The 72,089-nt window shown below is 38.8% G+C and overlaps 4 protein-coding genes across 4 annotated transcripts; all 4 read right to left on the bottom strand.

The window, feature by feature from the left end:
• Positions 1-8,518: 8,518 nt before the first annotated feature.
• Positions 8,519-9,457, bottom strand: LOC128051676 (olfactory receptor 5V1-like). Its single transcript, XM_052644316.1, has one exon. The coding sequence runs from the start codon at positions 9,455-9,457 to the stop codon at positions 8,519-8,521; it is 939 nt and encodes a 312-aa protein (XP_052500276.1).
• Positions 9,458-36,263: 26,806 nt separating this feature from the next.
• LOC128051674 (olfactory receptor 5V1-like) lies at positions 36,264-37,212 on the bottom strand. The gene is given in 2 exon segments (XM_052644315.1): positions 36,264-36,581; positions 36,583-37,212. Coding segments are annotated over 2 exon segments (948 nt in total).
• A 13,066-nt stretch (positions 37,213-50,278) lies between these two features.
• Positions 50,279-51,202, bottom strand: LOC128051654 (olfactory receptor 5T3-like). Its single transcript, XM_052644287.1, has one exon. The coding sequence runs from the start codon at positions 51,200-51,202 to the stop codon at positions 50,279-50,281; it is 924 nt and encodes a 307-aa protein (XP_052500247.1).
• A 16,545-nt stretch (positions 51,203-67,747) lies between these two features.
• On the bottom strand, positions 67,748-68,692 carry LOC128050259 (olfactory receptor 2G3). Its single transcript, XM_052642425.1, has one exon. It carries the CDS (start codon positions 68,690-68,692, stop codon positions 67,748-67,750), a length of 945 nt encoding a protein of 314 aa, XP_052498385.1.
• Between the last annotated feature and the right edge of the window lie 3,397 nt (positions 68,693-72,089).

The raw sequence follows: 72,089 nt of genomic DNA, 5'->3' as shown, positions 1-72,089 counted from the left end.
AGTGCTCAGCTTTCTTCATAGTCCAACTCTCACATCTATACACGACTACTGGAAAAACAATGTAAAAAATGAAATTAGAACACTTCCTAACATCATACACAAAAATAAACTCAAATGGATTAAAGACCTAAATATAATACTAGAAACTTTTAAACAATTAGAGGAAAACATAGGCAGAACACTCTTTGATATCACAGCTAGATCCGCTATGGCCCACCTCCTAGAGCAGTGGATAATTTTTAAAAATAGACTGATGGGACCTAATAAAATTTAAAAGCTTTTGCACAAAGAAGATAACTACAAACAAGGTGAAAAGACAATCCTCAGAATAGGAGAAAATAATACCAAATGAAATAACTGACAAAGGATTAATCTCCAAAATATACATGCAGCACATGCATCTTAATACCAGAAAAACAAACAACCAATCAAAAAGTGGACAGAATACCTAAACAAACATTTCTCCAAAGAAGACATACAGATGGCTAATAAACACATGAAAAGATGCTCAACATCACTCTTCATTCAATTCACTTTTTATTCAATTCTTCGGCGCTCAGCTTTCTTCACAATCCAACTCTCACATCCATACATGACCACTGGAAAAACCATAGCCTTGGCTAGATGGATCTTTGTTGGCAAAGTAATGTCTCTGCTTTTGAATATGCTGTCTAGGTTGGTCATCACTTCCCTTCCAAGGAGTAAGTGTCTTTTAATTTCATGGCTGCAAACACCATCTGCAGTGATTTGGAGCCCCCCAAAATAAAATCTGAATCTGTTTCCACTATTTCCCCATTTATTTCCCATGAAGTGATGGGACCAGATGCCATGATCTTCGTTTTCTGAATGTTGAGTTTTCAGCCAACTTTTCACTCTCCACTTTCACTTTCATCAAGAGGCTCTTTAGTTCCTCTTCACTTTCTGCCATAAGGGTGATGTCATCTGCATATCTGAGGTTATTGATATTTCTCCTGGCAATCATGATTCCAGCCCCACATTTCTCATGATGTACTCTGCATATCAGTTAAATAAGCAGGGTGACAATATACAGCCTTGACGTACTCCTTTTCCTGTTTGGAACCAGTTTGTTGTTCCATGTCCAGTTCTAACTGTTGCTTCCTGACCTGCATATAGGTTTCTCAAGAGGCAGGTCAGGTGGTCTGGTATTCCCATCTCTTTCAGAATTTTCCACAGTTTATCATGATCCACACAATCAAAGGCTTTGGCATAGTCAATAAAGCAGAAATAGATGTTTTCTGGAACTCTCTTGCTGATCCAGCGGATGTTGACAATTTGATCTCTGGTTCCTCTGCCTTTTCTAAAACCAGCTTGAACATCTGGAAGTTCACAGTACACGTATTGCTGAAGCCTGGCTTGGAGTATTTTGAACATTACTTTACTAGCATGTGAGATTAGTGCAATTGTGTGGTAATTTGAGCATTATTAGAGAAATGCAAAATAAAACCACAATGAGGTAATACTTCACACTGGTCAGAATGGCCATCATCTAAATGTCTGCAAACAATAAATGCTAGAGAGGGTGTGGAGCAAAGGGAACCATATTGCACTGTTGGTGGGAGTGCAAATTGCAACAGCCACTATGGAGAACAGTATGGAGATTCTTTTTTAAAAACTGAGAATGAAATTACCATATGACCAAGTAATCCACTAGTGGGCATATACCCTCAAAAAATCATAATTGAAAAAGATGGATGTACCCCAGTGTTCACTGAAGCACTATTTAAAATAGCTAGGACATAGAAACAACATAGATATTCATCAGAAGATGAATGGATAAAGAAGTTGTGGTACATATACACGATGGAATAATACTCAGCTGTAAAAAGGAACACCTTTAAGTCAATTCTACTGACGTGTATGAACCTAGAGACAATTATACAGAGTGAAGTAAATCAGAAAGGGAAAAACAAGTATTATATGTTTGTTAGTTACTTAGTTGTGTCCAACTCTTTGCAGACCCATGAACCTGCTAGGCTCTTCTGTCCATGGAATTCTCCTGGCAAGAATGCTGAGTGGGTTGCCATTCCCATCTCCAGAGGATCTTCCTGATCCAGGGATCAAACTCAGGTATCTTGCATTGCAGGCAAATTCTTTACCATCTGAACCACCAGGGAAGTCCCACAAATATTATATATAAACACATATATATGAATTCTAAAAAGATGATACTGATGATCTTCCTTGCAGGGCAGCAAAGGAGACACAGATGTGAAGAACAGACTTTTGATATCAGTGGGGGACAAAGAGGGTGGGATGACTTGACAGACTAGTCCTGAAACATATACATTACCATATGTAAAATAGATAAGACATTAGGCATTTAGTGTATGATATAGGGAACCTAAAGCCCATCCTCTAGGACAACCTAAAGGTATGGGATGGGGAGGAATGTGAGAGGAAAGTTTAAGACAAAGGGAACATATGTGTGCCTGTGGTTGACTCATGTTGGTGTATGATAGAAACCATCACAATATTGAAAAGTAACTATCTTCCAATTAAAAATAAAATAACATTTAAAAGAAAATTAATACCAACAAAATAGTATCGAGAAAACTAGACAGCAATATGCAAAAGAATTAAACTGGACTCTCATGCTTCATACAAAAAAAACACTCAAAATTGAATATTACATAAATGGAAGGCCTGAAATCATAAAATTTCTAGAAGAAAACATTGGACTTAGTAATTTTTTTTTAAGATATACCTCCTGAGGCCAGGGTAACAAAGTTCAAAAAAAATTTTCATATGCTTACATCAAACTAAACCTAGAGAAGGGAAAGGTTACCCACTCCAGTATTCTGGCCTGGAGAATTGCATGGACTGTAAAGTCCATGGGGTCATGAAGAGTTGAACACAACTGAGTGATTTTCATTTCACATCAAACTAAAAACATTTTGCATGGTAAAAAGGAAAACCATCAAGAAGCTGGAAAGGACACTTATTGAACTGAAGATGTTAACAATGTATCTGACAAGGATTCAATATTCAAAATATACCAAAAAATCGTACAATTCAACATCAAGCCAAAACAAAAAGCAAAGGAACTTCATAGATATTTTTCCAATGAATACATATTGGTGGCCAACCCGCAAATAAAAAGATGCTTACCATCCCTCTGGTCGTCCCAGTGCACCAGCCCCAAGCATCCAGTATCATGCATTGAACCTGGCCTGGTGACTCGTTTCATAGCACTGGGATGACCCAGAGGGATGGTATGGGGAAGGAGGAGGGAGGGGGGTTCAGGATGGGGAACACGTGTATACCTGTGGCAGATACATGTTGATGTATGGCAAAACCAATACAATAATGTAAAGTAATTAACCTCCAATTAAAACAAATAAATTTATTTTTTACAAAAAGATGCTTACATCTTTAATCATCAGGTAAATGTAAACCAAAACAATGATGAGATATCACCTAATACCTGTTAGATTGTCTATTATAAAAAAGACAACAAATAACAAATAATGATAAGCATGTGGAAAAAAGGAAACTCTGTGAATCATTGAAGGGAATGTAAATTGTGCAGTCACTGTTTAAAAGAGTATAGAGGCATCTCACAAAATTTAAAAAAGAACTACCATATGTTGTGTCTCAGTCATGTCTAAATTTTGTGACTGTAGTCCACCAGGCTCCTCTATTCATGGGATTTTCCAGGCAACAATATTGGAGTGGGTTGCAATTTCCTATCCTAGGCTTCCCAGGAGGTGCTAGTGGATATGCCTGCCAATGAAGGAGATGCAAGAGATGAGAATTTGATCCCTGGGTCTAGAAGATCCCCTGGAGGAGGGCATGGCAGCCCACTCCAGTATTCTTGCCTAGAAAATACCATGGACAGAGGACCCTGCAGGGCTACAGTCCATGGAGTTGCAAAGAACTGGACACAATTGAGAACACACACATACAATTTGAAAATATATGTAAACCCCCATTTGCAGCATTTTTTACTATATACAAGCTATAGAAGCAACCTAAGTACCTATTGATGAACATATGGATAAAGAGGATCTATATGGTGGAGTGTTACTCAACTGCAAAAAAGAAAAAACTGTCATTTGTGAAAACATGGGTGGACCTAGAGGGTGTTACTCCAGGTGAAATAAATCAGACAAGAAAAGGAAAATATGCAATTTCACTTATATGTGGACTCTGAAGAACAGAACAAATGAACAAGTGTAACAGAAACAGTCATAGATATAAAAAATAAATAGCTGATTGTCAGAGAGGAGGAGTTGGGATACATCTGTAAACAGATGAAGTAGATTAAGAGGTACAAACCTTCAGTTACAAAATAAGTGAGTTACATATATGAGCTGTGAGGAATATAGTCAATAATGAAATTATATCTTTATACGGTGGCAAATGATAATTAGAATTACTGTGGTGGTCATTTTGAAATGTATAGCAATACTGTATCACTATGTGTGCATCATGAACTAACATAGATCTTCAAAAACAAGCAAGTAAGTAGATTCATATTAAAAGATGCCAAAAGCAGGAAGTGGAGAGAGGGGAAATTGAATGAAGATAGTCAAAAGTTACAATGCTCAGTAATAAGATAAATAAATACCAGAGCTCTAATGCACAGTGTGATAAATATAATTAATTACCACTCTTCTATGTTATATACGAAAGTTGTTGAGAGTAAAGCTTAAGTTCTCATCACAAATAACAAGATTCTTTTATTTATTTAGTTTTTCATCTATATGGCATGATAGATATTTACTGCAAGTATTGTTGTAACCATTTAATGATACATGAAAGTCAAATCATTATGCTGTACACCTTAAATTTGTGCAGAACAGTGTCTCAATTAATCTGAAAATATTTGAGGGAAAAAAGAAGACTCTGTCATTGGCCTGAGAGTAGATTTATAGGTCAGTGAAATAGAATGGCAAACTGATATAAACCCATAAATTTATGTTTAACTGATTTTCTACAAGGATGGTAAGACAATTTAAATAAGCATGGGAGATCTTATTGGAGTAATAAAAGAAACCAAAAAGAAACAATCTACAAAATGAAAAATCAACCTACAGAATGAGAGAAAATATTTGCAAATTATATATTTGATAAAGGGTTAATATCCAAAATGCATAAAGAAAACATATAGTTTGATAGCAATAAGACCAATCTAATATTTTTAAAGGGCAGAATAACTAAATACCCTTTTTTATTCAAAGATGTTATATTAATGACAACAGGTACCTGAAAAGGTGATCAACATCACTGAACATCAAATATTTAATAAATGTAAAACATAAACATATTCAATATGCACTTGATAGAATGGCTCCCTGAAAAGACAAGCAATAACAGTAATTGGCAAAGACATGGAGAAAAAGAAAGCTGAGCACTGAAGAATTGATGCTTTTGAACTATGGTGCTGGAGAAGACTCGAGAGTCCCTTGGACTGCAAGGAGATCCAACCAGTCCATACTAAAGGAGATCTGTCCTGGGTGTTCATTGGAAGGACTAATGTTGAAGCTTAAGCTTCAATACTTTGGCCACCTGATGTGAATAGCTGACTCATTGGAAAAGACCCTGATGCTGGGAAAGATTGAGGGCAGGAGGAGAAGGGGATGACAGAGGATGAGATGGTTGGATGGCATCACCGACTCAATAGACATGAGTTGGGTGAACTCTGGGAGTTGGTGATGGACAGGGAGGCCTGGTGTGCTGTGGTTCATGGGGTCCCAAAAAGTCGGACACTGTGCAGTTGGTGAGAATGCAAATTGGTTAGAGATAGTGGGAAAATGTATGAAAGTTCCTTAAAAGTTACAAGTAGAACTACCATATGATTCAGCCATTCCACTTTTGGGATATATCTAAAGGAAATGAAAACAGAATTTTGTAGAATATCTGCACCCCCAGGTTCATTCTTCATTGTAGTTCAGTTCAGTTCATTCCCTCAGTCATTGTCCGACTCTTATATGGTGTTACATTTACATATCCCATGTATTCTGCTTTTATGTGATGAAGACTTGATTCTTTCATACCACATGCAAACTTTACAAAAAATAGAATAAAAATAACAAATCTCAAGTCTTTCATAGTAATGCTATTATTTCATTTTATTCTTCAGGTATGCATAAGTTTTCCCACTCTTTCGAAAATTAAGTGACATATAAATGACTCATCACAACTATGAATAGCCCTGTATGTTGTGGAAGATGTATATTAGGCCTTTTCTGAATTTTTTAAAATGTAATTAATACAAAAACATCATATCTCAATGCATTTTTACTCTAGTTCATGTAACAAATAGTACATATGATCAGCCTATCATTTGATAGCCTGAAATATAATTTAAAGGATAATTTTGAAAATGACTAAGAGACAAATGACAATCCAGAGGAGGAATAGATAGATGTTTCTGAGTAATATAAGACTATCTCACATAGTGATAATGGAAAGTTAGAATGCAGATAAGAGAAAGAGAGAAAATACTGAAAGTCAGTGAATGAAGAATCAGAAATGCAGAGAGTGGGGATATATTAATTGTGATCATCAGACTGAAGATTAAATTTTTAGCTATTGAGATGTCCAGGATAGGGATAATTTTTCATATATATTTTATTTATTTATATTGGCTGTGCTGGGTATTCACTGCTACTGCAGGCTTTCTCTAGTTGCAGTGTGAGGGCTTCTCATTGAGGTGATATCTCTTGTTGCAGAGCACAAGCTCTAGGGCACTTGGGTTTCAGTAGCTGTGGCACATGGGCTCTGTAGCTGTGACTCCTGGGCTCCGGAGCACAGGCTCAGTAGTAGAAGCACATGGGCTTAGTTGCTCCACAGCATGTGGGATCTTCCTAGACCAGTAATTGAACCAATGTCTCTTGCATTTCAAGGCAGATTCTTAGCCCCTGGACCACTGGGGAAGCCCAGAAGATTATTAAGAAAAATTATGCATGACTTCTGACTTTGAAGTATTAAGACATAGAGAAAATAATTTTACCTTTACATGTGACAAGGAGAGGGAACGGAGTGGTGTCCCATCCACAGTCAGAGACTATCACTCTCTAGGCAAATTGAATGGAAGTGCTGCACTTTAAGGCACAGCAGAGTCTAGTTTCATGAATTTTAGTTTGAGGAGTTGGGGAAAACTGCTAATAAAAATATGAGGTAGAAGAGAATTCATTTGAATCAGTTCTGATGAGATGGATGAAACTGGAGCCGATTATACAGAGTGAAGTAAGCCAGAAAGAAAAACACCAATACAGTATACTAACACATATATATGGAATTTAGAAAGATGGCAATGACGACCCTGTATGCAAGACAGGAAAAAAGACACAGATGTGTATAACGGACTTTTGGACTCAGAGGGAGAGGGAGAGGGTGGGATGATTTGGGAGAATGGCATTCTATCATGTATACTATCATGTAAGAATTGAATCGCCAGTCTATGTCTGACGCAGGATACAGCATGCTTGGGGCTGGTGCATGGGGATGACCCACAGAGATGTTATGGGGAGGGAGGTGGGAGGGGGGTTCATGTTTGGGAACACATGTAAGAATTAAAGATTTTAAAATTAAAAAAATAAAAAACTATAAAAAAATAAAAAGAAGAAGATGTGTTTGTGTGTGCATGTGTATATTAAATGATGTTTCTTTCAGTTTTGACCATGTTGAGGCTATGATGATAGTAATATACTGAGCTGAAATAGAGATCTAAATCTGTTCAGTTCAGTCACTCAGTCATGTCTGACACAGAACTAAATGCACCCCTGTGACCAAGGACAAGCAGAACTGAGAATGGATAGGGTTATCAGAAAAGGGAGAAACAGAGAAATAAAGAATAAGTAGAAGCAAAAGTTGAAGAGGAAGAATGAAATGAAAACGAAAGTGAGTAAGAGCATAAGCAGCCAGTCAAATAAAGGAAAGAAGTGTAAGGATGATCTATAGATGAATATCATTTAGAAACATGCAAACATACAGATAATATAGGTATATGGATATGGATAAGACCATATATCCAAGTTAATTTAAGACTGCTTCAATTTATATCGCTTATGCTAGTGAAATTACTAACAGTTCTCTGCTTTCTCTCAGAAATGTCAAATTTTAGAAGATGAACTTAAAGATCCTGTGAATAAAGGAAGAAATATCCATATATAGAGAAGCATGGTGGTGGTGGGTTAAGTTGCTAGGTCAAGTCTGACTTTTGGGACCCCATGGACTCTATCCCATCAGGCTCCTCTGTCCATGGGATTTCCCAAGCAAGAATATTGGAGTGGGTTGCCATTTCCTTCTGCAGAGGATCTTCCCTACCCAGGGATCAAACCCAGGTCTCTGGCATTGCAGGTGGATTCTTTACCAACTGAGCCACCAAAGAAGCCCCATAGAGAAGTATAATTAAGATTATATGCATTTGCACTTGTGTGAAATTTTCTAAGTGTATGTAAGTATGCATTTCATGTGTAACAGTTAAAAATTATTCTATGTATTCATTCTAAAATAAACACTAAATCATTCCCTTTTAACATTAGACTTGCTATAAACATGCTTTCTGATATAAGAGCCTTCTGATTGCTCCTTTCACCTCTGTGTTTCTCATGCTATAGATCATGGGGTTTAACATTGGTGTAATAATTCCATATAACATGGAGATGAGTCTATCTCTTGCTGGGGAGTGTTGACTGGAAAAGGGACGTACATAGGTAAATATTGTCGTGCCACCGAATAAACAGACCACCAGAAGGTGGGAAGCACATGTGGAAAAGGCTTTACGCTTCCCTTCTGCTGACTGGATCTTTAGGATGGTAGATATGATATAGAAATAAGAGATAAAGATGACCAGGAAGGCACTGCTCCCCAGGATACCTGCTTCCACCAAAATAAGCATTTCTGCCACATAAGTGGATGAGCATGAGAGAGCGACCACTGGTGGGATGTCACAGTAGTACTGGTTAACTTGGTTGGACTTGCAGAAAGAAAGGCGGAATGTGGACACTGTATGAAGGAGGGAATTGAGAAACCCAGCTACCCAAGTCCCAGCAGTCAGCTGAACACAGCGAACCTTGGTAATCATGAGGGTATAACGAAGAGGGAAACAGATGGCCACATACCTGTCATAAGCCATGACAGAGAGAAGAAAGACTTCAGTTCCCACAAGGGCCACCAGAAAATAAAGCTGCAAAGCACACCCAATGTAGGAAATGCTGTGCTTCTCAGTCAAGAGGTTCTCCAGCATCTTGGGAACAGTAACTGATGGGCAGAAGATGTCTAAAAGAGACAAATTTGCCAAAAAGTAATACATGGATGTGTGCAGTTTTTTCTCAGTTCCAATGGCCAAGAGAATAACTCCATTTCCCACCAAGGTGACCTGATAGATGATGGTAAAGACCACGAAAAGAGGGTAGCGCACCTCAGGGAGCTCAGAAAGCCCTATAAGAATAAATTGAGTCACTGTGGTTTGATTGCAGATGTCCATCTCTTCAATTCACATCAATCTTTCTGGAAGTAATGTAACAAACAAAAATGAATTAGAGCAAAAAGCCAAAGAGGCAAACAGTGAGAAATTCTTGCAGAACAGATGGTGTGTGGTTGATCATGAATTATTTAAAATAATATTTTATTAGAGATTTTCATTATTATAACTACTGTTAAATACATCTCCTGTGTTCATAATTCTTGAAAGATTTATCCTCAGTGGATCCTTGTCAAGGGGAATCCCTCTGAGAAAGTAAGAATACTTTTAAAAATTTGCCTTCAGTAGTACCATTGTAGATTCTTCAAGAATGCTTGGGATTTCACAATTCAGTGACACTAACGTTCTGTTTCTCACATCTGCTTGGACATTTACCTTATTTTGCCTTGTATTATCTCAATGTGTATTATTTTATACACTATCTCAATACAAACTGTTTGAAGGTAGAAGCTATATATTATTCCTTGGTACTTAAAATTTAATATCTGTTACCAACCTCAAATATATCATATAAAAATGTTTATCTAAATGATTGGTGAAAAAGGAATAAATGTTTTATTTGTATAAGAATTTTTATCTAAATGATTCTTAAATAAAAGAATGAGTGAGATTTTACCTGCTCTGACAAAATGTTTCTATTAGTAAGAAATAAATATGGAAAAACTTTTGTAACTTCAAAGTCGTAGTTGTTTAAATATACGCAACCATGTATTTTCCAGAAAGAGTATACCCTATTATGATTAAGTTAGCCTATAAAATATAAATATGACTAAGTTGATAGTGTTTGAATGTCATCCAAAAAAGAAACAAATGTATTCATTAATATTCAATTTCTTTTCCTTTTAAAGTTTAAATATTTGACCTGTGTCTGAGTATTTAAAGAATTATGAAGTTGCAAAAGTTAAATATGCTTAAACATACCACTAATACTGAGTCTCCTGCATTTCAGGCAGATTCTTTACCATCTGAGCCACAGGGAAGCCCATTGGTGATACCAACTCTTATTTAATTTTCTAATTTCATTTCGATGTATCCTAATAGTCCACATAATCATCCAGTTTATAATATTTACAAAAATTATTTTAATTGAAAATCTACAATATCTCTGTGGATTTTGTCACTTTGCAAACTTTTTAAATATCATATGCATATATTATAGAAATTGTGAACAGAAAATACAATAAAAAGCCATTTTCAATGCCCACCCCCTCCTTCACTTTTATTGTGCCAACTGAAAACCGTTAACTGACTTCTGAAATAAAATATATTAATATAAATAGCACTATTACACACAATGATTTATTTATATGCATTAAATGAAATGGATTTCAGCCACCTTTTCCCCATGCAATGTTTAAACAAAAATCTTTGAGACACTTTGGGAGATGTTTTTACTCTTTCTACAAGGAGCACCAGAACTATACCATGCTTGAGGAAGAAAAAAAAACAAAAAACAAACTTTTATCAATAATTCTCAAATCGTGACATTTAAGAAATAAGATTACCTTGATAATCACAAAGTATCTATAATTTTCAATCTATAGAAGGCATTTAATGAATGAGTTAAATAACGCCTGGGCATCTGTAGGTGGCAGGAGACGTCTGTAAGGCCACCCCTTCGCCCCCGCTCTCCCGCCTCCTCCCCCTTCTTCTTTCAACCTGACTTCCTTTCCTCCCTTGAAATCTTTGATGTTAGTATGTGGAGTCTTGTATTTAAGGGCTTCCCTGGTGGTGCAGAGATTAAAGTGTCTGCATGCAATGTGGGAGACCTGGGTTTGATCTCTGGGTGGGGAAGATCCCCTGGAGCAGGAAACGGCAACCCACTCCAGTATTCTTGCGTGGAGATCCCATGGACGGAGGAGCTTGGTGAGCTACAGTCCATGGGTCACAAAAAGTCTGACACGACTGAGCGACTTCACTTTCACTTTCAATGAATGAGTTAAAATGTCAAAACAAAAACATCTAATGTGTCACTTTTTAAATCCTCAAATTTTCCATAGTCTATTGTGCTGTTCAATTTCAGTCTACAGTTAATATTTTTAAAATAATATAGTCACTTCAATAAGTTTTTGAAGGCACTTTATAAGAAAATATTTTGAGATAGTAAATATTAATTTCTATACTAAGTACTCATTTTTCTTTATACTCACACTTGCTAATTTGTTTCATTTTTTGCAAGGATTATAAAAAATAAATCAAAATTATCCTGACAAACACATAAGGTAGCTCTACATAAGGATACATAATCAACATATGTCTTTTAAAACATAATGAAGTGAAATGAAGTGAAGTCGCTCAGTCCTGTCTGACTCTTGGCGACCCCATGGACTGTAGCCTACCAGGCTCCTCCATCCATGGGATTTTCCAGGCAAGAGTACTGGAGTGGGTTGCCATTTCCTTCTCCATTAAAACATAATCGATTTTTGCTAAACTTTCCACTTTATCATTTAAGTACGTTAGGTTAAGCTTAGGGTCTTGGCATATAGAATGTAGAATTTGTTCATTTGGGAAGGAAACTTTTGTTCATTTTAACAATACACTCCTTTTAAATCAAACATATTTAAAGTTTAGCTATTTGATATCTAAATAGAAAAATAAGTGAGTTTTTTAATTTAAATAATATATTGCTGAGGATGAAGTTCTGTAACATTTTGTGTTAATCTAGGAGATTGGGTTGATAAAAAGAAAGAAATTCTCATGAAGTGTGATCTGTCACCTGGCTTGTGAAGTTAATTGGTGTAAATATAAGCATATGAGTATATGAAGAGAATACAGGTTGAAATTGCTTTTTTATCATAAGCAGCCAAATATAATGAGAACAGGAACTAAGATGTATGTCATAAGATTAGCCTTCTTTGGAAATTTCATTGAAAACAAACTTTCTTATTATTTGTATATGGCTTACCCTTTTGCATATGGTGAAACCAGCTGTATCATATATGAACCTCTTTTCTTTAGCAAATAATTACTTCAAGGTTCAACTACACAGAGAAAAAAAATTAGTTACTTATTCACTAATAATCACTGAAAAATGCTAGCTCTTAAGAAAATTCAAAATTTATAAATTATTTAGCACATCAATTACAAAGAAAATATATTTATTAAAGCAATATTGCTAAATAATAAGTTCTATAGCCTTCATTTTTAATGCATGAAGTAATAGCCAAAATAATAAAGAAAAATATTCTTGTTACATATAATATCTCCACCTGCTTTGTGACATCTTTGTTCCTTATGGTTTCATGGACCCAGTTCTAGAGAATGTACTTTCAGGTCAGAAACACTGATTAGATACAGCAGCAGTTCACATATAGAGGGTTTGGATGCACACTTCTGTGGGTATGCACAACTTTTATAACTTAAAGTATTTATAGAGACATTCATTCTATTATATTTGAAATTTTGCTCTTAATCTTACTCATATGGTAACTAACAATCTTACTCATACGTTTTAACTAATTTCTTAAATGTATACATTTTTTCAACATTCAATTATTAACCTTAGCTTTAAAATTCTATAATTTAATGTACAATTCAGAGGGCTCATTACAAACCCAAACATTCACTAAAAAGAAAGTAAAATGAACTAGCTGAAAAAAAACTCAGTAAATATAAGCAAACTACTCACTCTTACATAGGTGCATCCTGTAATTTCCTTTATAGTTTATATTATGCCCACTTTTTCCTTAGGGAGAAAAAACAATAATAAGGACTATAGAGAGTATATACTTCTCTTCTTCATAATCTAAATTACTACCAACCTAACAATGGACGCCTGGAGGACACAAACAAAACCTTGGAGACCAAGGAGAAAGGAGTAGTGACCCCACAAGAGACTGAGCCAGACTTGCTTGTGACTGTTTGGGAGTCTCTGGCAGAGGCATGGACTGATAGTGGCGTGGGGTTGATAGGGTACTGTGGGGGTACTGACAGTAGTGGTCTTGGGAGGTGTGGCATGCTGATATAAGCCCTTTTGAATGAGGTTACCATTACTCCTACTATAGTTTGCCCTTAGGCCAAACTATAGGGAGGAAACACAGTCCCACCCATCAGCAGATTAATTGGATTAAAGATTTACTGGGCACCATTTACTTGCCCACCAGAGCAAGAACCAGTTTTCCCCAGTTAGTCCCTCTCATCAGGTAGCTTGCACAAGCCTCTTATCCTCATCCATCAGAGGGCAGACAGAATGAAAACCACAGTCACAGAAAACTAACCAAAATGATTACATGGATCACAGCATTGTATAAGTTAATGAAATTATGGCCCATGCCACGTATGGCCACTCATATGGAGATGGAGAGTATTGTCAAAACGTGATCCACTGGAGAAGGGAATGGCAAACCACATTCTTGCTTTGAGAACTTCATAAACAGCATGAAAAGGTGAAAAGATATGACACTGAAAGATGAACTCCACAGGTCAGGAGGTGTCCAATATACTACTGGAGAAGAACAGAGAAATAGCTCCTGAAGGAATGAACAAGCTGAGCCAAAGCAGAAAGGACTCCCAGTTCTGGAGGAGTCTGGTGGTAAAAGTAAGGTATGATGCTGTAAAAAACAATATTGCATAGGAACCTGTTAGATCCACGAATCAAGGGTAACTGGCAATGGTCAAATAGGAGACTGCAAGAGTGAATACTGACATTTTAGGAATCAATAAACTGCAATGGATGGCAATGAGTTAATTTAATTCAGATGGCCATTATATCTACTACTGTGGGCAAGAATACCTTAAAAGAAATCGAGTAACCCTCATAATCAACAAGAGTCTGTAATGCAGTACTTGGATTGAATCTCAAAAATGACATAATGATCTCTGTTCATTTCCAAGGCAAACCATTAAATATGACAGTAATCCAAGTCTATGCCCCAGCCACTAAAGTCCAAGAAGCTGAAGCTGAATGGTTATATTAGAACTTACAAGACCTTCTAGAATTAAACCCCCAAAAGATGTCCATTACATTTTAAGGGATTGGAAGGCAAGAGCAGGAAGTCAAGAGATACCTTGAGTAATAGGCAAGTATGGCCTTGGAGTACAAAATGAAGCAGGGCAAACGCTAACAGAGTTTTGCCAAAAAAACACGATGGTCATTGCAAGCATCCTCTTCCAACAACACAAGATATGACTCTACACATGGACATAACCAGAAGGTCAATACCAAAATCAGATTGATTATACTCTTTGTAGCCAAAGATGGAGAAGCTCTATACAGTCAGCAAAGAAAAGACTTGGAGCTGACTGTGGCTCAGATGATGAACTCATTGTTGAAAAATAAAGACTTAAATTGAAGAAAGTAGGGGAAACCACTAGACTGTTCAGTTCCGCTCAGTTCACTCACTCAGTCGTGTCCAACTCTTTGCGACCCCATGGACTGCAGTATACCAGGCCTCCCGGTCCATCACCAACTCCTGGAGTTTACCCAAACCCATTGATGGAGAAGGCGATGGCACCCCACTCCAGTAATCTTGGCTGGAAAATCCCAAGGATGGAGGAGCCTGGTAGGCTGCAATCCATGGGGTCGGGAAGAGACAGACACGACTGAGCGACTTCACTTTCACTTTTCACTTTCATGCATTGGAGAAGGAAATGGCAATACACTCCAGTGTTCTTACCTGGAGAATCCCAGGAATGGGGGAGCCTGGTGGGCTGCCATCTATGGGGTTGAACAGAGCAGGACACGACTGAAGCGACTTAGCAGCAGCAGCAGCATGTCCATTCAGTCAGTGATGCCATCCAGCCATCTCATCTTCTATCGTCCCCTTTTCCTGCCCTCAGTCTTTCTCAGCATCAGGTTCTTTCAAATGAGTCAGCTCTTTGCATCAGGTGGCCAGAGTTTTGGAGTTTCAGCTTCAGCATCAGTCCTACCAATGAATATTTAGGACTGATTTCCTTTAGGATGGACTGGTTGAATTTTCTTGCAGTCCAAGGGACTCTCAAGAGTCTTCTCCAATATCACAGTTCTAAAGCATCAATTCATTGGCACTCAGCTTTCTTCACAGTCCAACTCTCACATCCATACATGACCACTGGAAAAACCATAGCCTTGGCTAGATGGACCTTTGTTGGCAAAGTAATGCCTCTGCTTTTTAATATGTTGTCTAGGTTGGTCATAAATTTCCTTCCAAAGAGTAAGTGTCTTTTGATTTCATTGCAGAAATTAGCACCTGCAGTGATTTTGAACACCAAAAACATAAAGTCAGCCATTGTTTCCACTGTTTCTCCAAGATGGGACCAGATGCCATAGTCTTTGTTTTCTGAATGTTGAGCTTTAAGCCAACTTTCTCACTCTCTTCTTTCACTTTCATCAAGAGGCTTTTTAGTGCCTCTTCACTTTCTGCCATTAGGGTGGTGTCGTCAGCATATCAGAGGTTATTGATATTTCTCCTGTAATCTTGATTCCAGCTTGTGCTTCCTCCAGCCCAACATTTCTCATGACGTCCTCTGCATATAAGTTAAATAAGCAAGGTGACAATATACAGCCTTGGAGTACTCCTTTTCCTATTTGGAATCAGTCTGTTGTTCCATGTCCAGTTCTAACTGTTGCTTCCTGACCTGCATACAGGTTTATCAAGAGGCAGGGTCAGGTGATCTGGTGTTGCCATCTCAGAATTTTCCACAGTTTATTGTGATCCACACAGTCAAAGTCTTTGGCATAGTCAATCAAGCAGAAATTGATGTTTTACTGGAACTCTCTTCCTTTTCCCATGATCCAGCAGAAGTTGGCAATTTGATCTCTGGTTCTTCTGCCTTTTCTAAAACCAGCTTGAACATCTGGAAATTCACGGTTCACATACTGCTAAAGCCTGGCTTGGAGAATTTTGAGCATTACCTTACTAGCATGTGAGATGAGTGCAATTGTGCAGTAGTTTGAGCATTCTTTGGCATTGCCTGGCTCTGGGATTGGAATGAAAACTGACCTTTTCCAGTCCTGTGGCCACTGCTGAGTTTTCCAAATTTGCTGGCATATTGAGTGCAGCACTTTCACAGCATCATCTTTCAGGATTTGAAATAGTTCAGCTGGAATTCCATTACCTCCACTAGCTTTGTTCGTAGTGATGCTTTCTAAGGGCCACTTGACTTCACATTCCAGGATGTCTGGCTTTAGGTGAGTGATCACACCATCGTGATTATCTGGGTAATGATCTTTTTTTGTACAGTTCTTCTGTGTATTCTTACCATCTCTTCTTAATATCTTCTGCTTCTGTTAGGTTCCTACCATTTCTGTCCTTTTATGCGCCCATCTTTGCATGAAATGTTCCCTTGGTATCTCTAATTTTCTTGAAGAGGTCTCTAGTCTTTCCCATTCTACTGTTTTCCTCGATTTTTTTGCATTGATCACTGAGGAAAGCTTTCTTATCTCTCCTTGCTATTCTTTGAAACTCTGTATTCAAATGTATCCTTTTCTTCTTTGCTTTTAGCTTTTCTCTTTTCTTCTTTTCACAGCTATTTGTAAGACCTCCTCAGACAGCCATTTTGCTTTTTTGCATTTCTTTTTCTTGGGGATGGTCTTGATCCCTGTCTCCTGTCATGAACCTCCATCCATAATTCATCACTCTATCAGGTATAGTCCCTTAAATCTATTTCTCACTTTCACTGCATAATTGTTAGGGGTTTGATTTAGGTCATAGCTGAATGGTCTAGTGGTTTTCCCTACTTTCTTCAATTTAAGTCTGAATTTGCCAATAAGGAGTTCATGATCTGAGCTACAGTCAACTCCCAGTATTGTTTTTGCTTGTTTTCACTTTCATCAAGAGACTGTATAGAATTTCTCCTTTTTTGGCTGCAAAGGATTTAATCAATCTGATTTCAGTATTGACCATCTGGTGATGTCCATGTGTCGAGTCTTATCTTGTGTTGTTTGAAGAGGATGTCTGCTATGACCAGTGCAGTCTCTGGTGGCCTGCTGCAGGGTTGGGGGCACTGAGTGTAGCAGTATATGCATGGGATCTTTTGAGGGAGGTCACCATTATCTTCATTACTTCCACCTTGGTTGGCCCCAGGTAAATAGCAGGGAGGGAACACAGCTCCATCCATCAACAGAAAATTGGATTCAAGATTTACTGAACATGGCCCCGGCCATCAGATCAAGACCCAGTTTTCCCCTCATCAGTCTATCCCATTAGGAAGCTTCCATAAGCCTCTTATCCTTCTCCATCAGAGGGCAGATAGTATAAAAACCACAATCACAGGAAACTAACCAATCTAAATCACATGAATCACAGCCTTGTCTAACTCAATGAAACTATGAGCCATGCCATGTAGGGCCACCCAAGATGGACAGGTCACGGTGGAGAGTTCTGACAAAATGCGGTCCACTGGAGAAGGGAATGACAAACCACTTCAGCATTTCTGCCTTGAGAACCCCATGAATAGTATGAAAAAGCAAAAAGATAGGACACTGAAAGATGAACTCCCCAGGAAGGTAGGTGCCCAATATGCTACTGGAGATCAGTGGAAAAACAACTCCAGAAAGAATGAAGACCACTCAGGTATGACCTAAATTAAATCCTTTATGATTATACAGTGGGAGTCGAAAACAGACTCAAGAGATTAGACCTGGTAGAGTTCCTGAAGAACTATGGAGGAGGTTCATAATATTGTACAGGATGTGGTGATCAAAACCATCTCCAAGAAAAGAAATGCAATAAGGCAAAATGGTTGAGAAAAGAAGAGAAGCGAAAGGCAAAGGAGAAAAGGAAAGATATACCCATTTGAATGCAGAATTCCAGACAATAGCAAGGAGAGATAAGAAAGCCTTCTTAAGTGAACAATGTGAAGAAATAGAGGAAAACAATAGAATTGGCAAGACTAGAGATCTCTACAAGAAAATTCATGGTTCCAAACGAACATTTCATGCAGAGATGGGAACAATATAGGACAGAAATGCTATGGACCTAACAGAAGCAGAAGATATTAAGAAGAGGTAGCAAGAATACACAGAAGAACTGTACCAAAAAGTTCTTAATGACCTGGAAAACCACAATCTAGAGCCAAACATGATGGTGTGTGAAGTTAAGTGGACCTTAGGAAGCATTACTACAAACAAAGCTAGTGGAGGTGATGGAATTCCAGCTGAGCTAAAAGATGGAATTTTAGCATCCTAAAAGAACTTGCTGTTAAAGTACCACACTCAATATGCCATCAAATTTGGAAAACACAGTGGTGGCCACAGGACACAGGACCCAGGAAAAGATCAGTTTTACATTCCAATCCCAATGAAGAGCAATGCCAAAGAATGTTCAAACAATTGCACAGTTACACTTATTTTAATGCTCAAAATACTTCAAGTTAGGCTTCAACATTATGAGAACTTACAGATGTACAAGTTGGATTTAGAAAAGACAGAGGAACAAGAGATCAAATTGCCCATGTCCATTGGATCATTGAAAATGTAAGAGAATTCCAGAAAAACATATACTTCTATTTCATTGACCTTGCTAAGGCCTTTGGCTGTGTGGATCACAATAAAGAGTGGAAAATTCTTAGATGGGAATATTAGACCACTTTACCTGCCTTCTGAGAAATGTGTATGCAGGTCAAGAAACAACCGTTAGAATGAGTCATAGAACAACAAACCGGTTCAAAATTGGGAAAAGAGTATGTCAAGGCTGTATATTGTCAACCTACTTATTTAACTTATAGGCAGAGTATATCATGCGAAATGCTTGGCTGGATGAGGCACAAGCTGAAATCAAGCTGTCACGAGAAATATCAATAATCTCAGATATGCTGATGACACCATTCTAATGTAGAAAGTGCACAGGAACTAAAGAGCTTCTTGATGAAGGTGAAAGAGGAGAGTGAGAAAGCTGGTTTGAAACTCAACATTCAAAAAATGAAGACCATGGCATCCAGTCCCATGACTTCATGGCAAATGGGAAAACAATTGAAACAGTGACAGACTTTATTTTCTTGGGCCCCCAAATCACTGTGGATGGCAACTGCAGCCATAAAACTATAAGATCCTTGCTCTTTGGAATGAAAGCTATGACAAATCTAGACAGCACATTAAAAAGCGTAGACATCATTTTGCTAACAAAGGTCCATATAGACAAAGTCATGGTTTTTCCAAGAGTCATGTATGGATGTGAGAATTGGACTATAAAGAAGGCTGAGTACTTCCAAATTGATGCCTTCAAACTGTGGTCCTGGAGAAGACTCTTGAGAGTCCCTTGGACTGCCAGGAAATCAGACCAGTCAGTCCTAAAGGAAATCAACCTTGAATATTCATTGGAAGGACTGACGCTGAAGCTGAAGCTCCAATACTTCGGCCACGTGATGTGAAGGATCAACTGATTGGAAATGATCCTGATGCCTGAAAAGATTGAAAGCAGGAGGAAAAGAGGGCAACAGAGGATGAGATGTTTGAATGGCATCATTGACTCGATGGACATGAGTTTGAGCAAACTCCAGGAGATGGTAAAGGACAGGGAAGCCTAGCAAGCTGCAGTCCTATTGTTGCTGCTGCTACTGCTGCTGCTAAGTCGCTTCAGTCATGTCTGACTCTGTGCAGCCCCATAGACAGCAGCCCACCAGGCTTCCCCGTCCCTGGGATTATCCAGGCAAGGACACTGGACTGGGTTGCCATTTCCTTCTCCAATGCATGAAAGTGAAAAGTGAAAGGGAAGTCACTCAGTGGTTTCCAGCTCTTCACGACCCCATGGACTGCAGTCTACCAGGCTCCTCCATCCATGGGACTTTCCAGGCAAGAGTGCTGGAGTGGGGTGCCATCGCCTTCTCCAGTCCTATTGTTAGGAATGCAAATTGGTACAGCCACTATGGAGAACAGTATGGAGACTCCTTGTGTGGGTGTGTTCTCAGTAGCTCAGTCATGTCCAACTCTTTCCTTAAACTCTAAAGTTAGAGCTACCATATGATTCTTTTTTACTTTCTCTTCCATTATAGATTATTAAAATATTGAGTATAGTTCCCTGTGCTGTGTATCCCTATGCTGTATAGTAAAATCTTGTTGGTTATCTATTTTGTATATGTGCTGTGCTCAGACCCCCAGTCATGTCTGAATCTTTGTGACCCCCTGGACTGTAGCATGCCACACTCCTCTGTCCATGAGAACTCTCCAGGTAAGAATCCTGGAATGGGTTGCCATGTCCTCCTCCAGGGGGTCTTCCCGACCCAGGGATCGAACCCAGGTCTCCCACATTGCAGGCAGATTCCTTATCACCTGAACCACTAGGGAAGTGCTATTTATGCTTTAATTCCAAACACCTAATTTATCCTTCCTCCTCTTCTTTGGTAACCATAAGTTTGTTTCCTATGTCTGTGAGTCTCTGTCTGTTTTTAAAATAATTCATTTGTATAATTTTTATATATCATATTATGTTTCTCCTTGTCTGGCTTACTTCACTTAGTATGATAATCTCTAGGTCCATCCGTGTGGCTGCAAATGATATTATCTCATTCTTCTTATGGCTGAGGAATAAATAGTCCATTGTATATACATAAACTACATCTTCTTTACCAATTAATCTATTGATGAGCATGTAGGATGCTTCTGTGTTGTGGCTATTGTAAATAGTGCTGTTGTGAATATTGAGGTGCATATGTCTTTTAGAACTATGTTTTACTATGGATATATGCCCAGAGTTGCTGAATCATATGGTCATTTGATTTTTTTATTTTTAAGGAAAGTCCATAGTGTTCTCCATAGTGACTGAACCAATTTACATTCCTACGAAGAGTGTAGGAGGGTTCTTTTTTTTCTGCACTCTATGCAAACATTTATCATTTGTATACTTTTGATGTTGGCCATTCTTATCACTATGAGGTGATACTTCATGTAGTTTTGATCTGAGTTTCTCTAGTAATTAGGGGTTAAGCATTTTTTTCCTGTGCATTTGGCCATCTGTATGTCTTTTTGAAGAAATGTCTTTTTAGACTTTCTGACCATTTTTTGCTTGGTGTGTTTTCATACATGTATGTGAAATAGCTGCATGAGATATTTGTATCTTCTGGAGATTAATTTATTGAGAGTCTCATCATTTGTGAACTTTTTCTCTCCTTCTATAGGACATTTTGTTGTTGTTTTTGTTGTTTGCTTATGGCTTCCTTTGCTGTGAAAAAGCTTTCAAGTTCAGTTGCATCTTATTTGTTTACTGTTATTCTTATTTCTATTACTCCAAGAGATAAACCCATAAAAATATTGCCACAAATCAGATCTCAGTTCAAGATGGTGGAGTAGAAGTGCATGCACTCATCTCTTCTGCAAGAGCTCCAAAATTTCAACTAGCTGTTGAACAACCATTGACAGGAGAATGCTGCAGCTCACTAAAAAAAAAGATAATCCATGTTCAAAGACAAAGAATAAACTGCAATGAGAATGTACTGCTAAGTCACTTTAGTCGTGTCCAACTCTGTGTGACCCCATAGATGGCAGCTCATCAGGCTCCCCCGTCCCTGGGATTCTCCAGGCAAGAACACTGGAGTGGGTAGGAGGGGCACAAATATGATAAAATCAAATCCCAAATACACTGGGTGAGCAGTGCACAAACTGGAGAACAATAATACCAAAGAAGTTTTCCCACTGTTGTGAAGATTCTGAGCCCCACATCAGCATTCCTAGGCTGGGGATCTGGAAAAGAGAGTAGGAATTCCCAGAGAATCTGACTTTGAAGGTCAGTGGAATTTGATTATAGGACTTCCACAGGACTGGGGGAAAGAGACTCCACTCTAGGAGAACACAAACAAAATCTTGCATGCATCAGGACCCAAAAGAAAAGAGCAGTAACACCACAGGAGACTAAACCACGCTAGTGGTGGAGGGTCTCCTGTGGAGGTATGGGTCAAGAATGGCCTGCCACAGGCATGGGGGCACTGGTAGCAGTGGTCCTGGAAGCAGCCCCTTGGTATAAATCCTCTTGGTGGTCATCACTAACCCTACCATAGATCCCATAGACTCTGGAGCTGGGTAGCATCAGGTTAAACAAGCTCAACCCCACCTATCAGCAGACAATTCGATTAAAGTTTTACTGAGTGTGGCCCTTCCCACTGGGGCCTAAGGAAGACCTAGTTTTTCCCACCACAAATCCCTTCCATCAGGAAGATTGCACAAGCCCCTTAGCTTCACCTACCCAAAGGCAGACAGAAGAAGTAAGAAGAACCACAATCCCACAGCTGCTAGAATGAAAACCATTACACAGAATGTTAGTCAAAACGAAAATGTAGGTCATGTTCCAGATGAAGAGACAAGATAAACCTCCCCCCGCCCCCCCCCCCCCACACACACACAAAAAAAAACCTAAACGAAGTGGAGATAGGCAATTTTCCAGAAAAAATATTCAGAATAATGATAGAGAAGATGATCCAATATCTCAGAAAAGGAATAGAGAAGATGCAGGAAATGCTTACCAAAGCTCTGGAAGAACAAAGGAACAAATAAATAGAGATGAAAGATACACCAGAAAAAATCAACAGCAGAATAATTGATGCAGAAGAATGGACAAGTGACCTGAAAGACAGAATGGTGAAAATTACTGCCACTAAATAGAATACAGGAAAAAAAGAATGAAAAAAATTCTGGGTTGGATGAAGCACAAGCTGGAATCAAGATTGCTGGGAGAAATATCAACAACCTCAATTATGCAAGATGACACCCCTTATGGCAGAAAGTGAAGAGGAACTAAACAGCCCCTTGATGTACGTGAAAGAGGCGAGTGAAAAAACCGGCTTAAAACTCAACATTCAAAAAATGAAGATCATGGCATCTGGTCCCATCACTTCATGGCAAATAGATGGGGAAACAGTGGGAAACATTGACAGACTTTAGTTTCATGGGCTCCAAAATCACTGCAGGTGGTGACTGCAGCCATGTACTCAAAAGATGCTTGCTCCAAGATCACAGCTTGGAGAAAAAGCTATGATCAACCTAGAAAGAAAAGAAAGAGAAAAATCATTCACTCATGTCCGACTCTTTGCAACCCCATGTACTGTAGCCTACCAGGCTCCTCTGTCCATTAGATTTTCCAGGAAAGAGTATTGGAGTGGGTTGCCATTTCCTTCTCCAATAGCATATTAGAAAGCAGAGACATTACTTTGCCAACAAAGGTCTGTCTAGTCAAAGCTATGGTTTTTCCAGTAGTCATGTATGAATGTGAGAGTTGGGCCATAAAGAAGGCTGAGTGCAGAAGAACTGATGCTTTCAAACTGTGCTGTTGGAGAAGACTCTTGACACTGAGTCCCTTGGACTGCAAGGAGATCAAACCAGTCAGTACTAAAGGAAATCCATCCTGAATATTCACTGAAAGGACTGATGCTGAGGTTGAGGCTCCAGTACTTTGGCCGCTTGATGTGAAGAGCCAACTCACTGGAAAAGACCCTGATGTTGGGAAAGGCTGAAGGAAGGAGGTGAAGGGAATGATAAGAGGACGAGATGGTTGGATGTCATTACTGATTCAATGGGCATGAGTTTTAGCAAGCTCCAGGAGATGGTAAAGGACAGGGAAACCTGGCGTGCTGCAGTCCATAGGGTTGCAAAGAGTAGAACACGACTGAGTGACTAAACAACAACAAAAGCGTATCTCATGTCATCTGTAAATAGTGACAGTTTTACTTCTTCTTTACCAATTTGTAGTTTTTATTTATTTTTCTTTTCTAATTGCCATGGCTAGGACTTCCAAAACTCTGTTGAATAAAAGTAAGAGTGGACCTCCTTGCTTTATTCCTGTTCTGAGATTATATGTTTTCAGCCTTTCACCATTGAGTATGAAGTTAGCTGTAAGGTGCTGTCATGTTCCTGCATGCATGTTAAGTCACTTCAGTCATGTCTGACTCTGTGCAACCCTATGGACTATAGCCTACCAGGCTCCTCTGTCTATGGGATTCTCAAGGCAAGAATTCTGGAGTGAATTGCCATGCCTTCTTTCAGGGGATCTTCCAGCCCCAGGGATTGAACCCACTTCTCCTATGTCTCCTGCACTGGCAGGCAGGTTCTTTCCTGCTAGTACCACCTGGGAAGACTGTACCCACTTTATTATGTTGAAGTATGTTCCCTCTGTGCTTCTCAAGTTGTGCAGTGGTAAAGGATATACTTGCCAAAGCAAGAAATGCAGAAGACAATCACTGGATCAGGAAGATCCCTTGGAGTAGGAAATGGAAACCCACTCCAATATTCTTGTCTGGAAAATTCCATGGAAAACGAAGCCTGGCAGACTCCAGTCCATAGTGTGCACAGAGTCAGGCACGACTGCGCAGTCGATCGTGAGCATGTTCCCTCTACACTCACTTTCTGGAGAGTTTTTATCATAAACGAATGTTGAATTTTACAAAAGCTTATTTTGCATCAGTTGAGATGATTTTTTTTTTTTAGTCTTCAGTGTGTTAACATGGTGTGTCACACTTACTGATTTGTGCATTTGATCATGCTGATCTTTTTATGAATTTGGCTGGCTAGTACTTTTTTTGAGTAGTTTTGCATCTAAATTCATTATGAGATTGGCCCGGTTTTGTGTGTGTGTTATCTTTATCCGATTTTGGCATCAGGATGATGGTGGCCTCACAGTATGAACTTGGGAATATTGCTTCTGTAATTTTTCAGGAGAGTTTCAGAATGATAGGTGTTAACTCTTTTCTAAACTTTTATTAGAATTCCCCTGTGAAACCGTCTAGTCCTAGACTTGATTTTTGTAAGTTTCAAAACCACAGTTTCAGTACTTGTAATTTGTCAGTTCATATTTTCTTTTTCTTCCTGGTTCAGTTTTAGGAGTTTCTATCTTTCTAAGAATTTCTTGGTTTCTTTTAGGTTATCCATTTTATTGGCATGTGGCTGTTTGCAGTAGTCTCATAGTCTTTTGTATTTCTGCTGTGTCAGTTGTAACATTTCCTTCTTTACTTTTAATTTTATTTGAGTCCCTTCCCATTTTTTCTTGATCAATTTGGCTGTTGAGTTCAGTTCAATTCAGTCGCTCAGTCGTGTCCGACTCTTTGCGACCCCATGAATCGCAGCACACCAGGCCTCCCTGTCCATCACCAACTCCGGAGTTCATTCCGACTCACGTCCATCGAGTCAGTGATGGCGTCCAGCCATCTCATCCTTGGTCGTCCCCTTCTCCTCCTGCCCCCAATCCCTCCCAGCATCAGAGTCTTTTCCAATGAGTCAACTCTTCGCATGAGGTGGCCAAAGTACTGAAGTTTCAGCTTTAGCATCATTCCTTCCAAAGAAATCCCATGGCTGATCTCCTTCAGAATGGACTGGTTGGATCTCCTTGCACTCCAAGGGACTCTCAAGAGTCTTCTCCAACACCACAGTTCAAAAGCATCAATTCTTTGGTGCTCAGCCTTCTTCACAGTCCAACTCTCACATCCATACATGACCACAGAAAAAACCATAGCCTTGACTAGACGCACCTTAGTCGGCAAAGTAATGTCTCTGTTTTGAATATGCTATCTAGGTTGGTCATAGCTTTACTTTCAAGGAGTAAGCGTCTTTTAATTTCATGGCTGCAGTCAACACATGCAGTGATTTTGGAGCCCCCCAAAATAAAGTCTGACACTGTTTCCACAGTTTCCCCATCTATTTCCCATGAAGTGATGGGATCAGATGCCATGATCTTCGTTTTCTGAATGTTGAGCTTTAAGCCAATTTTTTCACTGTCCTCTTTCACTTTCATCAAGAGGCTTTTTAGTGCCTCTTCACTTTCTGCCATAAGGGTGGTGTCATCTGCATATCTGAGGTTATTGATATTTCTCCTGGCACTCTTGATTCCAGCTTGTGTTTCTTCCAGTCCAGCGTTTCTCATGATGTACTCTGCATATAAGTTAAATAAGCAGGGTGACAATATACAGCCTTGACGTACTCCTTTTCCTATTTGGAACCAGTCTGTTGTTCCATGTCCAGTTCTAACTGTTGCTTTCCTGACCTGCATACAGATTTCTCAAGAGGCAAGTCAGGTGTCTGGTATTCCCATCTCTTTCAGAATTTCCCACAGTATATTGATCCACACAGTCAAAGGCTTTGGTGTAGCCAAGAAAGCAGAAATAGATGTTTTTCTGGAACTCTCTCACTTTTTTGATGATCCAGCAGATGTTGGCAATTTGACCTCTGGTTTCTCTGCCTTCTCTAAACCCAGCTTGAACATCTGGAAGTTCACGGTTCATGTACTGCTGAAGCCTGGCTTGGAGAATTTTGAGCATTACTTGACTAGCGTGTGAGATGAGTGCAATTGTGTGGTAGTTTGAGCATTCTTTGGCATTGCCTGTCTTTCAGATTGGAATGAAAACTGACCTCTTCCAGTCCTGTGGCCACTGCTGAGTTTTCCAAATTTGCTGGCATATTGAGTGCAGCACTTTCACAGCATCATCTTTCAGGATTTGAAATAGCTCAACAGGAATTCCATCACCTCTGCTAGCTTTGTTCGTAGTGATGCTTTCTAAGGCCCACTTGACTTCACATTCCAGGATGTCTGGCTCTAGGTGAGTGATCACACCATCGTGATTATCTTGGTTGTGAAGATCTTTTTTGTACAGTTCTTCTGTATATTCTTGCCACCTCTTCTTAATATCTTCTGCTTCTGTTAGGTCCATACCATTTCTGCCCTTTATCGAGCCCATCTTTGCATGAAATGTTCCCTTGGTATCTCTAATTTTCTTGAGGAGATCTCTAGTCTTTCCCATTCTGTTCTTTCTTTTCCTCTATTTCTTTGCATTGATCACTGAAGAAGGCTTTCTTAACTCTTCTTGCTGTTCTCTGGAACTCTGCATTCAGATGCTTATATCTTTCCTTTTCTCCTTTGCTTTTTGCCTCTCTTCTTTTCACAGCTATTTGTAAAGCCTCCCCAGACAACCATTTTGCTTTTTTGTGTTTCTTTTCCACGAGGATGATCTTGATTCCTGTCTCTTGTACAATGTCACGAACCTCATTCCATAGTTCATCAGGTAATCTATCTATCAGATCTAGGCCTTTAAATCTATTTCTCACTTCCACTGTATAATCATAAGAGATTTGATTTAGGTCATACCTGAATGGTCTAGCGGTTTTCCCTACTTTCTTCAATTTAAGTCCGAATTTGGAAATAAGGAGTTCATGATCTGAGCCATAGTCAGCTCCTGGTCTTGTTTTTTGTTGAATGTATAGAGCTTCTCCAACTTAGGCTGCAAAGAATATAATCAATCTGATTTCGGTGTTGACCATCTGGTGATGTCCATGTGTAGAGTCTTCTCTTGTGTTGTTGGAAGAGGGTGTTTGCTATGACCAGTGCATTTTCTTGGCAAAACTCTATTAGTCTTTGCCCTGCTTCATTCCACATTCCAAGGCCAAATTTGCCTGTTACTCCAGGTGTTTCCTGACTTCCTACTTTGGCATTCAAGTCCCCTATAATGAAAAGGACATCTTTTGGGGCTGTTAGTTCTAAAAGGTCTTGTAGGTATTCTAGAATCATTCAACTTCAGGTTCTTCAGCATTACTGGTTGGGGCATAGACTTGGATTACTGTGATATTGAATGGTTTGCCTTGGAAATGAACAGAGATCATTCTGTCACTTATGAGATTGCATCCAAGTACTGCATTTCGGACTCTTGTTGACCATGATGGCTACTCCATTTCTTCTGAGGGATTCCTGCCCGCAGTAGTAGATATAATGGTCATCTGAGTTGAATTCACCCATTCTGATCCATTTTAGTTAGCTGATTCCTAGAATGTCAACGTTCACTCTTGCCATCTCTTGTTTGACCACTTCCAATTGCCTTGATTCATGGACCTGACATTCCAGGTTCCTATGCAATATTGCTCTTTATAGCATCGGACCTTGCTTCTATCACCAGTCACATCCACAGCTGGGTATTGTTTTTGCTTTGCTTCCATCCCTTCATTCTTTCTGGAGTTATTTCTCCACAGATCTCCAGTAACGTGTTGGCCACCTACTGACCTGGGGAGTTCCTCTTTCAGTATCCTATCATTTTGTCTTTTCATACTGTTCATGGGGTTCTCAAGGCAAGAATACTGAAGTGGTTTGCCATTCCCTTCTCCAGTGGACCACATTCTGTCAGCCCTCTCCACCATGACCCACCCATCTTGGGTTGCCCCGCAGGCATGGCTTCGTTTCATTGATTTAGACAAGGCTGTGGTCCTAGTGTGATTAGATTGACTAGTTTTCTGTGATTATGGTTTCAGTGTGTCTGCCCTCTGATACCCTCTCGCAACACCTACCATCTTACTTGGGTTTCTCTTACCTTGGGTGTGGGGTATCTCTTCACAGCTGCTCCAGCAAAGCGCAGCTGCTGCTCCTTACTTTGGATGAGGGGTATCTCCTCACTACCACCCCTGCTGACCTTGAATGTGGAGTAGATGCTCTCGGCCCTCCTGTGCCCGCACAGCCACCACTCCTTGGAGGACAGGTTGCTCCTCCCGGCCGCCACCCCTGGCTTCGGGTGCAGGGTGTCTCCTCCCAGCTGCTGCCCCTGGCCTCGGGCACAGGGTGGCTCCTCCTCTCAGCTGTTCCTGCGCCGTCGCAGCCTGGCATTCTCGGCAGCTGCCCCTGACTTCGGAGGTGGGGTAACTCCTCTTGGCCGCCACCCTTCAGGCATGAGGTCGTCCCGGCTTCTGCCCCTGACCTCAGACGTGGGGTAGCTCCTCTTGGCCGCGCTCGCCCATCGCAGCCGCCCGCGCTTAGTGTGCCGGTTGCAGCTGTGGGTTTATCAGTTTTATCTTTTCAAAGTACCAGATTTTAGTTTTAGTGATCTTTTCAGTCGGAATTTCATTTATTCCTGCTCTGATCTTTATGATCTCTTTCCTTCTACTACCCTTGGATTTTGTTTGTTCTTTCTTTGCTTTAGGTGTAACATTTGATTGCTTATTTGGTATTTTTCTTGTATTGCTATAAACTTCCCTGTTAGAACACGTTTGATGTATCCCATAAGTTTTGGTTCATCATGTTTTCATTTTGTCTCTAGATATTTTTTGACTTCCTTTTTGACTATACCAGTAAGCCATTGGTTGTTTAACAGCATATTGCTTAGCCTTTGTGGTTTTGTGGAGTTGTTTGGTTTCATCTTTTCGCATTTTTTTCTTATAGTTGATTTATAATCTCAATGTTTTTGGTCAGAAAAGATGCTTGATACAATTTAAATTTTCTTAAATTTACTTTTAGAGAGGAGAGGGAATAAAAAAAGATATAGCCATCCCTTACTTTTATTCAAGGACAAGAAACTGAGATATATGTTCAAGAGAAAAGATATGCCTTCATCAAAGTATTGCCAGCCATAAATTTAAATAGTCCAATACTTTCAAGCAGGGGAGATCATGTCATCCAGTAACTTCATCCAGTTTCAATATTTTTAAAATTCATTTATTTTTTATGGAAGGATAATTGCTTTACAGAATTTTGTTGTTTTCTGTCAAAACTCAACATGAATCAGCCATAGATATAGATATATCCCCTCCCTTTTGAAACTCCTTCCCATCTCCTTCCCCATCCCACCCCTCTAGGTTGATACAGAGGCCCTGTTTGAGTTTCCTGAGCCATACAGCAAATTCCCATTGGCCATCTATTTCACATATGGTAATGTAAGTTTCCACGTTTCTGTTTCCATAATCTCACCCTCTCCTCCCCTCTCCCCATGTCCATAAGTCTATTCTCTATGTCTGTTTCTCCATTGTTGCCCTATAAATAAATTCTTCAGTACCATTTTTCTAAATTCTGTATATATGTGTTAGAATATGGTATTTATCTTTCTCTTTCTGACTCACTTCACTCTGTATAATAGGTTCTGCATTCATCCACCTCATTAGAACTGACTCAAATGCATTACTTTTTATGGCTGAGTAATATTCCATTGTGTATATGTACCACAACTTCTGTATCCATTCATCTGTTGATGGACATCTAGGTTGCTTCCATATTCTAGCTACTGTAAATAGTGCTGCATTGAATGATGGGATACATGTGTCGCTTTCAATTTTGGTTTCCTAGGGATATATGCCTAGGAGTAGGATTGCTGGGTCATATGGTGCTTTTATTCCCAGTTTTTAAAGGAACCTCCAACCATCTTCCATAGTGGCTGCATCAATTTACATTCCCATCGACAGTGCAAGAGTGTTCCGTTTTCTCCACACCCTCTCCAGCATTTACTGTTTGTAGACATTTTGATGAGGGCCATTCTGACTGGTATGAGGTGATATCTCATTTCCGTAATAATGAGCGATGTTGAGCATCTTTTCATGTGTTTGTTACCCATCAGTATATCTTCTTTGGAGAAATGTCTGTTTAGGTCTTTTCCCCACTTTTTGATTGGGTTGTTTTCCTGGTATTGAGTTGTATAAGCTTCCTGTATATTTTGGAAATTAACTCTTTGTCAGTTATTTCATTTGCTATTATTTTCTCCCATTCTGAGGGTTTTCTTTATACCTTGCTTATTGGTTTCAGTATTTTGTGATTTTAAGATCTTGGGTATTATACAATTCATCCAAAACATTACACAGAAATATAAAGACAAACTCTAGGGTTTTACTTGTACTTTAAGAACATTTTTTTCTTTACTTAATAAGAAGAAATTCAAATTACAATTTTTTCTGTTAAATAAACATAGAAAATTCTGGAACTTTTTTTCACATTTCTAAAAATTTTCAAAAACTGTTTCCACTATTGGTCAAAGTCTGATTCATGGCCAGTTGATGAGAGATCCACTGTTTTCAACAGGATAGAAACTGTTTCCAGATTTACTAACAGAGATATAACCCCAGTATCTTTAAAGAATATTGTGCTCAAGTAAATGGTAAAATATAAATATTTGGTTATCTGATTGTAAAATGAACAATTTGTTGAATTCTTAACATTTTATTCAATTTTAAATGATTATCTTAACAAATCCTATGTACTCTGTTGCTATATGATGAAAACTTTATTTCATAACACATGTAAACTTGGAGATATAGAATAAAAAGAGGAATAAGAAACAAAACAAGCCTCAAATTTACAATGGTTAAGTAGTTTATTACTTCATTTCTTACTTCAGGTATGCATGGATTATCTCACTTGTTCTAAAATTGAGTAACATATAGTTGCCCCACCACAAATAATAACAGCCTTGTGTGTTGTGGAAGATGTATATCAGGTCATTGATGAATTTTAGGAAATGTAATTAATTCCAAATAATGTTATCTCAATGTGTTTTACTCTATTTCATGTGTTCAGTTCAGTTCACTTCAGTCGCTCAGCCATGTCTGACTCTTTGCGACCCCATGAATTGCAGTACGACAGGCCTCCCTGTCCATCACTCCGTCACCAACTCCTGGAGTTTACCCAAACTCATGCCCATCGAGTTGGTGATGCCTTCCAACCATCTCATCCTCTGTCGTCCCCTTCTCCTCTTGCCCCAAATCCCTCCCAGTGTCAGAGTCTTTTTCAATGAGTCAACTCTTCGCATTAGGTGGCCGAAGTATTGGAGTTTCAGCTTCAGCATCAGTCCTTCCAATGAACACCCAGAACTGATCTCCTTTAAGAAGGACAGGTTGGATCTCCTTGCAGACCAAGGGACTCTCAAGAATCTTCTCCAACACCACAGTTCAAAAGCATCAATTCTTCGCCCTTCAGCTTTCTTCACAGTTCAACTCTCACATTCATACATGAGCACTGGAAAAACCATAGCCTTGACTAGACGGACCTTTGTTGGCAAAGTAATGCCTCTGCTTTTTAATATGCTACCTAGGTTGGTCATAATTTTTCTTCCAAAGAGAAAGTGAAGAATAGAGGGAAAACCACTAGACCATTCAGGTATGACCTAAATCAAATCCCTTATAATTATAAAGTGGAAGTGAGAAGGAGATTTAAGGGACTAGACGTGATAGATAGAGTGCCTGATGAACTATGGAATGAGGTTTGTGACACTGTACAGAAGACAGGGGTCAAACCATCTCCATGGAAAAGAAATGCAAAAAGGCAAAATGGCTGTCTGAGAAGGCCTTACAAATAGCTGTGAAAACAAGAGAAGCAAAAAGCAAAGGAGAAAAGGAAATCTATAGGCATCTGAATGAAAATTTCCAAAGAATAGCAAGGAGAGATAAGAAAGCCTTCCTCAGCAATCAATGCAAAGAAATAGAGGAAAAGAACAGAATGGGAAAGACTAGAGATTTCTTCAAGAAAATTAGAGATACCAAGAGAACATTTCATGCAAAGATGGGCTCGATAAAGGACAGAAATGGTATGGACCTACAGAAGCAGAAGATATTAAGAAGAGTGGCAAGAATACACAGAAGAACTGTACAAAAAAGATCTTCACGACCCAGGAGATCACTCACCTAGAGCCAGACCTCCTGGAATGTGAAGTCAAGTGGGCCTTAGAAAGCATCACTACGAACAAAGCTAGTGGAGGTGATGGAATTCCAGTTGAGCTATTTCAAATCCTGAAAGGTGATGCTGTGAAAGTGCTGCACTCAATATGCCATCAAATTTGGAAAACTCAGCAGTGGCCACAGGACTGGAAGAGGTCAGTTTTCATTCCAGTTCCAAAGACAGGCAATGCCAAAGAATGCTCAAACTACCACACAATTGCACTCATCTCACATGCTAGTAAAGTAATGCTCAAAATCTCCAAACCAGGCTTCAGCAACATGTGAACCGTGAAATTCCTGATGTTCAAGTTGGTTTTAGAAAAGGCAGAGGAATCATAGATCAAATTGCCAACATCTGCTAGATCATGGAAAAAGGAAGAGAGTTCCAGAAAAACATCTATTTCTGCTTGATTGACTATGCCAAAGCCTTTGTGTGTATCACAATAAACTGTGGAAAATTCTGAAAGAGATGGGAATACCAGACAACCTGACCTGCCTCTTGAGAAATCTGTATTCAGATCAGGAAGCAACAGTTAGAACTGGACATGGAACAACAGACTGGTTCCAAATAGGAAAAGGAGTATGTCAAGGCTGTATATTGTCACCCTGCTTATTTAACTTATATGCAGAGTACATCATGAGAAATGTTGGGCTGGAAGAAGCACAAGCTGAAATCAAGATGGCCAGAAGAAATATCAATAACCTCAGATATGCAGATGACACCACCCTTATGGCAGAAAGTGAAGAGGCACTAAAAAGCCTCTTGATGAAAGTGAAAGAGGACAGTGAAAAAGTTGGCTTAAAGCTCAACATTCAGGAAACTAAGATCATGACATCTGGTCCCATCACTTCATGGGAAATAGATGGGGAAACAGTGGAAACAATGTCAGACATTATTTGGGGAGGGGGCTCCATAATCACTGCAGATGGTGACTGCAGCCATGAAATTAAAAGACACTATTTCATGTGGCATAAATACAAATAATCATGCTATATTTGGCATAATTTTGAAAATGACTAACAAATCAATGGCAATTCAGAGGAGGAAGTGACACATGCCTTTTGAGTTATGTAAGACTACCTTATTAGTGATGTTATTACCTCAGTTCAGTTCAGTTCAGTCGCTCAATCGTGTCCGACTTTTTGCGATCCCATGAATCGCAGCATGCCAGGCTTCCCTGTCCATCACCAACTCCCGGAGTTCACTCAGACTCACGTCCATCGAGTCAGTGATGCCATCCAGCTGATGCCATCCAGCCACCTCTTCCTCTGTCGTACCCTCCTCCTCCTGCCCCCAATCCCTCCCAGCATCAAGGTCTTTTCCAATGAGTCAACTCTTCGCTTGAGGTGGCCAAAGTATCGGAGTTTCAGCTTTAGCATCAGTCCTTTCAATGAATACCCAGGTCTTATGTCCTTTAGGATGGACTGCTTGGATCTTCTTGCAGTTCAAGGGACTCTCAAGAGTTTTCTCCAACACCACAGTTCAAAAGCATCAATTCTTCAGCACTCAGCTTTCTTCACAATCCAACTCTCACATCCATACATGACCACTGGAAAAACCATAGTCTTGACTAGTTGGACCTTTGTTGGCAAAGTAATGTCTCTGCTTTTGAATATGCTGTCTAGATTGGTCATAACTTTCCTTCCAAGGAGTAAGCATCTTTTAATTTCATGGCTGCAATCACCATCTGCAGTGATTTGGAGCCCCCCAAAATAAAGCCTGACACTGTTTCCACTGTTTCCCCATCTATTTCCCATGAAGTGATGGGATCAGATGCCATGATCTTACTTTCCTGAATGTTGAGCTTTAAGCCAACTTTTTCACTCTCCTCTTTCACTTTCATCAAGAGGCTTTTTAGTGCCTCTTCACTTTCTGCCATAAGGGTGGTGTCATCTGCATATCTGAGGTTATTGATATTTCTCCCGGCAATCTTGATTCCAGCTTGTGCTTCTTCCAGCCTAGCGTTTCTCATGATGTACTCTGCATATAAGTTAAATAAGCAGGGTGACAATATACAGTCTTAACATACTCCTTTTCCTATTTGGAACCAGTCTGTTGTTCCATGTCCAGTTCTAACTGTTGCTTCCTGATCTGCATAAAGGTTTCTCAAGAGACAGGTCAAGTGGTCTGGTGTTACCATTTCTTTCCGAATTTCCAGTTTATGGCTTTGGCATAGTCAATAAAGCAGAAATAGATGTTTTTCTGGAACTCTCTCGGTTTTTTGATGATCCAGCAGATGTTGGCAGTTTGATCCCTGGTTCCTCTGCCTTTTCTAAAACCAGCCTGAACATCTGGAAGTTCACCGTTCATGTACTGCTGAAGTCTGCTTAGAGAATTTTGAGCATTACTTTACTTTACTACGGTGTGAGATGAGTGCAATTGTGTGGTTTTTGAGCATTGTTTGGCATTGCCTTTCTTTGGGATTGGAATGAAAACTGACCTTTTCCTCATTTAGTGATTAATAGAATCCAGATAAGAGAAAGCTAGATGGCACTTATGTGACAGAGTGAAAAGAGAATCAGAAACACAGAGATTTGGTGACATAGTAATTGTGATCACCAGACTGGAGACTAAATTTTGAAAGCTATCAGGTTTTCCAGGATGGGGAATATTATTAAGAAAATTATACATGACATCTGACTTTAAAGCAGTAGGAGATAAAGAAAATACTCCTATCTCTACATGTGACAAGAAAAGGGAATGCACTGAAAATGATGGGCTATCTTCAGTCAGAAACTATAGCTCTCTAGGCAAATGGAACAAAAGTACTGGACTTTAAGGCAAAGCAAAGTCTAGTTTCATGAATTTCAGTCTAAGTAGCAGAGTAAAATTTATAATAAAATACAAGGTAGCTAATAGATGTGCTTGTATGTGTGTGTTTGTGTCTGTGTAAATGACCATGTTGATGCTAAGATGGGAATAATACAGTGAGCTGAATTAAATATCTAAATCAGAGACAGAGGAAACTAAGTGCACTCCTAGAAGGCACAGGCAGAACTGAGAATGGAAAGGCTCATAGGAAAATACAGAGAAACTGAGAAATACAGAATAAGTGGAAGCTAAAATTGAAGAGGAAGAAGAATGAAATGAAAACACTAAGGATAAATGTCATAACATAAGAATACTTTATTTGTAGTCTATCAAATAAAGGAAAGTATAGGTACCATTTATACATAAATATAGATTCAAAAAAGATTTAAAAAACAGATATATAGATATGAATATGATAATAGATCTAAGTTAACTTAGACAGGTTCAGTTTATACCTGTTACATGTGTGTAATTATTAACAGTTCTCTGCTTCCTTTCAGAAAATATCAACTTTTGGATGATAAAATTAACATTTCTAGTTCAAGAAGATAGTGTGATATATAGCTAGACATAACTAATGTTACACATATGTGTGTATAAAATTTTCTATGTGTAGACAAGTTTGCATTCCATATACACTTACCTTAATTGAAAATTATTCTATGAATTATTTCTATGAAATCATCATAAATTGAGCTTTGAGTCATTTGCTTTTAATATTATACTTGCAGTGAATATACTCTATGACATAAGACCCTTCTGAGTGCTCCTTTCACTTCTGTATTTCTCAAGCTGTAGATCATGGGGTTTAACATTGGAGTAATAATTCCATATAACATGGAGATGAGTCTGTCTCTTGCTGGGAAGTGTTGACTGGAATAGGGGCATACATAGGTAAATACTGTCGTGCCACCAAATAAACAAACCACCAGAAGGTGGGAAGGACATGTGGAAAAGGCTTTATGCTTCCCACCTGTGGACTGAATCCTTAGGAATGTAGATACAATGTAGAAGTATGAGATAAAAGTAACCAAAAAAGGAGCTGATCCCCAAGATACCTCCTTCCACTAAAATAAGCATTTCTGCCACATAAGTGGATGAGCATGAGAGGACCAGCACTGGTGGGATGTCACAGTAGTACTGGTTAACTTGGTTGGACTTGCAGAAAGAAAGGTGGAACATAGATACTGTATGAAGGAGGGAATTGAGAAATCCTGCTGTCCAGGTCCCAGCAGTTAGTTGAACACAGCGAACCTTGGTAATGATGAGGGTGTAAAGAAGAGGGAAACAGATGGCCACATACCTGTCATAAGCCATGACAGAGAGAAGGAAGACTTCAGTCCCCACAAGGCCCACCAGAAAATAAAGTTGCAAAGCACATCCAGTGAAGGAAATACTGTGCTTCTCAGTCAAGAGTTTCTCCAGCATGTTGGGGACAGTAACTGATGGGCAGAAGATGTCTAAGAGGGACAAATTTGCCAAAAAGTAATACATGGGTGTATGCAGTTTTTTCTCAGTTCCAATGGCCAAGAGAATACCTCCATTTCCCCCCACAGTGACCTGATAGATGATGCTAAAGACCACAAAGAGAGGGTGGCACACCTCTGGGCGATCAGAAAGCCCTATGAGGATAAAATGAGTCACTGTGGTTTGATTGTAGGCATCCATCTCCTCTGTCTACAGTGGTCTTTCTGGAGGAAATGTAACAAACAAAAACAGATTAGAGCAAAAAGCCAAAGAGGCAAGCAATGAGAAATTCTTACATGATAGTTGGTGAGCAGTTATTGGTAAAGTATGTTAAGATTATATTTTAATTAGAGATTTTGATTATTATGTGTGTACATTCAGGCGAGTACAACTCTTTGAGATGCTATAGACTGAAGCCCCTCAGGCTCCTCTATCCATGGGGTTCTCCAGGCAAGAATACTGGACTGAGTTGCCATGCCCTCCTCCAGGGGATCTTCCAGATCCAGGGATCAAACCCACATCTCTGATGGCTCCTGCATTGCAGGTGGATTCCCCTGAGCCACTGGGGAAGTCCTTTGATTATTATAACTACTATTTAAAAATCTCCTGTTTTCATAGTTCTTGAAGATTCATTCTCTGCTCCTTTTCAAAAGCAAGCCCTCTGAGAAACTAAAAAAAAAAAAAAAAAATTCAAAATTTGCCTTCTGTTAAACCACTGTGGACCTGTTTGGGATTTCACAGTTCAGTAAAACTAAGACGTACTTCCCACACCCCCTTGGGCATTTACCTTATTTTGCCTATATTATCTGAGTGTGTACAATTTTATGCACAATCTCAGTATAAACTACCTTGGAGTTAGAACCAGTGTATTATTCCTTGGTATATAAATTTTAATAAATGCTAGAAACTTGAAAACATGTTGTATACAAACATTCATCCAAATAACTGTTGAGTAAAGGAATGAACAAAGGTCTCCTGCATTGTGGGAGTATTTTTTACCGCCTGAGCCATCAGGGAAGCCCAAAGGAATGAATGTCATTTTATTTGCTCTGACAAAGTGTTTCTATAAGTAAAAAATAAATATGGAGATGTTTTCATAACTTCAAAATCATAATAATTTAAATATCAACATTAATATGTATTCTCCACAGGAAGTATAGTGAAAGTTGCTCAGTCGTATCTGACTCTTTGCGATCTCATGAACTATACAGTCCATGGAATTATCTAGGCCAAAATACTGGAGTGGGTAGCCTATTCCTTCTCCAGGGGATCTTCCCAACTCAAGGATTGAACCCAGGTCTTCTGCATTGCAGGTGGATTCTTTATCAGCTGAGCCTCAAGGGAAACCCACAGAAAGTATACTTCGATAACATTAAATTTGCCTACAAAATATAAATTAAACCTGGTCTGATAGTGTCTGAGCTTCCCAGGTAGTGCCAAAGAACTCGCCTCTCAATGTTGAAGACATAAGAGACACAGGTTTGATCCCTGGGTGGGGAAAATCTGCTGGAGGAGGGCATGACAACCCACTCCAGAATTCTTGCCTGGAGAATCCCCATGAACAGAGGAGCCTGGAGGGTTACAGTCCCTAGACAGTAGGACACAACTGAAGCAACTTAGCATGCACGCACGCTGAGAGTGTCTGAATGTGAGCCTAACACAAACCAAATCTATTCATTAATAATAATTTTTCTTTTTAAAATTTAAATAAATCACTATGTGTATATAAATATCTAAAGAAATATGGTGTTCCAGAATTATATATTCTTGAACATATTGGCAGTACTAATTATTCTTTAATTTTCTAATTTTAATTGCATGGATATTAATAGTCCACATAATCAGTGTTTATGATATTTACAAAAAATGATTTTAGTTGAAGGTCTACAAATCAATACCTCTGTGGATTTTTTTGTCACTTTGAAATTAACTTTTTTTATATATGTATAACAGAAAAACTTGATTAGAAAATAAAATTCAAAAGTCATTTTCAGTGGTTCCCCCTTCCTCAACATTTGTTTTGCCTACTGGACATTATTAATGATTTCTTTACTGAGATAATATATATTAGTAGAAATGATACAGTTTATGCAATGATTTATTTATACATGTGAAATGTATACACATTTATTTATACATGTGAAATGAAATTACTTTCTGTCATTTTTTTCCCATGCAATATTTAAACAAAAATCTTTGAGATGCTTTGGGAAATGTTTTTTCTCTTTCTACAAGTAGCACCAGATCTGTACCATGCTTCAGAGAAAAAAAAAGAGAGAGACTATCAATAATTCTCAAATCATGAAATTTAGGAAAGAAAATTCTGATAATAACTACAAAGTGTGTGGATACTGTTATTCAATCAATACAAGATGTTTAATAAGTAAGAAAAATATCAAAACAACAGCGTCTACCATGTCAGTTCTCAAATTCTCAAATTTTCAATATCAGTCTACACCTTAATAAGGTTAATAGTTTTAAAATAATATTCAATTTATGAAACTTTTGAAGACACTTACAAGAAAATTAGTATCTTGAGATATTAACTTCTATGCTAAGTACTCATTTTTCTTTATACTCACACTTACTAATTTGACTAATTTTTTTAGTGAGGATTATAAAAAATAAGTCAAAAACATCCTGACAGACACATAAGGTAGTTCTACATCAGGATACTTAATCAGCATGCATCTTTTAAAATATAAGATTTTTCCTAAATTTTGTACTTTATCATTTAAGTTTGTTAAGTCAAGCTTAGGTTCTAGGCACATAGAATGCAGAATTTGTTAATGCATGGAAGAAACTTTCGCTCATGTGAACAATACATATCCTAAATCAAACATAGTTAAAGCCTAGGTATTTCTCATCTGATTACAAAATAAAAATGTTTTTTTTTAAATAATACGTTGCTGAAGAAGAGGTTCTATAACATTTCATATTAACCCAAGAGATGGTAGCAGTATATTAGAAAATGAAAGAAATTATTAGAAAATAGTCTCACTTGCTATATGAAATTAATTGGTATAAATATAAGCATATTAGTTTTTTGAATAATCCAGGTTAAAATGAGTTTTTTATCATAAACATCCAAATAATGAGAACTCGAAATAGAAATGAGTGGCTTAAAACTAGCCTTTTCTGGGAAATTGCCCAGAAATCAACCTTTCTTATATTTGCATATGATGTAATCAAGTGTACAAGCTTTTTTCTTTAGCAGTTATTTGACAATTCCACTATATAGAGAAAAAGAAAATTAGTTAATTAAGCAGGAATAATCACTTAAAAATATTACATCTTAAGATAATTGAAAATTTATAATTATAATTAAGTTATATATCAATATCAAAGAAAAATTACATTTAGACAGGATTTTTTGTTAAAGATATATTGCTAGGGAAGTTCTATAACCCTTTTTAACTCATGAAGTGACAGCTAATAAACTAAAGAAATAAAAAATATATATCCTTTACCAAGTTTTATCTGCTTTGTGACATCTTTGCTGCCTGTAGAGCTCATGGACCTAGCTTTCTAGAGAACATACATTCATGTCTATGTGTCAGACACATTGATTAGATAGAGCAGCATTTCCCATAGAGAGGTTTTGGATACACACTTGTGTGGGAATGCACAACTTTCAGGAATGAAATTACACAATTTAAAGCATTTATAAAAATACTCATTTTATAATATTTGAAATTTACACTTTATCTTACCCATCTAGCATTAAGTTTTAACTAATTTTTAACATGTGTACATATTCTCACCATATTAACATTTTTACAAACATCCTATTTTATCTTAGCTTTAAAAGTCTAGAATTTTACAACTTTCTAGCCTTTTCAGCAGACTCATTACACATATGAACATTCACTAAGAAGAAAGTAAAATGATCTAACACGTCCCCCCACCCACCCACCCACCCACCACCAAAGCTCAGTAAATTAAAGCAAACTACCCAGGTCTATGGACTTCCCTAGTAGCTCAGAAGGTAAAGAATCTGTCTGCAATGCAGGAAATCCAGGTTCGATCCCTGGGTTGGGAAGATCTCCTAGAAAAGGGAATGGCAAACTAGTATTCTTGCCCAGAAAATTCCACAGACAGAGGAGTCTGGCAGGCTACAGTCCATTGGGTTGCAAAGAGTCAGACACTAGTAAGTAACTAACACTTTTACTCACATCTATATAATATGCATTCTGCAATTTATTCTATGGTTTATATTGTGCCCTCTTCTGACTTAGGGAAGATAAAACAATAATAAGGACTATGGAGAATATATACTTTTCTTCTTCATAATCTCATCTATTACCTACCTAAAAATGGACACCTGTTAAAAATAATGGACACTTAGTAATAGGCATTTACTGTATAATTAGCCAATTTAATCTAAGTTGAAAAAGAAGTTACAATATATCAGAGTGAAAATTTTGTTTCTTGTAATTGTTTAGAATACAATTAAATAAAATATTTTCCAGGAATTAAACTGCCAGATAAAAATGAGGAAGTTAGTGTTACTGAAATTTTTCTGTAATCAGAGTAATCATTTCAGCAAAATATGATTATATAATCTACTTGCTATAATTTGCATTTTCAAGATAGATAAAGGTTTACACTACATGTATGCATTAAACATATTTTTTATGTTTCTAAGACTGCCCAGCTAAAGAGTTGTTTCTTATAACCATTTGGCTTAAGGCTCAATATTCAGAAAATGAAGATCATGGCATCTGGTCCCATCACTTCATGACAAATAGATGGGGAGACAATGGAAACAGTGACAGACTTTATTTTGGGGGCTCCAAAATCACTGCAGCCATGAAATTAAAAGATGCTTACTCCTTGGAAGAAAAGCTATGACCAACCTAGAAAGCATATTAAAAAGCAGAGACATTATTCTGCCAACAAAGGTCCATCTAGTCAAACCTATGGTTTTTCCAGTAGTCATGTATCGATGTGAGAGTTGAACTATAAAGAAAGCTGAGCGCTGAAGAATTGATGCTTTTGAACGGTGGTGCTGGAGAAGACTCTTGAGAGTTCCTTGGACTCCAAGGAGATCCAACAAGTCCATCCTAAAGGAAATCAGTCCTGAATATTCATTGGAAGGACTGATGCTGAAGCTGAAACTCCAATACTTTGGCCACCTGACTGACTCCTTGAAGAAGACCCTGATGCTGGGATAGATTGAAGGCAGGAGAAGGGGACACAGAGGACGAAATGGCTGGATGGCATCACCAACTCAATGGATGTGAGTCTGGGTACACTATGGAAGTTGGTGATGGACAGGGAGGCCTGGCATGCTGCAGTCCATGGGACTGCAGAGTTGGACACGACTGAGCAACTGAACTGAACTGAGACTCAAATTGCATGGAATTTCAAACTTATTTCAACCTATAAGTGCAAACTCAATTTTCCAGAATAATGGTTTTAATTTTAAAAATTCAGATATATACATTTTTAAAATATTTGTGGATATTATGTGTGTTTGGGGCTTTTCTGGTGGCTCAAACGGTAAAGAATCTGCCTGCAATGCTGGAGACCTGGGTTAGATCCTTGGGTGGGGAAGATTCTCTGGAGAAGGGAATGGCTATCCACTCCAGTATTCTTTCCTGGAGAATTCCATGGACTGAAGGGTTACAGTTCATGGGGTCACAGATAGTCGGACACAACTGAGCAACTCATACCTTCCTTTTCTATGTGTGTTTAGTGAATACAGGTGAAGGGTATACAGATGTTCATCGTACAATTTCAATTTTTGTATAACTTTGTAACTTTTCAAAACAAAATGTTGGGGAAAAATCAAGCACAAACATAAAATATATGACACAGGGAAAAATCAGTTTTGCCATCTAACCTGATATTCACATGCCTACTCAACCATTCTGTTATTATGAAATAGCAACTACTTTTAGCTCTATGCTGCTTTCTTTTGAAAGTAGACTTTTCCCATTTACTCAGAGTAATTTGGTTACATGGACTTCTCTGCTTGCTTTTTCCTTTTTTTCTTTAGTTTGTTTACTGAGGATTTGGAAGGTCTATAACCTCTTTTTAGACCTTTGCATGGTTTCTGTTGTACTTTACAAAATAAATCTTAACCTAAGTTGATTTATATGTTACTCTCATCTTTTAGACTTTGGATAACAGAGATGGATAGTCTGTTAAGAAATAATATGGAAATATCTATTCAGTCAGTCAGTTGAGTCACTCAGTTGTGTCCAACTCTTTATGACTCCCAAGGACAGCAGCAGCCAGGCTTCCCTGTACATCACCAACTCCAGGAGCTTGCTCAAACACGTGTCGACGGAGTTGGTGATGCCTTCCAACCATCTCATCCTCACTCCCCTTCTCCTCCTGCCTTAAATCTTTCCCAGCATCAGGGTCTTCTCTAATGGGTCAGCTGTTTGCATCAGGTGACCAAAATATTAGAGCTTCAGCTTCATCATCAGTCCTTCCAATGAATATTCAGGACTAATTTCCTTTAGGATTGACTGCTTTGATATCCTTGCAGTTCAAGGGTCTCTCAAGAGTCTTCTCCAACACCACAGTTCAAAAGCATTAATTCTTCCAGTGCTCAGCTTTCTTTATGGTCCAACTGTCATATCCATACATGCTGCTGCTGCTAGTTGCTTCAGTCGTGTCTGACTCTGTGCGACCCCATAGATGGCAGTCCACCAGGCTCCCCCGTCCCTGGGATTCTCCAGGCAAGAACACTGGAGTGGGTTGCCATTTCCTTCTTCAATGCGTGAAAGTGAAGTTGCTCAATTGTGTCCGACTCTTCACGACCCATAGACTGCAGCCTACCAGGCTCCTCCGTCCGTGGGATTTTCCAGGCAAGAGTACTGAGTAGGTTGCCATTGCCTTCTCCACATCCATACATGACTACTGGAAAAAGCATAGCTTTGACTAGATGGACCTCTGTCAGCAAAGTAATGTCTCTACTTTTTAATAGACTGGTCATAGCTTTTCTTCCAAGGAGCAGGAGTCTTTTAGCTTCATGGCTGCAGTCGCCATCTGCAGTGATTTTGGAGCCCAAGAAAATAAAGTCTGTCACTGTTTCCATTTTTTCCCCATTTATTTGCCATGAGTTCAGTTCAGTTCAGTCACTCGGTCATGTCCGACTCTTTGCAACCCCATGAATCACAGCACACCAGGCCTCCCTGTCCATCACCAACTCCCAGAGTCTACTCAAACTCATGTCCGTCAAGTCAGTGATGCCATCCAGTCATCTCATCCTCTGTTGTCCCCTTCTCCTCCTGCCCTCAGTCCCTCCCAGCATCAGGGTCTTTCCCAGTGAGTCAACTCTTCGCATGAGGTGGCCAATGTATTGGAGTTTCAGCTTTAGCAATGAACACCCAGGACTGATCTCCTTTAGGATGGACTGGTTGGACCTCCTTGCAGTCCAAGGGACTCTCAAGAGTCTTCTCCAACACCACAGTTCAAAAGCATCAATTCTTCAGCGCTCAGCCTTCTTCACAGTCCAATTCTCACATCCATACATGACCACTGGAAAAACCATAGCCTTGACTAGACGGACCTTTGTTGACAAAGTAATGTCTCTGCTTTTCAATATGCTGTCTAGGTTGGTCATAACTTTTCTTCCAAGGAGTAAGCGTCTTTTAATTTCATGGCTGCACTCACCATCTGCAGTGATTTTGAAGCCCCAAACAATAAAGTCTGACATTGTTTCCACTCTTTCCCCATCTATTTCCCATGAAGTGATGGAACCAGATGCCATGATCTTCGTTTTCTGAATGTTGAGCTTTAAGCCAGCTTTTTCACTCTCCTCTTTCACTTTCATCAAGAGGCTATTTAGTTCCTCTTCACTTTCTGCCATAAGGGTGGTGTCATCTGCATATCTGAGGTTATTGATATTTCTCCCGGCAACCTTGATTCCAGCTTGTGTTTCTTCCAGCCCAGCATTTGTCATAATGTACTCTGCCTATAAGTTAAATAAGCAAGGTGACAATATACAGCCTTGACGTACTCCTTTTCCGATTTGGAACCAGTCTGTTGTTCCATGTCCAGTTCTAACTCTTGCTTCTGACCCGCATATAGGTTTCTCAAGAGGCAGGTCAGGGGGTCTGGTATTCCCATCTCTTTCAGAATTTTCCAGTTTATTGTGATCCACACAGTCAAAGGCTTTGATATAGTCAATAAATTTGCCATGAAGTGATTCCTAAATTAAGAGATCTGTCAACAGTATCCGGGGCCGCGCCTCCCCACTCCCAGTTGGGAGAGGGTCCCGGTGAGCCCACGGAGCGGCTCGCGAGTGAGACCGCGCATGCGCCGTTTGCGGGCAGCGAACCCCGTGGTGAACCCAGGACGGGGACGCCGGGTCCTTGCTCCCAAGTCGCGCGGCGGTTAGGAGCCCCTCAAGCCTGCCTTCGCCAGAAGCCACAGGCGCTGCTGGTGTGCGGGCACGGGCTGGGCCGCCTCCCTGGAGAACTTGTCCCTAGGACGTGAGTCTTGAGTCGGACTAGATGAAGACGGATCTGCAGAGGACGGATGGATGATTTGCGTGGACGGGGCCCCTCGGCGGCACGCGGTGAAGCCGCAGGTAAGACGGCCCCGGAGGCGGAGTCGGATCGCGGGAAGCTCCGCGGGGGCCCCGGAGGCGGAGTCGGATCGCGGGAAGCTCCGCGGTGGCGGAGGCCGGCCGGCGTACCAGACGTCACGGAAGCACCGTCGTGTGTGTGGCGGTGGGACCTCGCGCTGAGCCATGGCCCTGGCTGTGAGTGCTTGCCGCCCCTCCCTGTCGCTGCTGGCCCTTGCCCTGTCCGCACGGGACACCGCCCGTGCCCCCTTCCCCTGTCTGGGACCGAACCGGCCACGCCTCACCTGGATGTCGTCCCCAGGCCTCCGTCGCCTGTGGCGCCCCCGGGGAACGCTGGGCACGCCGGGTTGTGCTGAGGGGCGTAGGGGCGCAGGTACGCGTACGGAGAGCATTCTCCCGCGCCGGCTGCGACTTTGGATGTTGGCGGTGGTGGTCGAGAGACCCTCAAAAGCTCCCCTGGTGTCCAGGGAGGCCAGTCGGCGTCCTGGGTGCCGTGGGACCGCCCCTCTGTTGGAGGCCTCTGGCAGTGAGACCCCTTGGCGTGCCCGGGGGGCCGACTCGCGGTGGCCACTCGTTTTGAACGTCCCAGGGCTCTTCGCGATGGTGCGCGGCAGGCCCACGCAACAGCCGCTTCTGTGCCGCCGACGCCGCGTCTTCGCGACGCCAGCCTACCTGGCTGCACCCCGTGGGTCCCTTTCTCCGTCAGTCCGTCCGCCGACCCCCAGGGCCGCGCCTGCACGCCGACGCCTGTCCACCGACGTCGTTTACTGCTGGGCGAGGGAGAGAGCCATGCCCCGCAGCTCCCCGCTCTGGCAGCTCGCCCGAGCGCGGGTTGGGTCCCTGCCAGCAGTAGCGGACCGGCCGCGTGCACGCGCCGCCCGCCCCCATGCGGGAGAAAGGGAGAGCGCATCGGCCGGTCCCGACGCTAAAGGCCGGGCCGCCAGGGCGGGGTGCCTGCGACGGGGGACGCCCCTCTTGTTCCTCCACGCCGCCGCGGCGATGCTCTGCGCCTCGAGTTGAACCAAGCGTGGGTAGTGGGCCCTCCTTGCCGCCGGTGAGGCGGGTCAGTCGGCCCCCAGTGATCGCCTACCCCCTTCTCTTCGTGGGTTGCTGCCGCCCTGTCGCCCGCGACCTGCACCCAGCACACCCAGCTCCCGGTGCTCGCTTGGCCAGCTTCCCTGGTGGCTCAGATAGTAAAGAGTCTGCCTGTAATGCCTGAGACCCAGGTTCGATTCCTGGGTCTGGAAGATCCCTTGTAGAGGGGAATGGCAACCCACTCCAGTATTCTTGCCTGCGGAATCCCGTTGACAAATGACCTGGCAGGCTACAATCCACGGAGTCCCCAAAGAGTGGGACATAACTAAGTGGCTAACACTTAACTAACAACAGTATAGCTGAGCCATAGTTTGTTTAAACTTCTGTGAATGAGCATATAAATTCTTCCCAGTTCTCATTATTTCAACAAAATACTTTAGTAAACACCTTTGATTATGGTTAAGTGCATGTTTGAGTCATTAGGATAGAACTATAGAACTAGCTTACTTGATTAAAGATTTCACAAAATTTTCGTTTAGACAGCTTTAGGTCAAATCCTTAAACCTATCTTATTTTTGATAGCAAGTATTATTTGATATATTTGTACAAGCAGAAGCTGGACCAACCTCTATAACCATGTGCCAATGGAACATTACATGCAAAGATGGGCTCAGTAAAGGACAGAAATGGTATGGACCCAACAGAAGCAGAAGATATTAAGACATGTGGCAAGAATACACAGAAGAACTGTACAAAAAAGATCTTCACCACTCAGATAATCACAATGATGTGATCACTCACCTAGAGCCAGACATCCTGGAATGTGAAGTCAAGTGAGCATTAGGAAGCATCACTATGAATAAAGCTAGTGGAGGTGATGGAATTCCAGTTGAGCTCTTTCAAATCCTGAAAGATGATGCTGTGAAAGTGCTGCACTCAATATGCCAGCAAATTTGGAAAACTCAGCAGTGGCCACAGGACTGGAAAAGGTCAGTTTTCATTCCAATCCCAGAGAAAGGCAATGCCAAAGAATGCTCAAACTACCGCACAATTGCACTCATCTCACATGCTAGTAAAGTAATGCTCAAAATTCTCCAAGCCAGGCTTCAGCAATACGTGAACCGTGAACTTCCTGATGTTCAGGCTGGATTTAGAAAAGGCAAAAGAACCAGAGATCAAATTGACAACATCTGCTGGATCATCAAAAAAGCAAGAGAGTTCCAGAAAAACATCTATTTCTGCTTTATTGACTATGCCAAAGATTTTGACTGTAATGATCACAATAAACTTTGAAAAATTCTGAAAGAAATGTGAATACCAGACTACCTGACCTGCCTCTTGAGAAAACCATATGCAGGTTAGGAAGCAACAGTTAGAACTGGGCATGGAATAACAGACTGGTTCCAAATAGAAAAAGGAGTAATGCAAGGCTGTATATTGTCACCCTGCTTATTTAACTTGCGGCTTCCCTAGTGGCTCAGAGGTTAAAGCATCTGCCTCCAATGCGGGAGACCCAGGTTCGATTCCTGGGTCAGGAAGATCCCCTGGAGAAGGAAATGGTAATCCACCCCAGTATTCTTGCCTTGAGAATCCCATGGACAGAGAAGCCTGGTAGGCTACAGTCCACAGGGTCGCAAAGAATCCGGCATGACTGAGCGACTTCACTTCACTTTATTTAACTTACATGCATAAAACATCATGAGAAACTCTCAGCTGGAGGAAGCACAAGCTGGAATCAAGATTGCTGGGAGAAATATCAATAACCTCAGATATGCAGATGACACCACCCTTAGGGCAGAAAGTGAAGAACTAAAAAGTCTCTTGATGAAAGTGAAAGAGGACAGTGAAAAAGTTATCTAAAAGCTCAACATTCAGAAAACTAAGATCATGGCATCTGGTCCCATCACTTCATGGAAAACAGATGGGGAAACAGTGGAAACAGTGTCAGACTTTATTTTTTGGGGCTCCAAAAATCACTGTTGATGGCGATTGCAGCCATGAAATTAAATGACATTTACTCCTTGGAAGTAAAGTTATGACCAACCTAGATAGCATATTAAAAAGCAGACACATTTTACTTTGGCAACAAAGATCCATCTAGTCAAGGCTGTGGTTTTTCCAGTAGTCATGTATGGATGTGAGAGTTGGACTGTGAAGAAAGCTGAATGCCAAAGAACTGATGCTTTTGAACTGTGGTGTTGGAGAAGACTCTTGAGAGTCCTTTGGACTGGAAGGAGATCCAGCCAGTCCATCCTAAAGGAGATCAGTTCTGGGCGTTCATTGGAAGGACTGATGCTGAAGCTGAAACTCCAATACTTTAGCCACCTGATGGGAAGAGCTGGCTCATTTGAAAAGACCCTGATGCTGGGAAAGATTGAGGGCAGGAGGAGAAGGGGACAACAGAGGATGAGATAGTTGGATGGCATCACCGACTCAATGGACATGAGTCTGGATAAACTCCGGGAGTTGGTGATGGACAGGGAGGCCTAGTGCGCTGCAGTTCATGAGGTCTCAAAGAGTCGGACACGACTGAGTGACTGAACTTAACTGAACTGAATGTTAGAAGTAAATGCCTATTTATATTATGACAGAGCTAATCGAGAGAAGTTATTGCAAAAGTTTACCTCATTATAATAAAATCAACAAAGTTATAACACAATTCTCTTGTAAAACTGAATTTTTCTTCTATAAAGTTGATTCACTTATTTGCTTATTTCCTTCCTGTATAGAGTTTCAAAGGGAGAGTGGGGGATATATAATTAGTATCTCAATTCATAAATAGCTTAAATTATCCATGAGAAGCAGAAACTATTGGTTTTTTTGGATCACAATAATTCTTGTAGTTGTTTTTTTTCTTTCATGTATTTATTTATTATAATGAAGTGTACATAAAATAATCTTTTATTTCCTATTTCCTCTGGGTGGAGTTCTAATGCTGTGTTTAATAAAAGGGAGAGGGGTGAAAGTGGGCACCCTTGTCTTGTTTCTAATCATGGAAGAAAAGATGTCAGGTTTTCATCATTGAGTATGATGTTAGCTGTAAGGTTGGTATGTATGAGCTTTATTATGTTCACATATGTTCCCTCTATACCCAGTTTGTTGAGAGTTTTTATCATGAAAATCTTATTTTGTCAAATGTTTTTCCTGTATCTATAGAGATGATCATACAATTTTTCTCTTATTTCTATTAATGCAGTGCAATATGTTTATTGGTTTGCACATGCTGCTTGGAATCCCAGGATAAATCTCACTTGGTCATGGTGTATGACCTTTTAATGTGCTGATGAGTTAGGTTTGCTAGTATTTTGTTGAAGATTTTTGCATCTATGCTTATCCAAGTTCATACAGTTTTATTTTCTTGTAGTGTCTTTGGCCTTGGTGTGAAGATAATTCTGACCAGTAAAGTTAGTTTGCAAGTATTCTATAATCAGTTTTTTAGAAGAGTTTTAGAAGGGTTGGCATTAATTTTTAAAGTGTTTGGTACACTTCACCAATGAAACCAATGGTACAAGGGTTTTCTTTGTTGGAAGCTTTTTTTATTACTGCTTTAATCTCCCTACTTGTTATTAATCTGTTTCCATTTTCTATTTCTTCACTATTCACTTTACTAGATTATGTGTTTTGAGAAACTATTTTATCTAGGTTAATGTTCAGAGAAATATGCTTAATATATGAGAAATATGCCTATTTGGATGGGACAAATAGTTTCTTTAGGGCCACCTGCATGTCTGTGTTTCTCAGACAGTAAACAACAGGATTAAGACTAGGTGTTAGAATGGAATAAAACACAGACACAAGCCGTCCTTGAAGGGGGAAGTAATGAGAAGTAGGTCTCAAGTAAGCAATGCTCCCAGTGACATAAAACAGAATGATGGTAGTAAGATGAGAGGAGCAGGTGGAAAAGGCCTTCCAACGGCTACCAGCAGAGTGGGTCCGAGCGATGGTAGCAATGATGAGAACATATGAGATGATGGTGAGGGCAAAGGCACCAAGAATAGTACAACCACCCACCACAAATCCAACTTCCTCGTTGGTGTGGGAGTCACTGCAGGAGAATCTCATGATAGGAGAGCTGTCACAGAAAAAGTGGTCAATGACATTAGGCCCACAGAACTGGAGGGAGAAGGTGTTGATGGTGTGAAAAATGGCATAGAAAGCTCCGCTCAACCAGGCCACCATAACAAGCTCTGTACATAACTTTCTGCTCATAATGACACCATAAAGGAGAGGCTTGTAGATGGCCAAACAACGGTCATATGCCATAGAGGTGAGCAGGAAGCACTCAGAAGCACATAGCGTTACAAATAAGAAGAGCTGAGCCACACATTCCCAAAAGGAGATGACTTCTGAACCCATGAGTGAATTAATCAGTGCCTTGGGGACGATGACTGTTGTGTAGCACATGTCCAAGAAAGAGAGATTCTTCAGGAAGAAATACATGGGGATGTGGAGGCGGCTGTCTCGGCTCACGGCTGCAATGATGGAGATGTTCCCCAGGAGGGCAAAGAGATAGATGAAAAGGAAAAAGATGGTGCTAATGAGCCTCAGTTCAGGCACGTCTGAGAAGCCCTTTAGAATAAATTCAGTTACCGTTGTCTCATTTGTCATTTCCTTCCCGTCATGAAAAGCAATAGTCAGAGAATATTCAAGATGGATATGGTCTTAGTGATAGTTAGTGCAAAACATACGCTCACAAATTGGTCCATAAAAATGGTAAAAAGTAAATCTGGTTCTCTTCATAGTTCATGAATCCCACTTACTTTTCTTTTTCTTTTTTCTCTTGCTTTCTCCGTTAAGTCTGAGCAATAACAGATTATAAATGAACAAATAAGCATATCTCTTCAGATACTATGGTTGTATACATGCATAATAACAAGTTGTGAAAACTAATGAAAAAAGTGAAATAATCATATTCATTCAGTAATTATCCACTCAACAAATTCTATTAATAAATGTACTGCTCTAGGTACAGTGCAGTTTGTGAGTTTGTGGCAGGGGTGGGGGCCACTGAAATGGCTCTAACAGAACCGCTCAGAGAGGCTGAGCAGATACTATAAATATCTTAGCAGGCCACGAGCTGGTAGGGATGGAGTTGCTACGGGTTTCCCTATGATATTTCAGTTACTGTAATGTCAAATTTTCATAGCTTTTAGTAGAAATAAATGAGTTTAGCATAACATTTACTAATGTTCCAAATAGAACTGTGGCCTGGATTTAACCTAGTGGTTTCTGCTAAATGCATGACTGTGTCCTGTCTCTGAGTCTTCTCTTACAGTAGAAATCTTGCTAGCCTATGATCTTTAAAGTCACAATTTTAAGTCATGTTCCAGGAAAAGCATGTGAGACAGTGCCTTGAAATATTGGCACACAACTGGCCTTGTTTTAGGACCTACCACTACTGAAGATTGACTTTGTCTGTGATACTTGAGTCTGATGGTTCATCACTCTCACTGCACCTGGAAGGTGTCATCAGTATCCTCACAGGACCTAACATTTTAAGTAAGAACAGGAAAGTGAGTATGGAGCAAAAAGCTTTGACTTGAGGAAGAAACAACCTATTTGCCTACATGGTTCAAATAAAAGGAAAGAGTTACTCTAAGAAACGATCCCCCAAAACGTTTGTATTTAACCAATAGCAGTGCTATAAAAACCATCTGGGACCCATTAAAATTTGACTTTTTAAACATCAATTTAAATTTTCTTTTGAGAAAATCTGTCACCTCTACAACTTTTATTGTTCATAATATAATTTTTGTGTCATTAGAGTAAATGAATTTTTAATTTATCACTTAGTATAAAAGATTTTTAGGATCTAAAAATATCTCTACGCAGGATACAGCATGCTTGGGGCTGGTGCATGGGGATGACCCACAGAGATGTTATGGGGAGGGAAGTGGGAGGGGGGTTCATGTTTGGGAACACATGTAAGAATTAAAGATTTTAAAATTAAAAAAAATAAAAAATAAATAAAAAATAAATAAATAAATAAATAAAAATATCTCTAACATATATGAAATAAGTGTGGTTATCTCTGGGAATAAGAAAAATTTTTTCAAAAGTTAGAATGAATACACATTGGTATTAATATTATAATCTTTGTTGTTGTCACTGTTTGCTTGCTAAGTAGTTTCCAACTCTTTGTGATCCTCATGGACTGCAGCCGCCAGGCTCTTCTGTCCGTGGGATTTCCCAGGCAAGAATACTGCAGTGGGTTGCCATTTCCTTCTCCAGGGGATTTTCTAGACCCAGGGATCAAACTTGTGTCTACTACTTGGCAGATGGATTCTGCATCACTCAGCCACCTGGGAAGCCCATTATAATCTCACTGTTTAAATAATAAAATATTTTAAAAGTTATTTCAAGAACTAACTTAAGAATTTTGCTTTTCTAGTATTTTTATTATGATATAAAGATATGAAGGAGAAAAAGAATAAATTTTGGAGAATGTCAGTGGACTTTCCTTTGGGTATTTTTGTATCCAAATTTCCCCTTCTTATAAAAACAGAAGTCATATTGGATTAGAGCCCACCACAATGACCTCATTTTAACTCAATTGTCTCTAAAGATCCAATCTCCAAACTAAGTCACAATTGGAGTACTGGTGTTGTGATTTCAACATATGAATTTTGGAGGGGATACAATTCAACTTATAACAGTCAATAAGAAACAAAGCATACTACAACTTATCTTTGTGGAAGAAAGATTGGGATGTCTAAGGACTGCTCGTCTGCTCCAAGACAAGAAGTATAGGAAGGGTTCCTTGATCTCCATGAAAGTGACAGTGTCTTTCAAAGAGAGACAGAGAAGACTGACTTATTCAGATTAGCTTTTATCTGCCCTCCAGCATGATCCAAGCCACCTTTGCTATAAAAGTTGCTAGAGTAAGAGTATTGTTCTTTTCCTGATTTGGGCTTCCACAGTGGCTCAGAAGGTAAAAGAATCTATCTGCAATGCTGGAGACTCAGATTCGATCCCTGTGTTGGAAAGATCCCCTAGAAAAGGGAATAGCTACCCAATCCTGCCTGACGGGCTACAGTCCATGGATTTGCATAGAGTTGGACATGACTGAGCAACTAACACTTTCACTTTTTTCTTTTTCTGATTTACTCTAATATCCACTTAGTGAGTGTGATAGAAATAATGTACTTTGGATGTCTTAGGAATGTGGCCTTAGGGTGGCTGGTTTTAGCACAGCTAATAATATTCACATTACTTAAACATTAAGCATAGTTTTCTCAACATTTAAGAAAATTATGCCTATGTCCGAAGTTCGTCTTGAGAGTCAGTAAAGTTGTGTGATCAAGCTCAATGTTTCCTCATTTTCCTAATGAAGGAGTTTGGACACAATGACATTGGGATTCCATTTTTGACATGATAGCCTCAGATTCTAAATGAGTTAGAATCAAGCAGAATGTCCAGGAGAAGCCACAGGAAAAGAGAAAACTTGCCTCCGGCACTTCTGGTTGCTTCCAGTGTGCTCTCTGCTGGAGCTGACTCCTTCCTTCACTTGGGCCTCTGCCTAACTCATCACTCCTTCCCATAACCTCTCATCTAAGTGATAGAAATCTGGTGTCAGTCACTCGCATCACAGTATAATTAAGCTGTTTTCTTGGCCAGTGATGTCTGGATTTAAAACTAAGTATTTTTGTATCATTGAAATATGCTTACTTCTATTCTAGCCATTTTCAGGCATTAATGCATTGATTTAAATTATGGTTCATCAAATAAGATGAACTTGTTCCTGGCAGGCCCAGGGGCCTTTTTAAATTTGGTGAGTCCTTGTATTTGCATAACACTGGAATGAGTGTTTTCATTATATTCAAGACAATGGGTTTCCCTGATGGCTCTGTAGAAAACCTGCCAATGCAGGAGACTCTGGTTCTATCGCTGGGTCAGGAAGAGCCCCTGGAATAGGAAATGGCAATGCACTCCGGTATTCTTGCTTGGAAAATTCCATGGACAGAGGAGCCTTGTGGGCTATAGACCATGTAGTCACAAAAGAGTCAGAAATGACTGAGTGACTGAGCACATAGCATGTGGGACAATACCAATACCAGTATATGCAAACTAGCAGATAGCATGGTTATTACCAGGCTCTAATATGCCCTCTCGAATCAGACCAATACAGTAAAGTTTAAAGTCTATTATTTCTCAAAATACTGAGTGTACCATTGTACCTGGTTTACTTTGATCTTGATGGTTGTTGAATCCAAAGAAATAAGCTTTGCAAACCATGTGAAGAATCACTAAAGAATCTAACACACAGTGGTAACAGAACTAATAGTTGTTCTGTACTTATAGTAGATTGATTTTAGACCAGTTTCGTCACCTTTCTGTAAATTTCTTCACATATCAGGCAGAAATAGTGTATATCCCTTACCCCCATTGTTCATTATAAGTAGCTCAATTATGAAGATTTCCTGTTAGACTTAAATAAGAGAAGAGTAGTTACTTTGTTTAGGGGCACAATTATGTATTTAATAATGATTTGGAAAACTAACTGTACTAATTTAAAAAGAGGAAAAAAATGGCTTTTCAGTCAGTTTTTTTTGTCTTAAATATTCTCTTGATAATTAACCAATTTAATTTGATCAAAAGTAAACTTGAATTACTTCACCAATTCAAAGCATTAATTTGTGTGTATGTGTGTGTTTGTGTGTTTTTCCTGAGGACAAAGCATTCTTTGAGAAAATATTTTGCTAGTCAAATTCTCAAAAATATGAATCACACAATAATAGTACATGCTTGACAGGTTTGTATGGAAGAGTTGAATAAAATCACACTTTGGGAAGTGCTTGACCAATATTTGGAATAAAGATGGAGTTGAATCAGTGAGTTTTTGCTTTATAAATGTAGATTCAGTCCTCTTTACGGGAATACATTTCAGAATAACATTGCAAAATAAAAAATCATACTTTTCTACTCACTAAACTAAGTCAATAATCATCTGCCTTTCCCCTCCAGAATGGTCCTAATGTAACTTCCACAAAGGTTGGTTTCTTGGTGTGCTTAATTCTAGATTTAATAAAATATTTATCCAGTTACTGAAAGAAGTACATCTGTATTTTGAGATGTTTAGAAGAGATGTCTAACAAAACTGAAGATTCATTGTGCTCAGTCGTGTCTGGCTCTTTGTGGCCTCTGGACTGTCGCCCTCCAGGCTCCTCTGTCCATGGAATTTTCCAGACAAAAATGTTGGAATGGGTTGTCATTTCCTACTCCAGGGGATCTTCCCAACCCAAGGATCAAACTCATGTTTCTTGCATCTCCTGCATTGGCATGCAGGTTCTTTACCATTAGCACCACCTGGGAAGCCCAAAGATTTTCTGCTTTTATTAGTTGCTACATTAGCTTAACTTCTGACATACTGTCCACCAATTCTCAACTCCAATTGTCTGTAGTTTTAGTCTTATTTCAAACTCCACTTTGTGTTACTCACACTTATTCTATATTTTTCATACAGCTTCTAATTTAGTCTATTTTTAAATATTTTACCTTTTAATCTTTTACATATCACCATTAATACATTCACTAATGAAAAGAAAAATATCATTATTTTCCATATTTACTTTATTAAAAAATCCTACACATCTGTTTAGTTTAGTATTTTTATTTTAGTATCTTTGTTCTTTTCTTCTCCACTCTCCATATACACAACATATACCAATACCCAGTAAAATCAGTTTGGTTAAGCAATTTATAGAATTATTTTGAAAAAATTAATAAAATGGATGACTGATTAAGAAATAGCATCATATGAACAGTGCATAAATGAATTCTAAATGTTTTGCAATGGATTACCTCATGTGTTCATCACAACAACCTGTAAATAAAGACGTGTTATTAAACTTGATTTCTGGGACTTCCCTGGTGGTCCAGTGATTAAGATTTTGCCTTCCAATGCAGAATGTACAAGTTCAACCCCTGGTCAGGGAGCAGAGATCCCACATGCCTCGTGGCCAAAAACCCAAAACATAAAACAAAAACTATTGTAATATATTCAATAAAGACTCTTACAGAGTATAGTTTTAAAAAATTAAAAATAAACTTGATTTCATAGATAAGTAAGTTTAAAGTGTCTTCCCCACAAAATGTCAACAATCTCTCCAAAGATGGTCCACTAAGTCTGTAAGTTACAAGTTTATACTTTAAAATGAATAAAGGTGTACTACCTGAATAGTTCATTCTGATGGGCAATCATTGCATTGATTTATCATGTAGATAGAGAAAGAAATCATGAGAATAAAATAATCAGAGATAACAACAACCAAAACAAAGCAGAAATCTGTACTGAGACAAAGATGGTGATATGGATCAGTTAAAAAAAATTTCAAGGGATGAAAGTTAGTTATGAACAGGAGTTGGAGGCATAAGCCAGAGTAGGAGCAAAGACTTCTATATGAAAGCTATAAGAAATCAGTCTCACAATCAACTCACTCAGACTCTTCAAGCTGGTAGACCATGACCTTAGATGAACGCACAAGGATTCTTTCCAATCAGCTGTTGGATGCTGTAGGAAAAATTCTGAAAATTTTCTTTCTCATCTGATATCAATGTGAATAAATAGACTAACCCATCTCTTTCATACCAGGATCTTTTATATTTAAACTCTGCTACTAAAATCAGTAGAATACCAAAAATCTGCAATTCCAGAGTGTAGACTACAGTTTATTCCCTAGACCTTAGGCTAGCCAGAGTGAATAGCTTAGATTTCCCTGGGGCTAAATTACTGGCAACATCTCCAGCAACTTGAAAAATTAAGCAACTCATACTATTCAGGAATTAGTCATTCAGCCTGTATACATAAGAAGCCATGTTAAGTGCCCATTTATTTTTAGAAAAGACATCAGTATGTCTTCTTTGGAGAAATGTCTATTTAGTTCTTTGACCCATTTTTTTATTGGGTCATTTATTTTTCTGGAATTGAGCTGCAGGAGTTGCTTGTATATTTTTTAGATTAAAAAATAAATAAGTAAATAAAAGAAAAGACATCAAACGTGTTAACAGAAAATTTAAAATTAGACTGCCAGTATGATGTTTTGAACTATTACAACTTGTTTGACCAGTCAAATGTATTTTGCGGGGCAGTGTTTCATGAGGGCATATTGTAAAACCCATGGTTTGTCTGATGTGTGTGTGCCTAGGTAAAGAATTGATCTAGCTCATAATTTATTCACGCTTGAAGAACAATTTGAACATAGTATTTATATCATGTCTATGACATAGGCTCTATGAATTTACTTTCTATTGTTCCATAACTATCACTTAGGGCAAAGTAAAATAAACTTGTTTAAACATACACAAAGTAACTGGAAATTTCATTTTAACAGTCTATTTAAATAAAAATAATAATAAAGGTGTCTAACATAATGGAAGCATATTATTTTTAATTACTCTAAATTACTTTTTAAACACACAGATATTTAGTTATATACACACCAAAACAGTAACACTTCTCTAGGGAAGTAAAGATTTTTCTCTTTATTATTAAAATATGATGAAGAGAGAATTCCCTGATGGTCCCAGTGATTAAATGCAGCAGACTTGGGTTCAAACCCTAGTCAGGGAACTAAGATCCCACATTCCACAGAGAAACCAAGCCTATGAGCCACAACTAGAGAGCACACATGCTGCGACTGCTGAGCCCACATACCACTCGAGATGTTATATAGTCACTAGCAGTCTGTTAATGAAAGAAAGGAATGTCTTAAAACTCAGAATGTCACCAGTCCCCTCACCCATAAGATGCATTTTGGGATAATCTTGGCACCAAATGGTTCATCTTGGGCCATAAAATGATTAACTTGAATCTTGAAGAAGGGCAAGTCACCATACAAATAGTTTCACTTACATAGATTCAGTTCAGTTCAGTCGCTCAGTTGCGTCCGACTCTTTACAACCCCATGAATTGCAGCATGCCAGGCCTTTCTGTCCTTCACCAACTCCTGGAGTTCACTCACATTCACGTCCATTGAGTCAGTGATGCCATCCAGCCATCTCATCCTGGGTCATCCCCTTCTCCTCCTGCCCCCAATCCCTCCCAGCATCAAAGTCTTTTCCAATGAGTCAACTCTTCGCATGAGGTGGCCAAAGTACTGGAGCTTCAGCTTTAGCATCATTCCTTCCAAAGAAATCCCAGGGCTGATCTTCAGAATGGACTGGTTGGATCTCCTTGTAGTCCGAGGGACTCTCAAGAGTCTTCTCCAACACCACAGTTCAAAAGCATCAATTCTTCAGTGCTCAGCCTTCTTCACAGTCCAACTCTCACATCCATACACGACCAATGGAAAAACCATAGCCTTGACTAGACGGACCTTAGTCAGCAAAGTAATGTCTCTGCTTTTGAATATGCTAACTAGGTTAATCATAACTTTTCTTCCAAGGAGTAAGCGTCTTTTAATTTCATGGTTGCAGTCACCGTCTGCAGTGATTTTGAAAGTGAAAGTGAAGTCGCGCAGTCATGTCTGACTCTTTGCGACCCAGTGGACTGTAGCCTACCAGGCTTCTCGTCCATGGGATTCTCTAGGCAAGAGTACTGGAGTGGGTTACCATTTCCTTCTCCAGGGGATCTTCCCGACCCAGGGATCGAACCTGGGTCTCCCGCATCGGAGGCAGTGATTTTGGAGCCCAAAAAAATAAAGTCTGACACTGTTTCCACTGTTTCTCCATCTATTTCTCATGAAGTTATGGGATCAGATGCCATAATCTTCATTTTCTGAATGTTGAGCTTTAAGCCAACTTTTTCACTTTCCTCTTTCACTTTCATCAAGAGGCTTTTTATTCCTCTTCACTTTCTGCCATCAGGGTGGTGTCATCTGCATATCTGAGGTTATTGATATTTCTCCCGGCAATCTTGATTCCAGCTTGTGTTTCTTCCAGTCCAGGGTTTCTCATGATTAGAGGAACAATATCTGAGTATAACATACTGGTGTGTCAAGTAGGTTCTGAGCCAAAAGGCGGAACCGACTTGAAGACAGAATTTGGGGTAAATGTATAGTACATTAGCATAGCATAAGATAAACATTTCCATAAGAAAAAGGCATTGGTTAACTTCAGGTGAAACCAGGTGTCATGGCAACACAGAAGTTTAAGAGAAACTTCCTTTTAAATTTGTATAGAGAAGGAAAAAATATCACTAGTTTGTTTCCTCCTGCCGCTTAGGAGAGATAAAAATGTCTGACATTTGCAAGCTATTTCCTCCATTTGGAGACCCCTGGCCTTCCTGCCTGTTAACCTCTCAGGATGATCAATGGCTATTAAAAAAAAAAGAATGCTCTAAGGCCAAACAAATAATAAAATATGATGAAGGCACATAATAGAATTTTTTAAAATAACATGTGTTATAAAGTTGCCCCTGACCATGCTCAAAGCACACTTTGTCTATTGTGTTTTCTTAGTTATTACGTTTAACTGTTTAAATTCCAGTCAGTTTTAGGCAAAGTGTGGGCACATGGCTCTAGTTTATTTCCAAAGGATAATTAGTCACCCCAGAAACATTAATTGAACAGTCCTCTTTATTACTTTAATTGTATTGTTGCCTGTGCTACACAAAACTTCTGTGTACAGTCATCAAAACAGTATGGGGTTGGCACAAAAACAATTATAGATCAAAGAAATATGCCGGGGTCCAGCCCCCACAGGATCCAGTGGAACCTGAAGGAAAAACGGCGTCGGCGGATGATTTAGAGGGGTAAGGAAAGAATATTGTAGATAAGAAAATAGAGGAGAGAAAGAGGCTGATATTCCTTGGTTTACGTAGAAAGCCAATAAAACTTCGAGACAAGAAGTTCGCCCTGTTCACGGAGGCCACAGGTGCCTTCCCAGTCTCCCAAGGGAGTGAAGACGCAGAATGTCTTCCCATTCAGGTCTTAGAAACCAGGGCAGATAAGTGAACACAGGGAGCCTCTATGCTCCAAGCGATCAGCCTGAAAGAAAGTAAGAGAGAAAAAAAGAAAAACACGGGGTGACCAAGCTTCTTCGAGCAAGGCCCAATAGCTTTATTTTTAAAAGGTACTTTTATACCTTGTCTTATACATAGAGGGAAATGAAAGATGCAAATGCACACAGAGTCAGCCCAAACATTACATCTGTTTTGTCTTTATCAAAACCAGGATTTTTTCTGCAAACCTTTCCCATAAACAATATTGTGTACATTATCTTCTGGCCTTGGAAGCCTGTGAACATTTTATGACCCTCTTTTGATAAAGGCTTCTCAACCAGAAAACTTATTTTCCCTTGAAATGTTTTTTCTAATATTTCTAATCTATGTCAGCCTCAGAAAGTATTAAACAAGTTACATTTCTCATGGAGCAAAGGTGCGGTGAGTTATAAGAAAGAACTAATTAGCTCAAAAGTCTGATGTGGTTAATTTCAAGGCTACACTTGTTTTTCTTACATTTCAACTATGTTAACTAATGCACTCCCAGGTTCACAGTGGATAAGAGATACGGGAACTTAGCAACAAGCATTGGCCCAATAATGAAATCCTACATTAGCACTACTCTAATAACTTTTAACTCTTTGAAAGGCTCTATGTTTTAGGCTTTCCATGCCTCTCACAGTTGGGAGGCTGTAAATAATCATATGCATAGCTGCAAGAGTCTGGATATACCTGCCAAGCAAGCTAGAATGCTAACATAGGGGTTTTGATTGGAAATATTCCTCTCATGTCCAGGAAACTTATTAGCTATAGCCCTAAGTTGATTTTCTCCAGAGAAAGGTGGTCAGGAAAAGCCCCCTGTTAATGTCAGAGGAGTTGGTGAAAGACATGAAATAGTAAAACAGACAGATTCTGGTTTGGGGGTAGATGCTCGAGAAAGCCTAGGGAGCCCCTTGAGTTCTGAAGCCTTGCTTAACAATTCTCTTCCACATGACCTTGTCATGGGTGGGATCTCCCGTGGTGGCTCCCAGCAGAAATAGATAGAAAGCCCAGAGATAAACCCATATACCTATGGTCACTTAATGTATGACAAAAAGGCAAGAATACACAATGGAGAAAAGACAGTCTCTTCAATAAGTGATGCTGGAAAAATTGAACAGCTCCATAAAATAATGAAATTAGAACACTTTCTAGCACCATACACAAAAATAAACCCAAGATGCATTAAACACCTAAATATAACACTCACACTATAAAACTCTGAGGAAAACATAGGCAGAGCACTCTTTGACTTAAATCATAGCAAGATGTTGTAGGATCCACTGCCTAGACAGGTAAAAAAATAAAAACAGTTAAAAGTGAAAGTGAAAGGTTAGTTACTCAGTCGTGTCCAACTCTTGCATCCCCATGGACTGTACCCCCACCAGATTTCTCTGTCAATGAGATTTCCCAGGCAAGAATACTGGAGTGAGTAGCCATTCCCTTCTCCTGAGGATCTTTCTGACCCAGGGACAAAACCCAGGTCTCCTGCACTCCAGGCCAATTCATTACCATCTGAACCAGCAGGGAAGTCCCAGAGTCATAAAAGCAAAGATAAATGGGGCCTAATTAAACTTAAAATCTTTGCACAGCAAAGTAAACCATGAAAGAAAGTGAAAGTGAAGTCACTCAGTCATGTCCTACTCTGTGCAACCCCATGGACTGTAGCCTACCAGGCTTCTCCATCCATGGGATTTTCCAGGCAAGAGTACTGGAGTGGGTTGCCATTTCTTCCTCCAGGTGATTTTCCCGACCAAGGGGTCAAACCCAGATCTCCAGCATTGCAAGCAGACACTTCACCCTCTGAGCCACCAGGGAAGTCAAAGTAAACCATAAACAACAAGATGAAAAAACAACCCTCAAAATGGAAGAAAATATGTGCAAACAGAGCAACTGATAAGGGAATAATCCTCAAAATATACAAACAGGTCACGCAATTCAGGATACAAAACAAACAGCCCAATAAAAAAGTGGATGCTGTTGGTGCTGCTAAGTCGCTTCAGTCGTGTCCGACTCTGTGTGACCCCATAGATGGCAGCCTACCAGGTTCCCCCATCCTTGGGATTCTCCAAGCAAGAACACTGGAGTGGGGTGCCACTGCCTTCTCTGAAAAAAATGAATAGAAAATGGAAATAGTTTTATCTCCAAAGAAGACACACAAATGACTAAAAAGGACATGAAAATATGCTCAACATCACTAATCATTAGAGAAATGCAAATCAAAACTACAATGATGTATCACTTCACACCAGCCAGAATGACCATTATCAAATTATCTACAAACAGTAAATTCTAGAGGGTGTGAAGAAAAGGGAACCCTCCTACATTGTTGGAGGAATGTAAGTAGTTACAGCCACTGTGGAGAACAGTATGGAAGTGTCTTAGAAATCTAAAAATATAGCTATCATATGATCCCACAATCCCACTGCTAGGCATATATTCAGAGAAAACCATAATTTGGAAAACTACATGCACCCTAATGTTCACTGCAGCACTATTTACAATAGCAAGGACATGGAATCAATCTACATGTCCATCAATAGAAGGATGGATATAGAAGATGTGGAACATAAATACAATGGAATCTTACTCAGTCATAAAAAAGAATGAAATAATGCCATTTGTGGTTACAGAGATTGTCCTGCTTAGTGAAGTACATCAGACAGAAAACGACAAATATCATACTCTATCACGTACATGTGTAATTTTTAAAAAGGGGGTTAACAAATGAACTTATCTACAAAAAAGAGAGTAGATGTAGAAAACAAAACTTATGGTTATCAGGAGGTAAGAGGGGACTGATAAACTGGGGGATTGGTATTGACATATACACACATATATACAGTACTGTATTTAAAATAGATAACTGATAAGATACCTAGTGTATAGCACAGGAAACTCCAAATCAATGCTCTCTAATGGCCTATATGGGAAAAGAATCCCAAAATAGAGTGGTATATATATGTGTATAACTCTCACTTTGCTATACACTTGAAATGGACACATCATTGTAAATCAACTGTATCCCAATAAAATTAAAGTTAAATTAAATATTCTGCTAAAAAATAACTTAAGCTAAGCATTTTGTATATTTTTCCTATTAAATTAAAAAAATTACTCTAAATTTATAGGTTTCTGAACATGGAAACAAGTATTAATGATTTTGTTATTTAAATTGATCCAAAAAATCCATAAACAGCGAGAGATTTCCCAATATAGGCTATTATTTCTTTTTCATAAATTAAGATCAATAAAATATTTAAATCATATGCCTGAAGCTGGAAATATTCTGTTCAGAGATGTTGGCAAACTACTTTGGTTGTTCTCATTTATATTTTGTAGTATGCTAAGATTAAATTTTGTTTGGATGATATTTATAAGGTAGTCAAATATTTTATAATTTTAAAACCCAATTAGTGAAAATATTATCAAAATATGGCTTATTTTTTAAATCACAGAAAGCAAGCTGTTTATACCACATGCTAATTATCCGATTAAAAAGGTAAATTCTTAACCTGAAAATGTGATTTTTCAAATTTGGGGTCATATTATCTGGCTAAATATGATTAACTATTTAAGTTATCCCTGAACTAGGGCACTTTTAATCATAGCTATGCCTTTTTGTTTCCTTTCTTCTCTAGGCAAAGTTGATATAATAAAAAAGTACTGTCAATATATAACTTCCTTTTTTAACTTAATTTTCTAAAGACAAATATTCTGTGACATTGGTTTAATCAAATCCAGAAGCTTTGTTATTTTCATTAGTTTGGAAGCATAGTCACAATCATAGCATTGGAAATCTTGTCTTTATAAATGTTAGTTAACCAGAATGAAAATGCATTATTAATTCAAATCCTTCTATGCATATCATATTTCATTTTCTTGCAACACACAATATTTGTGTGAATTTTGATTCTCCACCTCTAATCCAAGGAACATTTTCAGTTTTTGCCATGTTCAACAGATAACACCAACTTTAAATAAGAAATAAAGTGAAATACTACTCTGTAACCCAAATTTTCCATGGTAAAGATAATGTTTATTGAAGCTACTTCTTATTTATACCACACACAATCAAGAGTTTTTTACTCTGCACATAGTTACTTTTGAATTATCTGCCAGCATTTAGTTTTATAATCATTTTTTCCCATATTTTAAGTTACTGATATTGTACAAAGTTCCACATTATCTTTTTATATCTAGTTGAAAATTGCTCATATTTATGTTTCTGGAATCTAGTTTTGATGATATGTCTTTTCAGTCGTATCTGACTCTTTGCCACTCTATGGTCTATAACCCTCCAGGCTCCTCTGTCCATGGGATTCTCCAGGCAAAGAATATTGGAGTGGGTTGCCATGCCTTCCACCAGGAGATCTTCCCAACTCAGTGATCGAACCTGCGTCTCTTACATCTCCTGCATTGGCAGGTGGGTTCTTTACCATTATCACCACTTGGAAAGCCTCAAATCTAGTTTTAGAAGTTTCATATTAATAGAACTTTCCATTTCTGGAAAAATGGAAAAATGGTAGCTTACCCATTTTTGCCATAGGGAACGATTTATTCTCCACATAAAATGATAGAGTTATAAATTTCAATGTAGAACAGTATTGCACATCATTGATGCCTGTTTTGAAAAAGAAAAAATATTTATTTGTCAGAAATTTTACTGCTTTGTTGAAAATGACACAACAGAGAAGCTTTGATAACCCATTGCCCTCTTTATGAGACAATGTACTAGGAATAATAAATTAATTATCAATCAAATATAATCTGTTTTCTGCTATTTATCATTATACTTTCATATTTGCTCTCTTTTCCAAATAATATAACACAAACACGCATACACACACTTAAACACACATATATTTACAGAATTATTACTGTAGCCTATACAGAATCATATGTTGTATATGGGGTAGAATCCGTGTGTTTACAATGCAAACAAGAAAAAATTTATACCAAAAGTGACCCAACTTTTCATAACTGTAATGTTTTCTTGATGTACTAAGATTCATTGGATAATCTTTGACTGAGACTTCTTTATTACTTTAAGTGATAAAAATTATTTTTAAAACAATGGTGCATTTTGAAGTTCAATTATTCTTATCTGATTAGAAAATGATTTAGAACAAAATTATTGAATTACTTTTTCTCTTAAAAGTTTTGCATGCCATGACCTAAGAACACAAAAGGAGATGCACTTAGTAAGTTATACAAAATAATGTGTTTAGAATATTTTATTTCACTTGCTTCTTCCTAAAAGGTATTTTTAAATGATAAATTGGTTATGGAAAAGAATAGTTAATACAATATCTTCCTGAGTAATAAATTGACACTATGAGGTGTTTGTTTGTTTGTTTGTTTTCTATTTGGGTAGAGGAAGTGCATACATAAAATACTTATTTTCCAATGTGAAGCTTTAATGAGTGCAGCAGAAGAAAATAAATATGATGTATTTGACAGAAAGTTGGACAGTTCACTAAAATTGAAAACAAATTAGATAAGGTGGCTAAAGGTCCTTAATACTTAATAGAGAAAATATGCTCAAGAGAATATACATTATAAATAAAGAGCTAAAAGGTATTATATTATCTTTATAAATATAAATTTTATTTGAAAGTGGTCTTAGAAAAGTCTATCAAAATTTCTTAACTTTAAATGAACAATTGGTAAATACTTAAAGGTTTACTTTTTTTTTTCTGAATCCTTGGGAATAAGTGTCAGAAGTAAAATACAGACTTTGTGGTGAGGTCACAGTGTATACCCATGCACAATTCTGTTTCCCATAGTTCAGTTCAGTTCAGTTCAGTTGCTCAGTCGTGTCCAACTCTTTACAACCCCATGAATCACAGCACGCCAGGCCTCCCTGTCCATCACCAACTCCCGGAGTTCACTCAGATTCACGTCCATCGTGTCAGTGAGGCCATCCAGCCATCTCATCCTTGGTCGTCCCCTTCTCCTCCTGCCCTAAATCCCTCCCAGCATCAGAGTCTTTTCCAATTAGTCAAGTCTTCGCATGAGGTGGCCAAAGTATTGGAGTTTCAGCTTGAGCATCATTCCTTCCAAAGAAATCCCAGGGTTGATCTCCTTCAGAATGGACTGGTTGGATCTCCTTGCAGTCCAAGGGACTCTCAAGAGTCTTCTCCAACACCACAGTTCAAAAGCATCAATTCTTCGGTGCTCAGCTTTCTTCACAGTCCAACTCTCACATCCATACATAACCACTGGAAAAACCATAGCCTTGACTAGATGGACCTTTGTTGGCAAAGTAATATCTCTGCTTTTGAATAGGCTATCTAGTTTGGTCATAACTTTTCTTCCAAGGAGTAAGCATCTTTTAATTTCATGGCTGGAATCACCATCTACAGTGATTATGGAGCCCAAAAAAATAAAGTCTGACACTGTTTCCACTCTTTCCCCATCTATTTCCTATGAAGTGATGGGACCAGATGCCATGATCTTCATTTTCTAAATGTTGAGCTTTAAGCCAACTTTTCACTCTCCTCTTTCACTTTCATCAAGAGGCTTTTTAGTTCCTTGTCACTTTCTACCATAAGGGTGGTGTCATCTGCATATCTGAGGTTATTGATATTTCTCCTGGCAATCTTGATTCCAGCTTGTGTTTCTTCCAGTCCAGCGTTTCTCATGATGTACTCTGCATATAAGTTAAATAAGCAGGGTGACAATATACAGCCTTGACATACTCCTTTTCCTATTTGGAACCAGTCTGTTGTTCCATGTCCAGTTCTAACTGTTGCTTCCTGACCTGCATACAGGTTTCTCAAGAGGCAGGTCAAGTGGTGTGGTATTCCCATCTCTCTCAGAATTTTCCACAGTTTATTGTGATCCACACAGTCAAAGGCTTTGGCATAGCCAATAAACCAGAAATAGATGTTTTTCTGGAATTCTCTTGCTTTTTCCATGATCCAGCGGATGTTGGCAATTTGATCTCTGGTTCCTCTACCTTTTCTAAAACTAGCTCGAACATCAGGAAGTTCATGGTTCACATATTGCTGAAGCCTGGCTTGGAGAATTTTGAGCATTACTTCACTCCCATGGTTCAAGCTCGCAACAAATAAGATATATACATTTTTTTATTTACGCATAAAAGAAGAGAAGATTCCTTATGTAGATAAAACAAGTGAACAATAATTTAATTTGTGTAAAATTGAGAACAGTGTTTTGGCTAAGTAGAAACTGAGTAACTACATGACTTGTGATCACTTCCTTGCACTTCATGTCTGTAGAGAGCACAGTTTTCCTGTGAGAAGTTTCTTCAGAGCATCTTTCACATCCTTGTTTCTTAAAGTATAAATAATAGGATTTAAGGTGGGGGTCACCATGGTATAGAAAAGTGAGATGAACTTGCCTTGGTCCTTAGCATAACTGTTGCTTGGTTGCAGGTACATGTAAATTATGGTGCCATAGAAAATGATCACCACTGTAAGGTGGGAGGAGCAGGTGCTGAAGGCTTTGCGCCTTGCCTCCACTGATTTGAGCCTCAGCACTGCTTGAGTTATGAAGCCATAGGAGATAAGGATGAGTGCTGGGGGGATTAGGAGAAACAGGATACTAACAACAAAAAGGACCAGCTCATTGATGGTGGTATCCACACAAGCCAACTTAAGGAGAGCTGGTACTTCACAAATAAAATGATCCAGCCTGTGGTTGCCACAAAAGGGCAACTGCAAAGTAAAGGTTGCATGAATCAAGGAATTGGTCAAACCACTGAGCCAGGAGATAAATGCCAGCTGCTGGCATAGCCGTAGGTTCATGATGACCACATAGTGAAGAGGTTTGCAAACAGCAACATAGTGATCCAAGGCCATCACAACCAGGAGGATACACTCGGTTGAGCCCAGTGCTAGAGAAATATAGAGTTGTACCACACAACCACCATAAGTGATGGTTTTCTCTGGTCCTCGCAGGTTAACTAGGATCTGAGGTGCAAGGCTAGTAGTGAAGCAGATGTCCAGAAAGGAGAGGTTGCTGAGGAAGAAGTACATAGGGGTATGAAGAGGAGGATCCAGATATGAGATGATGATAATGGTGATATTTCCCACAAGGGTCAGGAGATAGAACAAAAGGACAAATACAAAGAGCACAGCCTCTAGGCGAGGGTGGTCTGAGAATCCTAGAAGGACAAAACCAATCAGAGAACTCTCGTTGGCTTTTTCCATCCTCTAGAGGGAACTGTACCTGCTAAAAGAAGAATAAAAACAAATACATTTGAAACAGCTCATCCCAGAATCACAGAATGTATGAGCTGAAAGGATCAAGAAGACTGACTTGTCCAACCTGTTAATTTTTCATCCCCAATGTGTTACTGGGCTTCCTTAGTGGGTCAGTGGTAAAGAATCTGTCTACAGTGCAGGAGACTCGGATTGGATCCCTGGGTTGGGAAGATCCCATGGAGAAGGAAATGACAACCCACTCCAGTGTTCTTGCCAGGAAAATGTTATGGACAGAGAAGCTTGGTCTATGGTGTTGCAAAGAGTCAGACAGGACTGAAGCAACTGAGCAATGTGTAACTGACTTGGAACATTAATCCATGTTAGTTAATTTCAGTCCAATGACTCTTCTTTAAAACTCATAAATGCTTTCAGTGTTGGGGTTATCTGGAAACGGATTATTAAAGTCACTCAAAGTGGATATTTGTGTGCATATCAAGAAATGTGAAATGATCTACTTACTTCTGAAATCAAGTGTCTCTCAAAATAAAGTAAGCAGCATATCATGGTTTTTAACTGTTGACAAAATCTGCATGCAAAATATGATATTCAGGTTTTATCATAGGCACAAATGGAGATGGGAAATTTCTTTGCATCTTCCCCCTACATACATGCACTCAAACTCTCATCTCTAATCACTGCCTAAACAGAGAAAGGTAAGATAGTCATGGGTTTAATTGTATATCTAGACAGACAAAGCAAAATTGAATAATTTATTGATAAACAATTCAAATTTAAAGATAAATTTAAAAGTATGATCTAAGTAAATCATTTTCAAATAGATTTTGCAAAATAATAGTTGAAAACTATCATTTTGAAATCTGAAGTCTAGGAACGTATGTATAAAACTAACGAAAATAATATGTTTAAAGATAGGTAATACTAGGATGGGAAGGGATATAAGATCAATTTTTGCATTTGAGAAAACATTGGAAATAACTAGGAGGGAATGCAAAAGGTATGCTTGAGGAGCCAAATTATATAATATAAATCAAATTATATATGTTCATTCAATGATTAAAGTGCCAAAATAAAAATTATTTTTTAGTTACATTTTGAAGCAACATTATATAAATAAGCTGGCTAAAATTTCCCAATATTCAATGCAGAAAATATCATACTCAAGAGAATATACATTATTAATGAAGAGCTAAATATATTAGCTCTATAAATGTAGTTTGTTTGAAAAACTCCTTAACATTCAACATGATAAAAGCATAAAACAGATTACAAGCAAAATTGAAAAGAGCTTATGTGAAAGGTGAAGAAATTTCAAGATCACTTGGTAAATACAAGTAGAACATGTGTGGATAATTCAGTTGCCTTTATAAGAAGCAAAAAAGTGAGTGTTAAAGTTTTGCCTAGAAAAAAAGTATTTGAAGCCAAATTGTAGAAATTTCTGAGCAAGGTAGTTATTAACTTTATTGTGCAAACAATGAAATGTCTTTGGAGGCTTATGAGCACACAGGAGAATGATATTATCTATTTCTGTTTTGGAAATATTGGCCTGGTAATGATTTATAGATGGATGTGGAAAAATTATTGTCAGGGAGTTCAGTGAGGAACATTTTGATAGTTCTTATTATATAAACTAGTGACCTTGTAATGCAAATGGACTGAAAACTCTTGGAAATGACAGCAATTCGATAAAAATTGACAGCAGTTTAATAAAAATTAGTTGGAGGAAAATTAATTGAATGAAAACGTCAAAATTAATTGAATAGTGATTTTGTTATGGAAAGGGGGATAAGAGAAGGATTATAAGATGATTCTATGATAATTAGCTTTCAGAATGAGAAAACTGAAAAAGTATAAAATGACAAACTATATTTCCCATTCTGATAGATTTTTGCCCAACTTACCAAGACTCCCATTTCAAAACATGTTTCATTCCATTCTCCTCTACCATGCCTTTGGTCAAAATTTTTCTTCTTGACAGATTGTGGAACTTTAGTAGGAGTCTTAAAATGAGGTAATTGTTTCTAGTGTGTTTATTTATATACACCGAGCCAGGTGTGAGCCAGTTGTGTTTTTCTTCAGTCCAAAAGAGGTAGAAGAAATATTTTTCAATGTCAGCTCATGATGACTTTTATAGAAGTTTCTAATGTCTATTTGTCTCTATAATTGAAAATTGTTATGCTAAACATGACAAAAGAATACAATATGGAAAATATAGATATTAATACAAGAAGCAGGCAGAAACAAGCTATTTTTAAGAAAAACATAAATCAAAAAGCAAGAAAGAAATTGGAAGCAGGGCCAAATTGTGCAAGAGATCTTAAAATGGGGGAGTCTCCTTGTATTTTCTTAAAGTAACAATTAAGCTATTGCACATGGATGAAGGGAGAAATAATAAAAATTGTATTCTATAGCTGAGATTGTGAAAGACTTTGAAATCTAGACGAAGAGACTAGAAATGTTGATGGTTTCGAATAAGACTGTTTTAAAATATCTTATCTAACTGTGTAGAATTGATTGGGTAAAAAAAAAAAGTGATAAGCAGATACAAGAATCGATAAATGAGGTATAGCTGAGTGTCATGATCTTTGCCTTTAATTCTCATTCAAACTAAGCACGAACCACCAACCAGAGAGATGGATACCACACACAAAGCACTCAAGGTCCTTCTTCTGCTGGTCCATGTCCTACCTAGCCTCTGCCTCTGCCCCCACAATTTGACTCATTACCCTGCCATGCTGAGCAATTTGTAATCTCCTGTCTTCAGTTAGCTATATCTTTTCTTATTCCTCTACCAGAATATTCTCTCCAACATCCATTACCTGAAAATCATCTACACAGTTTTCAAAATTCAGCACTGATCTCTAACATACAAACTCCGCCTTGACTCTGACTTACCTCCACCCTCCATGCTGACAAGATTTATTTTGTGTCGCTGCTACTCTAAATGTACTTCTGTCATATTAATAGAAACTATAAGACTCTACTGACCTAATTTTAGTCCTACCCAATCATAAGCTAGTTCTTAAACTGAAGGGTCATGCTTTACTGATATTTAATGTAATTTTTATGATGTCTGAGGCATAATAATTCAATAACAGCTTGATGAAGAAATGAATGCATTTTCAGGTATCCTGTTTCCCACAGTCTGATTCTTAAAAAAAAAAAAAAAATCTGTACAGAAAATAAAAGAAAAATAAGTTATGGTCAGACAAGCTGAGCTGAGAGAGAGAGCTGAACTGCATATATAGGACGTTAAAAAAAAAAAAACTACAAGCCAAAACAAAGTGACAGGGAAGCCCTTAACCACTTACAGTGATATCATGAGTCTAAAGCTGTAGAAAGCACCTACTCCATGTTTCTTGTCCCTTTATGGAATGGCGTCACT

The sequence above is a fragment of the Budorcas taxicolor genome, chromosome 7, assembly GCF_023091745.1.
Source record: "Budorcas taxicolor isolate Tak-1 chromosome 7, Takin1.1, whole genome shotgun sequence".
NCBI lineage: Eukaryota > Metazoa > Chordata > Mammalia > Artiodactyla > Bovidae > Budorcas > Budorcas taxicolor.
Note: the sequence above shows the minus strand (reverse complement) of the source record. Positions and strands in the feature narration are given on the sequence as shown.

What these genes read in the sequence shown, in the direction of transcription:
- LOC128051676 (XM_052644316.1), bottom strand. Translation starts at nt 9,457, where the DNA reads ATGGACATCTGCAATCAAACCACAGTGACTCAATTTATTCTTATAGGG.
- LOC128051654 (XM_052644287.1), bottom strand. Translation starts at nt 51,202, where the DNA reads ATGACAAATGAGACAACGGTAACTGAATTTATTCTAAAGGGCTTCTCA.
- LOC128050259 (XM_052642425.1), bottom strand. Translation starts at nt 68,692, where the DNA reads ATGGAAAAAGCCAACGAGAGTTCTCTGATTGGTTTTGTCCTTCTAGGA.